The sequence below is a fragment of the Zingiber officinale genome, chromosome 9A, assembly GCF_018446385.1.
Source record: "Zingiber officinale cultivar Zhangliang chromosome 9A, Zo_v1.1, whole genome shotgun sequence".
Classification (NCBI taxonomy): Eukaryota; Viridiplantae; Streptophyta; class Magnoliopsida; order Zingiberales; family Zingiberaceae; genus Zingiber; species Zingiber officinale.
This window is the reverse complement of record NC_056002.1, coordinates 41,273,426-41,345,514: the sequence shown is the minus strand read 5'-3', so window position 1 is coordinate 41,345,514 and position 72,089 is coordinate 41,273,426. Positions and strand designations below refer to the sequence as shown.

The 72,089-nt window shown below is 38.4% G+C and overlaps 2 long non-coding RNA genes across 4 annotated transcripts; both read left to right on the top strand.

The window, feature by feature from the left end:
* Nucleotides 1–34,887: 34,887 nt before the first annotated feature.
* On the top strand, nt 34,888–43,329 carry LOC122020068. 3 transcript variants are annotated; one of them, XR_006122088.1, is made up of 6 exons: nt 34,888–35,705; nt 35,794–35,887; nt 37,501–37,699; nt 37,995–38,037; nt 43,063–43,120; nt 43,278–43,329. It is a non-coding gene; the product is annotated as an uncharacterized LOC122020068 (long non-coding RNA). The 3 variants fall into 3 exon arrangements; XR_006122087.1 differs by having other exon boundaries at nt 34,889–35,705; nt 37,501–37,598; XR_006122089.1 differs by lacking the exon at nt 43,063–43,120 and having other exon boundaries at nt 34,889–35,705; nt 37,501–37,598; nt 43,278–43,314.
* Nucleotides 38,189–42,223, top strand: LOC122020069. The gene is made up of 3 exons (XR_006122090.1): nt 38,189–41,513; nt 41,602–41,695; nt 42,163–42,223. It is a non-coding gene; the product is annotated as an uncharacterized LOC122020069 (long non-coding RNA).
* Nucleotides 43,330–72,089: the final 28,760 nt, after the last annotated feature.

Here is a 72,089-nt window from a genome sequence, read left to right as displayed (position 1 = left end):
CACTACCGAAATGGTAACCGAACCCATGAGATATCGCTGTCCAACATGAATAGGCATGAACTTAGCGATCTAACACTACATCTCCTAGATTAGAGGCTAGGGTCCACCAATTACCTTAAGTGTGGTAGCAAGTTATCTGCCGCTAGAATAATGGTCAAAGTAGGGCACAATTTCAATGAATCACGAAGAAGTTACTGCAAAAAAGAGAAACCACAGTGATTAGCCCTTCAATTAAGCACAAACATCACAATTGTATCAAAATCCCCAAATCTGCCTTACCTGAATCAGAGCCCTCATTTCCTCTCTGCCGACAACTGGTGGATGAAAAGGAACCAGCTGTGGAGAGGTCTAGGGCACGGTGAAGACACCGACGGTGGTGCTCGGGTGTAGGCGAGAAGGAAACGTCAGCTGTAGACTAGGGCATAGGTAAGACAGAGGAGAGGTGGCCGGAGCCTAGGCCACGACTTGACGCTGGTCTCCCGGCGAGCTCCTGTTGACCGTGACCAGGAGAGGGAGAAGGCAAGTGGCGCTTGGTGGCTGGCACAGAGGAGGTGGTCGTCTGCCGGCGCTAGAGCACAGAAGCAAGATCGGAAGAAAAGAGATAGTGGTCGGCACTCGGTGCTAAGTTTCCTATGGACGGCGGCACTTGGCAGAGGTGAAGAGAGTGACCACTAGCACTAAGACAGTGAGGAACAGGAGGTGCCTCGACGGTAGAGGAGAGGGAAGAAGAGGAGAAGATCGGGTTTGGGAGAGGAAACCGACGCATGGAAGAAGGAGAAAAGGAACGGCGGAGAAGGGAGTTAGGGCTGCTGTGTCGCGGGGAAAAAAATCGGGAGGAGAAAGAAAATAAAGAGAAAAAGAAAAAGGAAAATAAATAAAACTTTTCCTCACTTAAATGGGGTAGCCTAAACAGGCTTTTCCGGGCCCCGTTTTTATCCCCGTTAACTCGTCTGTACGAGCTCCGGAAAATTCCCGAAAAATATCCAAAAATTTTGGAAAATTTCCTTATTAATATTCGCCTATTTTCGGTATTTTACAAGTGCTGGTGCACATCCAAGTCAAGAGGCATTCAACACAAGAAGAAGAAGCTAGGGTTAGGGTTTCCTATTATAAACCTTGTAAGTTCTTACTTGTATTCCCTTCTCTTTCTTTCTTCTTGTATTGAGTGTGTTGTAAGGTTTCTCTTCCTTCGGTAGTTTTCGTAAAGGAGTGTTTTCTTAGTGGAGGGTGCATGGTGCATATGAATCCTTGGATTAGTCACCTTTTCTTGAGGTGGAAACCAAGTAAATCCCTAGTGTTAGCGTTGTAGTGTTGTTTCTTGTATTTTCCACTGCACATCATCACTAAGAAACAAGCGACGAGTTATTCCCCCCCCCCCCCCCCCTCTAGCTACAAATCGCACCAAACACAATGAAGGGTGAGGAACAAACTATGAGGTAAGTGAGGTATGCGCATTATCTCCCAAGCAATCTTTCAAATTTATTAAAATGTTATCTAAAAATATGGTAAAATTATAAAATGATAATGCTAGGTTAAAATTAAACTTATCAAATTCATGCCCCTGAGATATGTATGATAATCTAGAAATGAAAAATGAGAAATTAAAAGAAGAGATAAAAAAATTAAAATCAAAAGGAAATCTTGCATATTCAAATACTCTACAAAATAATTTTAGATCTTCTGGAGGACGAAACTAGTATTTAAAAAAATCCCTAGAAATCATATATCATGAAAATTTTTGATTAGTCTAGTAGGAAATAATTATTTTGGATACTAAAATCATACTTAGCTCAATAAATTAATTTTTAGGCATGCTAGAAAAATTTGTAAATTAATCCTATTTAAATTTAATTATTTCATCAACTTTGTGGTCATATTTTATGCTCAAAATTTTTTCTGTGTAAAATAGAAATATTATTTACAAAAATAAATATTTTCAAAATTTTTTGAATGTTGAGTTAATTTCTATAAAATTGTTAACGAAAATCATATTTCAAAATTTAAAAATTATTCCACAGATTCATTTTTTGAAATTTTTTTAATATGATAAAATATTATATCCTCTATTAAAATAATTTTTTTTGAAATTCTTTTATCGTTAATTTATTTTCTATGAATATTTTTGTTAAAATACTAATTTTTAATATTAAAATTTTTCAAAAAGTCAATTTTTGAAAATTTTATTTTTCTATAGATAAAGATTCTGTTTTACACACTAAGAAAAAGTTGCAAAATTTTTTTAGCTCAAAATTTATCTATTAAATTTTTTTTTCACATGTATCTATTTTTATAAAATAATTTCTTACTTCTTGTATTAATTTTATTTACTCATAAAAAGTTCTGCACTATTATTGATAAATATGTTTAACTGTGAAAAAAATTTTAAACAATTAAAAATTATTTTAATTTTTTTTCAAAAAAATAGTTTTTGAGTGGAAAAATTGAAATTTTTGAAAAATAATTTCTAGAAATTTTTTAGAATATTAGTCACTACATATGTATCCCTTAGAATTTTTATCAAATCCATTCTCACTATTTTAACCCCTATTTTAATATGATCAAAGGGGAGAGTTAGATACAAATTAAGGGGGAGTTCGGATATTTTTAAAATTTAGAATTTTTATCCCTGTACTTATCTTGCAAAATTCTTTAATTCATTGTATTGCAATTTTTTTGTTATAAGTGCAATCTATATTATTAATTATGTTATTACATTTTTGGTTTTTAATCCTAACTTTAACTTGGGTTGATCCACATCAAAAAGGAGAGATTGTAAGTACCCCGTGATAGTTTTGATATGGTCAATAGAGTGAAGTTAGGTCCTGTGTATTTGATCCTTGTATCTAAGTGTGCAGGAGCTTAGGAATACAAGAAGTCGATCGAAAGATGCAGGTAGCAAGAAGAATGACACAAAAAGGGAGCCGATGGACTTGGTGCATTCGAGGGACGAGATGTTGTGGAAGAGTACACAGGTGGACAAAAGGGACGTGCACAACGTTCAAGGGATGAAAAGCCGGGGAGAAAGCCTGCTCGAGGAGAAGGTCAAAGTTAAGTTCGGGTGAGCTCAACTTTGGCTAATCGGAGCATCACCCATGCGAAGAAGATCAGCTAAGGAGTTGATCTGCCTCAGGGAATGCGCCTTCAATGGCTTAGAAGACGCCTTCCATGAGCAGTGTCAAAGGTGCCTTCTAGCCTATTGGAGGTGCCTTTCCTAGTCGTTAGCCGAAGATAAAACTTTATTTTTAACGGATAGAGTTTTCCACTTGAAGGCACCTTGGACCCACTTGGCCTTCAAGCTATGGATAGAGTTTTCTAAGGGCTATAAAAAGACTCCTAGAGCTAGGAAATAAATAGCAACTTCTGTATTCATTTTCTAGCATCTTTTTGAGTTATCAAAGAGTGTAAGAGGCTTCTTTGCCTTCAACGAAGGAGATTTTTCTAGTACTTTCATCTATCTTAGATTAACAACCACCTAGGTTGTAACTAACTAAATTCTGGCCTTATTTTTTATTTTATAAGTTTTTATTTCTTTTATGTTTATTGTTTTTGCTTAATTTAATTGTGCATCCTTGCCAGCAAAAGTAAGAGATTGTTTTTCTCTGATTTTGATCGTAGGCTATTCACCCCCCCCCCTCTCCTAGCCGGCGACACTGAACCTACAACAGGTCCTCCTCAAAAATTTGAATCATATTTTTATAACAATTTTGAGCATAATGACCATAGTTGAAGCTAATCTGACAGCGTCCTCGACCTCAGCCTCTGAAACCTCCAATCTTATTTTAATGACCATGTTGGGGAGGAGGCTGATTATGGTGATCAGGTTGTAGAGCTTTGCTAATCATATGTACCGATAAAGACAGAGAATCTGATATCCTTTGAGATTGTATTTATAGAAGCCTTTCATGAGAAGATAGCATACCTTGAAGAGTTTTGAGTGAAACTTGATCCATGCGAGTAGTCACACTGGGAATAAAGCTATCTTATTGAGGACCCAAACCTGCAAAAACATGCATTAATAGTTCTGAATCAGAGATCGGATGCATAATTGCAGCTAAGTTGTTGGTAATGGTCTTGATTGATTACGTATAGTCATTGATAGAGACATCTCCTCATTGCACAGACTGTAATTGTAGACAAAGTTGGAGAACCCATGCTTGAGAGTGCAATGCAAAAGAATGATCAAGAGATTCCCAAACCTAACAAAAAGTGTTGAGGCCAATGAGCATGGGAAGTATAGGCTCAATAATTGATGAGATTAACCAAGTCAAGAATAATTGATCCTTCTTAAACCAAATAACATAGGATGAATAATCTTTTTGAGGTGGGGATGAAGTACCATTAACATGACCAAGTAAGTCATAAACATAAAGTAAAGGAAGAAATTACAATTTTCATAGTAAATAATTATCATGGTCAAGTTTAATAGAAAAAGAATGAACCATATGAAAAAGGAAAGAGGTATTTTATGATGGCACAAGGATCTCAATGTTGGTCCCGCTGCGGCCAGCAAGAGGGGTGAATTACCTAAAATTAAAAAAATACCCTTTCTGAAACTTTTGACTTTGATTAAGACAAACACTTTAATAAATAAAACTAAAATGCATAAAATAAGTATGAGACAACTCAGGTTACTTAGTTTGAAACTGAGAAGATTTCTAATCCAAGGCAAATGAAGCTCTTATATGTCGACTCCTTCGACACAAGTTAGAGGAGGAGAAGTTTCATATAGAATGATAAACACATAAAACTTTAAAGAATAGAATAAAAAACTTGAATACAAAAAGTGTTGTGTTCAATGAAAAAGATCAGGGCTCTAGTTATAACCCTCTTGTCGAAACTAGTCGTTTGCTAACATGGAAACTCCGGACACCTGGACCCTCTCTGGACGTCCCCAGTGGGACAAACTTTATCTCCACGTAACAGCTTTGAGATTAAATTTTGTCATGTCCGGGCGCTTGGACCATGTTCGAGTGCCCGGACCATTGTTGACGTGGACCCAAATGTGATCCATAGCAATGACACTGCAATGAAGAGCCTGAGGGGTGCCTTAGTGGTTTGGGTGCACAGACCATTGATAAATGTGCAACTATCACTTGCTTAAATCAAATTAATTAATTTCTAATCTATCGAATTCCTTAACCTACACTAAGGTAGTATAGTAGAGAACCAGATCATTTCTCACGTGGAACTAATGGCAGAACATTTATTTTCAGACCAAATCGAACTAGGGATTTATTTTTGGGGGTTTCTACACCTAATGCAATAAAGGAAATTCTAACTAACAAGTAACGATGAACCTATAACATAATATCACTCTATGCTGTAGATATCTGTTGGTGCAATTTCACTCATGGTCTAACTCGAGTTTTAATGAATAATAAGGGAATTAAAGTTAGAGTGTTATTGTGATCTAATGCATTTATCGAGCGTGTAGACATTAATGTGTCTAGAAGACCTGGCGCCAGGATGAAATTTAACTATGTCTGAGGACCCGACAGTTGGTACAAAGGCCAGATAGGTTAAAGGGATGACTCAATATCTGGCAGGAAGTCCAGCTGGGTCCGCAGGGCCTAACAGCTGGTCGAAGTCCTATTGGGTCTACGGACCTGACAACTGGCATGAAGACCTAGTGGGTTGAGAGGATAGTCAATAGACTACAAATTTGTAAGTGAAGGTAAGTCACTAGAGGAGAGTGACTAAGTGAGCACGCATCCCAGTTGAGGGGACAGTAGGTGTCAGTCCAGTATAAGTCCATTTTAGATCCCTAAACTGAGAACTTGACTAGTTCCTGATCTCATAAGGATAGGAACTAATTAGTATTCCTTATTATGATTGTACTAAAACTTATTTTATAGGTTAGATATTATCATGTTGGACTAACCTAACTTACAGGACAAAAGGAGCAAAAAAGGCCTCGGATGAACAGTACCCGAGACCCCTTCAAGCATTGGAAGGTGCCTTCGTACTGTTTATGGAAGGTGTCTTCCAATGGATAAAATCAGACATCATCGCAAATAATGAGCGAGTTGTTGAGGATTAATTTTTGTATTTTGGAGGTGCCTTCAAGGCTATGGAAGTCACCTTCCATGGTTAATAAAAGAGCATTCCGAGCAAGGCTTCTAGGACATCACTTCTACGATCCTCTACGCATCCATTTAAAGTTCTGACTACTCCATCTTCTTGCTACCGCTTTATAGAAGTTTATCTGCCATCGAGCTACTTTTCTGAGTCATCCGGTCATCTTCGACAGACTGACGACAACACACGAGTGCACCCTAATTGTTGGTAAACTTTTAATAGTGTTGCAAGTCTTTGTTGTCATGCCCTAAGGGTAAGGTTGTCTGACAAAAATCGGACAGCATCTCCCCTATAGCAGTGACAAATGAAACATGTATACAATTCCACAAGGCTACTCACAAGCTATCAACAACCCACATGACTGGAAGTAAACACAACCATATAATTTATAAGCAGCCCACATGGATGGAAGTAAACACAACCACGTAGTTGATAAACAACCCACATAGTTGGAATAAAACACAGCGAAAGGCATAAGCAAAACATAAAATAACACAATATAACAAACTGACAACATGCCGACATGACTTACATCACAATAAAACCCAACGATAAATTAAAGTCACCACAAGGCTCAAAGCCATATAGAAAACAACATAACACAATACCAAATCTAAATACAAAATAAAAATAGCGTAAAATTAAATAGCAATGGAAAATTGATCTCAGATGTGATGTGGGACTGGCAGCAGGATCCCCCAAGCAACTCCTCTATCATCTACCTATTACCTGGTGCAAGAAAAAACTAGTACACGGGGTGGTGAGTGAAGATCACTCAATGAGTAATAAGAATATAGTAGTATATGGACAAAAGTGTAAGGCGATCAAAGATATACAACCTTAGTAGGGAAATAAGAATATGATCATATGTATATGATATAACAAATATACATGCCCATACCAGTCTAACACAAATAGTATAATGATCAATAACTTACTAAGGATCGGCAATAGACTTGCTCATAACTCCTGGACAATATATATGATTATATCCATGTATGATAAATGCACATGTATGAATCATGGCAAGATCTTAAATATATACAACATGCTTCCACAATATAAGCAGCATGAGTACCGCAAAGCCTAAGCATATGTTGTAGCATCATTACACTAAAGGGAGGGGGGGTGATAGTGCTCATTTTAAAATAAAACTCGAAGATATGCAGCGAAATAAAGACATAACAAAATAACCGCAAACATCAAGAGTTACTTGGTTCAGAGCCTATGATGACTCCTACTCCAAGGCCCGCACATGAGAGTGCTTTCAATGGGGAATCACTAATCAGTCAAAGGTTACAAATGACTTATAGTTAAAATATAAGTAACTTTGAAATACAACAATACCGATGGCATGGAGACTTGAATCCTTAGCACAATCATCGTTGGGGTAACTTTCGAGCATCAAGGAGGCATTTTCTGAGTAGCTCAAAGAAGTGAAACTTGTTTGGAATGTTGTTCTTAAGCTCTTGGTCGAAGGCTACTTTTATAGTCTATTCCGGGTGCCTAGAATCACTCCGGGCACCTGGACCACATGGTTTAGCCAACCGATGCGTGCCACATCAGCTTGCAGATAACTTTTGGGTTTCGAGCGCCCAGACTGACTCCAGGTGCCCAGACTAGCTCTGGGCATCCGGACCCCATCAGGGCCCCGAACTAGCTTTTTCCAACCCCTTATTTTCTACAAAATAAAGTTAGTCCAGGCAAAAAAATAACATATAAAATATGAAATTTAACAACCTCTAACTGTCCTATTTTACCTTTGAGTTTTGTTGAAACTCTAGGTACTCAAGGTCGAACCGACGCCTACTATTCCCTCTTCAGGGAATGTGTCCTCACCTACTCCTCTCAGGAGAGTTTACCTGTTGTCAGACAGGTCCTCTAGACCGACTGTACTTTTGCTCAACGCCCGATACTTCTAGTCTTCATTTTGGACGTTCGCTCCACGACCCACCCAGACTTCCACCTAGTTCGCGACCACTAGGATTTCAACATAGAGTCCCCAACTTTAGGATTTTGCTCGAAGTGCTCAACCCACCAAGACTATCCACATAGGGTTACCACCCCTAGGACCTAGGGTTATCGCTCCCTAGGATTTTCCACCTGCCTAATCGTAGCTAGGACTTTTCATCACCTAGGGTTACCACCCCCTATGACCTAAGGTTACCACCCCCTAGGATCTAGGATTGTAACAACCCAAATTTCCTCATTAAGAGTTCTAATTGTGGTTAAAAATATTTAGAAATGCTTTAGAAATATTCTAGAGATTTTTAGAGTATTTTTATATAATTTTTGGAATTCGTTTGGTATTTTTACCAAAAGGTAGAAGTTTTAAAAAATAAAGAGGTTCAGCCGAGGTTCGAACCCGCAACCTCCGACCCAACCTGAGTCTTAAGGGAAGCGTGATAGTCAAGTGCCCAAGCGGGCGTTGCTGATTAAGGAAGGAGAGAATTTTATTTAAGTAGTAGTTGGTAATAGGATACTTGAGTTATAAAGAGAGGAACTTAGGGCTTGATTTTTTTGTGACCTAACTTTTCCCCTTTCTTCTTCTCTCTCGCGCGCAGCGTTTCTGCTCGAGCGAAACCGAAGTCGGGATTAGGGTTTTTCTCTGGCGTCGGCTGAAGGTGTTCTTCGAGGGGTTCTCTCTACCATCACGACCTCTTCGTTGAGGAGAGCTCGGGAGCACGAGGGAGAGCCGGAATCTTGAGCTATCCGAAGCCCTAGCTGCCTTTTTTTAGTTGTAAGTTCAAGAACATCTCGGTAAGTGTTACTCACCTGCAGTAAGAGTAGCTCGGATATTAGATTTATTTCTTTTGTTTCCATTGTAGCATGTTTGAAGATTTTGATGCTCTATGAAAACCCTAGGATCGGTGGGTATAAAGAAGGGTGTTTGTGTACAGAATTAGGATTTGTTAGAGGTTAAGAGTAGCATGCGTGCTTTGATTTCTTTCTTCTGATTTCAGTTTTAGCATCTCAGCTGTAGCATCTCATTGTTACTGATATGTATATGTAATCAGCATTCCGAATTCTCAGTTTTAGATCCGGAACATCTCAGTTGTAGCATCTTATTGTTACTAAAATTGGCCTTGTAATTTTGGTTTAAATTTGGAGCATGAAATGGTTTAATTCGGAACAAAGAACATGGGAAAAGATTAAGTGTGTGGAGCATTTCGTTCCTTTTTGGTTTTCTGCCATGCCACAGTTCCAGGAGGAATTGCTTCTTTGGCTTTCAGATTTTGGTTGTAGAGATTTTTGGTTACTTTACAAAAGTTTAAGCTGTGAATTTGTTTACATAGGTTTTGTTTTTATTTCACAGCAAGTTTTGTAACACCCACGAATTTTTATAAGTACATGAGTATTATTTTCATTAGAGCATGGAAATAAATAGAAAGAATAAGAGAAAAAGAGGACTAAGAAACAAAATAAAAATAAATGGTAAGAGGTGGAGGCCAAGGATTGAACCTTGAACCTCCCACAAATAATGGAGGAAGACTAATGATATAATCACCACTAGGATAATGAGTAACATATGGATAGGAAGGAATAAAAATGGTAGTTAAAGGAGAGAATAAAAATAAAGCAAAGAGCAAGAGAAAACCAAATTTCCTACCTCTTCTTCCTCTTGGTTAAGAGAAGGAACAAGAAGAAGGCAAGTTGCCTTCCTCACCTTTCCCTCTTCTCATTTTCGTGAGAATCAAGAGAAGAGACATGGGAGAGTTAAGAGAGGGAATTAATGAAGGCATAAATTTCCCTCATGGTGAATAAATGGAAAATGAGAAAGGAAATCTCTCATTTTCTCCTTCTTCCTCCTCCTTCCTCCTTTTCCTTTCTCCACCGAGACCAAGGACTCCCCCATCTCCTTGATCCAAACACTAAGCTCAGTTCCTCTTTAAGAAAAGTAAATCTAGAGAGGACACCTACAAGACCTATCCTTTTCAAGCAAGAAAAACAAGAAGAGGTACAAGAAGAAGAAGCTATCTCCTTCCTTGGCTCCTAGGATATTTTTCTCCTTAAGAAAAACCACAAGCGAAAGGATGTAAGTTCCCCTCACCTGTGGTACAATAGCCAAATGATTGTCATGTAAATATATTGCTTAAAAACCTATGTTTGTTTCAAGAGGGTTTCGGCCAAAGCAAAAAGAAAGGTTTAAAGAACTTTGAAAAAAAACCAACTAGGTATGTTCATGATGGTTGTTATGATATGTATCTTATGGTAAGGGGACTAAACTAATATTTTCATGCTAGAATGTTTGGTTAGACATAAGTTTATGAACTTAGATTTTTGGCCAAGCAAGAACAAAAGAACTAGGAGAGCTTTAAACCTAAATCAAGCTTGCTCTCTTGTCCTTATGATATGTACCTTAGGGTAAAAGGTGTTATTAATGCTTTCTTTCCACTTGTATGTTGATTTGAACTTGATTTTCATCTTCATGAACATCCGGCCATGATAGAGTTGAGGGCCTAGAAGGGCTTAAAACCCAAACCTAAGCATGCTATGATTCTCATAAGACAAGATATGAAGCTAATATGTTATGTCATGATCTTATGTTAAGTTGAACTATATTTTTATGCATATGATGATTCGGCCATATTGAGGCTTGAGGCCTAGGAAAGTTTAAATCAAGTCTAAGATACTCATGACTTTCTTGATGAAAAGATATGAAATAAATTGATGTTCTTATGTTGCTTGTTGCATAGAAACTTGAATTCTTGCTCTATAACTCTCGGCCACACTTGCTTTTAAGACCTAGGATGCTTAAATTCTAAACTAAGTGGTCCATGTTATTCCTCGTAATGAATACTAAGAATGTTCTTATGGTCTTCATGCTCTTATGCCACTAGAAACCTAATCCCCATGCTTAACAAGGTTCGGCCACATTAGGTTAAAGGGCTTGAGAAGCTTGAAACTTGGACTAAGAGTACTTATGGTGCTTCTCCTGATATGTACTGAGATATTGGTATGAAGTTCAACCTCTTCATGTTACTTGTAACCTAGAAACAGGTTACTAGGGTTTCGACCATGTTAGGGTTAAAGGCTTAGAGAACTTGGAACCAAAATCAAACATGCTCAAGTTGTTATTATGAAATATGATGTGGCCATTGTTAGGGTTTTTCATGCTTGTATGTTGCTTATAACCCAAAAATGAGGCCTAATGGGTTTCGGCCATGATATGAAAAAGAACCTAGAAAGCTTGGAACCTATACCAAACATGCTTAAGATGTTCCTTATGTTCTAAGAAATGTTAAATGTTTAGGGTTCACATGCTCTTTTGTTGCTTGCTAACCTAAGCCATCTCTACATGTTTCGGCCACCACTTGTTACTAAGGTTAGAGACCTAATTATGTTCTTTCCATGAACTTCACATGCAATGCTTTATGATATGATAAGAATATGACATGCTGTGATGTTTATTTGTTATGTTAGGTCCTATTCATGATATGCTATGAGCTTAATTTCATGATATGCTGTGTGCTCAATTTCATGATATGCTATGTACTTAACTTCATGTTATGCTGTGTGCTCAAATTCATGATATGCTATGTGCTTAAACTCATGATATGTTATGTGCTCAAATTCATGATATGCTATGTGCCTAAACTCATGATATGCTATGTGCTCAAATTCAAGATATATTGTGTGCTCAAATTCATGATAGGTTGTGTGCTTAATTATTCATGTGATCATGATATGCTGTGTGCTCAAGTTCATGATATGCTGTGTGCTCAAATATACATGCTTTAAGTTAGGCCTAAAGAGTTGCTTTCCTATAAGTGGGATCAAGAGCACTCTTCATGACATGAATATGACATGAGTGATATGGACTATGTAGATATGACATGCTATTTTACTTTTAAGGCTTGTACCAAGGGTGGGCTCCATAAGCGCCCCGGGGTCGATGGACTAAGAAACGGGCCTCGTTAGGGATGGGCTCCTTAGTACCCCTAGGTTGATGGACTAAGAAACGGGCCTAGTATATGTATGCCTTGTAGGGTTCAAGACTTGCTACCTTGGACCTACTAGGACGCGCGCATTTATGTACGTGGTACAAGCCGGGATCCCCTCTTATGTTGAGATTATGTTTAAGTATGTATGTTAATAGTTTTCAAAGACATGTTGCATATGTTTTCATGATGCATATTTAAGAATACACCTTGCATATACCTTATGATTATGCCATGATATTTATGATAACGTTATGATATGTCAAGGTGCATTTGATGATCATGTTATGCTATGCCATGATACCTTATGTTTATGCCATGATGTTTATGATGATGCTTATGACATGTATGATGATTATGTTGTGATTATGCCATGATATGCTACATGATAAGAAGAAATTATCTACATGTGATATGACTTGTGTTTTAATATGCTGTACGGTTTTTGTGAGTAGGAAAGGAACTTACTGAGCCATGAGTGCTCACAGCTTACTTTCTTGTGCTACAGATAAGGGCAAGGGATGGATGAACTAGGGGAGCAGCAGGAGGGGCTAGAAGGACATGTGTGGCAGTGATCTGGCTAAGGATAAGGAAAATACTTGCTTCCACTAAATAAGAATTATGTCTAGTTTTATGTCATTTACTTTATAACTTCATGACATTTTACTTTGTGTTGAGTATCATGACTCGAAAACAATATTAAGTATGCTATATGGTTTATGTGATTAGATGATTAGTCATGGTGAATTTTAAAGTCATGAAAAGGTTATAAAATGTTACGAATAAGACTTCCGCTGTAATAAGTAAGTAAGTATGGTAAAGTAACCCCCGTGGCCTTAGCAGGAGGGGTGGGGCGTTACAGTTTGGTATCAGAGCCAGGTTAGCCTCTCACTACACACATGTCAAGCCTCCATCCTGCCGCTCCAAGTAAGAATTTATATGTTTAAGTTAAATTCTTTTTAAGATGCCTTAATATTATGCATGTTTACTTATCATGTCTGATTATGATAAGTCACAACTATAGGATAGGTATGCATGATGGTAGAATAAGAATGATAACGACCTTATGTTAACTTGGATAGAAATAACGATAATTTATTGTCGTTTAATGAAGATAAGCATGGCTAGGAGACGCACTACTCGAGCAGACGAGACTGCGACTCCACCGGATCTGACACAGATAGTTACCGACTTCCAGCGTCAGATCACGGAGCAACAACAGCTGATCACGACTTTAATAGGTCAGCAAGAAAATCCTATCACCCCGTCAGTGAATCAGAACGCAGTGCCCATTATTCCAGTAGCCGCACCAGTACCACCGATGGCCCCTATTCCGGTGGTCCGACAGGAGACTTACTTGATCCAGTGGCTAAGGTTGAAGCCGGAGAATTTCTCAGGTACTTGCGAGCCATGGGACGCCCAGGCATGGTTCAAGACAGTAGAAAGCATAGTAGAGCTATTGGACTGGCCTGTGCCGGAAAAGATCAAATGTGTATCGTTCTATTTTTCCGGAGATGCAAGGATGTGGTGGGAAAGAGTAAAGGCAAAGAGACAGATTAATCTGATGACATGGATGGACTTCGAGACAGAGTTCTTTGAAGAGTTCATCCATATGCAAGTGACGAACCGACACTATGACGAGTTCACCGAGTTCCGGCAAGGTGACCTATTAGTGAATGAGGCTGTAAAACGCTTCAACCGTTTGGCACGCCAATGTCCAGAGTTGGTTCGCACAGAAAGAGAAAGGGTCAGACTGATGCTGAAGATGCTTCGACCCGAGATAGAATTAAATGTGGCCGGCGGAGTTAATAGACCGCAGACTACAGAGGAACTAGTCAGCAGTGCCCTAATCACAGAACACTATCAGAAAGCAATGAACGAGAATAAGAGTCAGTCCCGAATAGAAGGACAAAGACCCTCAGGCAGCAAAACAAACTGGAAGGGGACCTCTACCGGAAAAAGGAAGCAATGGGACAATACTAAAGGTAGCCCAGCGAATAAGCAACCGAAATACCCCCAGTGCATTATTTGCGGAAAGCTGCATTCCGGAGTATGTCACAAGGGTTCAAGGAGGTGCTATAATTGCGGAGGGGAAGGACATCTGGCCAGGGACTGCACCAGTCGGATTCAAGCCTCACCCCAGCAGTATCACCAGAACAAGAGTGCCCCCTCACAACTACATCAAATGCAAGGTGCAATCGAAGGGACTTCAATCAGCCAAGGAAGATTGGAAGCCCCGCCAACTACAAATGCCAAGGTTTTCGCGCTTACCGGAGAAGATGTGGCGAATGCCTCTACAATCGTCACAGGTCAGCCGTCTATTTCTAGTCAATATGCTAAAGTTTTATTTAAAACGGAAGGCAAACCAGTGGACGAATCTATCCGGAAACCAAGAAATATTTCATGTCATGGAGTCGAGATTATCTCCGGACAACTCTCCACCCTGACCATAGCACCCACCCTATTCGATAATATATTAGAGAAGCAAACTAGTGACCAAAGCCTCCAAAAGATTAAACAAGAGATCTTAGGAGGAAAGAATAACGAGTTCCGTATCGCAGACAATGGAATATTATATCTCAGGGATCGATTATGTATTCCCGAGGATCCCGAGCTACGAAGGAAGATATTAGAAGAAGCTCATTCCACGCCCTATGCAATGCATCCGGGATCCACCAAAATGTACCAGGATCTGAAAAAGAAATTCTGGTGGTCCGGTATGAAAAGAGATGTGGCTCAGTACGTCAGTGCCTGCCTGACCTATCAGAGGGTTAAAGCAGAACACCAGAGGTCGGGAGGATTACTACAGCCTGTCCAAATTCCAGAATGGAAATGAGAAGATATCTCTATGGACTTCATTTCAGGATTACCCAGGACAACGAATGGCTATGACGCTATATGGGTAATCGTGGATAGATTAACCAAATCCGCCCACCTCCTAGCAATCAAAATGACTTATTCAAACGAGCAACTGGCTCAATTATACGTCAAAGAAATTGTTAGGTTACATGGGATTCCTAAGACCATCATTTCAGACAGAGATGGTCGTTTTGTTTCACATTTTTGGGAAGGCGTTCAGAAGGCTCTGGGTACGAAGCTATTATTCAGTACTGCCTTCCACCCTCAGACTGATGGACAGACGGAGAGGGTTAAACAAGTATTAGAGGACATGTTACGAGCTTGCGCATTAGACTTCAAGGGGAGCTGCAGCCGATATCTATGCCTAGCGGAATTTGCCTACAACAATAGTTATCAGGCTACTATTGGGATGACACCTTACGAGGCTCTGTACGGGAGGAAATGTAGATCTCCTATATGTTGGTACGAAGGCGGTGAAAAGAAAGAGATGGGGTTTCAAACTGAATTCATCGATAACACCACCCGTGCCATACAGAACATCCGCCAACGAATAGAAACTGCACAGAGCCGACAAAAGAATTATGCAGATAAGCGATGAAGGCCATTGGAATTCAGCGTCGGAGACTCAGTATTTCTCAAGGTAGCACCTATGAAAGGAGTTATGAGGTTTGGCAAGAAGGGAAAACTAAGTCCGCGTTATGTAGGACCATACCAAGTTCTGAAAAGAATCGGCAAGGTAGCTTATGATATAGAGTTACCTCAAGAGATGTCATCCATTCACAACGTGTCCCACGTTTCGATGTTAAAGAAATGTATTCCGGGCACGGACCAAGTGATTGAACCACAGGCAGTACAAGTGCAAGAGGACCTAACCTACGAAAGCCGACCAATTTAGATATTGGATCAATACATCAAGAGACTAAGGAACAAAGAAGTACCCTTAGTAAAGGTCCTGTGGCAAAATCAGCGAGACGAAGAAGCTACGTGGGAACGGGAAGATGATATGAAACGGAAATATCCATCGCTATTCTAAGTTCGAGGATGAACTTTCTATGAGGTATGGGGTACTGTAACACCCACTAATTTTTATAAGTACATGAGTATTATTTTCATTAGAGCATGGAAATAAATAGAAAGAATAAGAGAAAAAGAGGACTAAGAAACAAAATAAAAATAAATGGTAAGAGGTGGAGGCCAAGGATTGAACCTTGAACCTCCCACAAATAATGGAGGAAGACTAATGATATAATCACCACTAGGATAATGAGTAACATATGGATAGGAAGGAATAAAAATGGTAGTTAAAGGAGAGAAGAAAAATAAAGCAAAGAGCAAGAGAAAACCAAATTTCTTACCTCTTCTTCCTCTTGGTTAAGAGAAGGAACAAGAAGAAGGCAAGTTTCCTTCCTCACCTTTCCCTCTTCTCATTTTCATGAGAATCAAGAGAAGAGACATGGGAGAGTTAAGAGAGGGAATTAATGAAGGCATAAATTTCCCTCATGGTGAATAAATGGAAAATGAGAAAGGAAATCTCTCATTTTCTCCTTCTTCCTCCTCCTTCCTCCTTTTCCTTTCTCCACCGAGACCAAGGACTCCCCCATCTCCTTGATCCGAACACTAAGCTCAGTTCCTCTTTAAGAAAAGTAAATCTAGAGAGGACACCTACAAGACCTATCCTTTTCAAGCAAGAAAAACAAGAAGAGGTACAAGAAGAAGAAGCTATCTCCTTCCTTGGCTCCTAGGATATTTTTCTCCTTAAGAAAAACCACAAGCGAAAGGATGTAAGTTCCCCTCACCTGTGGTACAATAGCCAAATGATTGTCATGTAAATATATTGCTTAAAAACCTATGTTTGTTTCAAGAGGGTTTCGGCCAAAGCAAAAAGAAAGGTTTAAAGAACTTTGAAAAAAAAACCAACTAGGTATGTTCATGATGGTTGTTATGATATGTATCTTATGGTAAGGGGACTAAACTAATATTTTCATGCTAGAATGTTTGGTTAGAACATAAGTTTATGAACTTAGATTTTTGGCCAAGCAAGAACAAAAGAACTAGGAGAGCTTTAAACCTAAATCAAGCTTGCTCTCTTGTCCTTATGATATGTACCTTTGGGTAAAAGGTGTTATTAATGCTTTCTTTCCACTTGTATGTTGATTTGAACTTGATTTTCATCTTCATGAACATCCGGCCATGATAGAGTTGAGGGCCTAGAAGGGCTTAAAACCCAAACCTAAGCATGCTATGATTCTCATAAGACAAGATATGAAGCTAATATGTTATGTCATGATCTTATGTTAAGTTGAACTATATTTTTATGCATATGATGATTCGGCCATGTTGAGGCTTGAGCCCTAGGAAAGTTTAAATCAAGTCTAAGATACTCATGACCTTCTTGATGAAAAGATATGAAATAAATTGATGTTCTTATGTTGCTTGTTGCATAGAAACTTGAATTCTTGCTCTATAACTCTCGGCCACACTTGCTTTTAAGACCTAGGATGCTTAAATTCTAAACTAAGTGGTCCATGTTATTCCTCGTAATGAATACTAAGAATGTTCTTATGGTCTTCATGCTCTTATGCCACTAGAAACCTAATCCCCATGCTTAACAAGGTTCGGCCACATTAGGTTAAAGGGGTTGAGAAGCTTGAAACTTGGACTAAGAGTACTTATGGTGCTTCTCCTGATATGTACTGAGATATTGGTATGAAGTTCAACCTTTTCATGTTACTTGTAACCTAGAAACAGGTTGCTAGGGTTTCGACCATGTTAGGGTTAAAGGCTTAGAGAACTTGGAACCAAAATCAAACATGCTCAAGTTGTTATTATGAAATATGATGTGGCCATTGTTAGGGTTTTTCATGCTTGTATGTTGCTTATAACCCAAAAATGAGGCCTAATGGGTTTCGGCCATGATATGAAAAAGAACCTAGAAAGCTTGGAACCTATACCAAACATGCTTAAGATGTTCCTTATGTTCTAAGAAATGTTAAATGTTTAGGGTTCACATGCTCTTTTGTTGCTTGCTAACCTAAGCCATCTCTACATGTTTCGGCCACCACTTGTTACTAAGGTTAGAGACCTAATTATGTTCTTTCCATGAACTTCACATGCAATGCTTTATGATATGATAAGAGTATGACATGCTGTGATGTTTAATTATTATGTTAGGTCCTATTCATGATATGCTATGAGCTTAATTTCATGATATACTGTGTGCTCAATTTCATGATATGCTATGTGCTTAACTTCATGATATGCTGTGTGCTCAAATTCATGATATGCTATGTGCTTAAACTCATGATATGCTATGTGCTCAAATTCATGATATGCTATGTGCCTAAACTCATGATATGCTATGTGCTCAAATTCATGATATGCTGTGTGCTCAAATTCATGATAGGTTGTGTGCGTAATTATGCATGTGATCATGATATGCTGTGTGCTCAAGTTCATGATATGCTGTGTGCTCAAATATACATGCTTTAAGTTAGGCCTAAAGAGTTGCTTCCCTATAAGTGGGATCAAGAGCACTCTTCATGACATGAATATGACATGAGTGATATGGACTATGTAGATATGACATGCTATTTTACTTTTAAGGCTTGTACCAAGGGTGGGCTCCATAAGCGCCCCGGGGTCGATGGACTAAGAAACGGGCCTCGTTAGGGATGGGCTCCTAAGTGCCCCTAGGTCGATGGACTAAGAAACGGGCCTAGTATATGTATGCCTTGTAGGGTTCAAGACGTGCTACCTTGCACCTACTAGGACGCGCGCATTTATGTACGTGGTACAAGCCGAGATCCCCTCTTATGTTGAGATTATGTTTAAGTATGTATGTTAATAGTTTTCAAATACATGTTGCATATGTTTTCATGATGCATATTTTAGAATACACCTTGCATATACCTTATGATTATGCCATGATATTTATGATAACGTTATGATATGTCAAGGTGCATTTGATGATCATGTTATGCTATGCCATGATACCTTATGTTTATGCCATGATGTTTATGATGATGCTTATGACATATATGATGATTATGTTGTGATTATGCCATGATATGCCACATGATAAGAAGAAATTATCTACATGTGATATGACTTGTGTTTTAATATGCTATATGGTTTTTGTGAGTAGGAAAGGAACTTACTGAGCCATGAATGCTCACAGCTTACTTTCTTGTACTACAGATAAGGGCAAGGGATGGATGAACTAGGGGAGCAGCAGGAGGGGCTAGAAGGACATGTGTGGCAGTGATCTGGCTAAGGACAAAGAAAATACCTGCTTCCACTAAATAAGAATTATGTCTAGTTTTATGTCATTTACTTTATAACTTCATGACATTTTACTTTGTGTTGAGTATCATGACTCGAAAACAATATTAAGTATGCTATGTGGTTTATGTGATTAGATGATTAGTCATGGTGAATTTTAAAGTCATGAAAAGGTTATAAAATATTACGAATAAGACTTCCGCTGTAATAAGTAAGTAAGTATGGTAAAGTAACCCCCGTGGCCTTAGCAGGAGGGGCGGGGCGTTACAAGTTTAACTTGATCTTATGTAAAGAAAAGGTGCATGAGTAGCTCCCTTAGGGGTTGCTATGCAATTCGACTATTTTGGCTGAACATGAGAAAGCATAGACTTGTTGATTAGCATGTAATTTAGATCTCCATGTAGTGCAGAATTTTAGTGCAGTTTAGATCCCTTTGTAGTGCAGAATTTTAGTGCAGTATAGATCTCCTTATAGTGCAGAATTTTAGTGCAATTTCTTTAAGTAACTCGTGCTTTAGCAAGTGCAGATCATATTTGAGTTTTCTTTTGTTTTCTTTACTGCAGTACAGAACCTGAACTGTCCTCTTATTCTGAGTATATAGATAGATTTCTTGTTGATTAGAATAAATGGTCATATGAATAGGTTCTTACCATATTTTCGGGCTTTTGTACATATGCATTTATGAGTAATTATAAGCAAGAAAAGACCAAGGTCTTGATTTGATCCCAAGTTCCAGAAGTTGAGTATCAAAGGCACGCTTAGTGCTTGAAGAAATGCCGAGGCATTATATATTAGAAGTAATAAAAGATAACAAGTATTTTATTTTAAGAGGCTAGTACCCGACTTCCGAGGTTGTCGTTAAACAAATCCAGGTGACCATTTCCGAGGTCTCGGCCCTGGTAAGACCAAGGTCTTCACCCTCGTAGGACTGGTGGCTCGCTACCCAAGCCCCTATTAGGGAGCGCGCTTTGGTACTACGCCTGGGTCCAAGAGAAAAGTTTATTATTATTTTGAAGTATTAAACTATACGTATTTGAACTAGCAAAGCAAGTGTCATAGAAGTTTAATTCAACAAGTTAGCTTCTTATTCCCAAGTTCAGCAAGTTAGAACTGTTTGTTTCTTTTAGCACTGCAAAGCTTAGTTTGGTTGCTACTTTCATGAAGCATTACAGATATTAATTTTTAATTAGCAGATTTCTAGTTTTTCCTTGCTATTAAATGTGCACGAGCAGATTTCTAGATTTCTTTGCTATTAGGTATACATGAGCAGATTTTCTAGATTCCTTGCTATTAGAATTACATGAGTAGATTTTCTAGATTCCTTTGCTATTAGATATACATGAGCAGATTTTCTAGTTTTCCAATTGCTATTGATTCGAGCATGAGCAGTACTGATCTTTATTTCTAGTTCCTCGTTATTAGTTGAGCAAGAGTAATTTTCCTTGCTATTGAATATGCATAAGCAGATTTATTTCCTAGTTTTGTTTGCTATGAGTTGGGCATGACCAGTTTCCTTTGCCACTAGATATGCATGGGTATACTTTCTAGTTTTCCTTTGCTATTAGATTAACATGAGCAGCTATATATGTTTTCTTTTAAAGCATTCAGTTTCTAGTTTCTTCTTGTATACATGCATATCCGAGTTTTGTGAGTTAGATAGCGCTTACTAAGCATCCTCTTATAGTTGCATTTCCTCTTACTACAGATAAAGGAAAAGGAAAATTATAGTGAAGGAAGGCGACAAGGAGGTGTTCGATGATGTGTGTGATGCCAGGACTATGGGAGAGACTTGGGGCATTATTAAGTTTTCGTGTTTTAGTGGTTAAAAAACATTTGAGATTGTACCTTATATTCCATGTCATTTGAGATTATTCTTGTTTTAGATCGCATGCTAAGATGAGTTCAGTTTAGTAAGTAGGTACTTTTGTGTTTGCATTGAGATATAGTTTCATATGTTTCTGCTATTATGAGTTATATGTGCATGTCAGAATTTGGAGTATTGTATTGTATTCTAGTCCTGCTGAACTGCATATACTCTGTCGAAATTTTAAGTTTTCTGGAAAAATTTAATGTACAGTTTGTTGTACTAGTTAAGTAAGAATCTATAGTAGTTATGTAACGGTCACCTTTAGTGAGTAGTGAGAAGGGCGGTCGTCACAAGGGTTACCTCCTCCTAGGATTTTTCACTTGGCTAAAATCTACTAGGACTTTTGCCTAAGACAACTTAGGACTTTCCTGCAAGCTCAATCAACCTTATTAGACAACAAGACATCTTAAGTTTTGAATCTTTTTCCATTATCAAAACACAGATTTGATCGTCTGGTGCTTCCTGCACCAATAATCTTCCCATTTTTTATTATAGCAACCAGGTTCAAAAGTTAAGTAAATATATAGCAATTTAATGAAAAACATTTAAAGAAAAATATATCATCTTTTCATTAAGTATTAGCTCCCCCTTAATTTATTACTCCCCATAACTTTTGACCATTCTCCCCCCTTTGCCATATGTCAAAAATAATTTAGGGAGGAAAGGTTGTTTGACAAAAAGATTTTTACTCTGTTTAACTTAAGCTTCCCCCTAAAGGGTAGCACTTAAAAAAAACTTAGCTAATTTTTAAGCGTTGAAAGTGAGTCAACTTTTTCAAAAAGCTTAGCTTTGAAAATAATTTCTTTGAAAAACATTTATCTAAATTAGAAAGGCTTTAAAAATACTTAGCTTTTTCAATAAAAAACTTTGTCAAGTACTTAGGGTTTTGAAAAACTTTTGATAAAAACTTGGCTTTAAAAAGATTTTGAAAAAACTTAGCTTTAAAAAGATTCTGATAAAAAAACTTAACTTTAAAAAGATTTTGATAAACGCTTAGTTAAGTACTTAGATTAAAAAGGATTTTGAAAAAAGCTTAGTTAAGTACTTAGCTTAAAAAGGATTTTGATAAAAGCTTAGTTATATACTTAGTTGTTTAAAAAATTTGATAAAAGCTTAGTTAAGTACTTAGCTTAAAAAATATTTGATAATTACTTAGCTTTAAAAATATTATTAAAAAAAACTTAGCTAAGTAATAGATTTATTTGAAAAATACTTAAAAATAATTTATCAAATACTTAGTTTTTGTATTTTCAAAAATAATTTATTTTTCTTTTCAAAAATTGTTTTAAAAAAATAAACTTCCTCTTTCAGAAGTATTTTAAACTTTTGAAAAGTTTAACTTTTAAAACCAATATTTAAAATAACTAAAAATTAATGTCTTAACCTTCCTTTTACTCTCCCTTAATTAATGCCAAAATTTTTTGAGGGTCCTAGAGTCCAAGCATGTAAAATAAACATAAAAGTTATTATTTATTTTCCTTAATTTTCATCTTACTCATTCTATGTTGTCAAACATATTCAGCTTATGAGTGTGTGTGAGACGGAGTTAAGTTAAGTTGATTTTATCTTTAACTTTGAAAAATATTTTTGATATAGAAGTATATTTTAAAATAATTTAAGTTAAATTTGGATATTTAAAAATACTAACTTTGAGATTTTAAAATATAAGTTTTAAATTTGAAGATTTCAAAATGTTGAAGACAAAAAGTATTTTAAATTTGAGTTTTAGAATAATTAAGTTTGAATTTGAAAACATATACGTTTGAGTAATTAAATTTTGAATTTTAAACTTTTTAAACAATATTTAAAAATAATTATGATTAAGATTTTGAAAATTAAATTATTTGAAAATAATTTACTTTGATTAATGATTTTAAAATTAATTATACTTTTGAAATTAATTAAGATTTTGAAATTAATTATGATTAATTAGATTAATTAAAATGACTTAGTTTTATTGAATTAATTTTTAGTTAATTTAATTGAGTTTAACTAATTTGGGTTTGGTTAACTACTTTATATTTTAAAAGTAGGTCCATCTCACCCTTTTCTATATTTCTAATCAGGGAATCTTAATAGTTTTGTGAGATGGTTAATTTAATCTTCAATTTAAATTCCAATCTAAGGAGTGATCAATATTTAAGTAAGACTAAGGTTTAACAGTCAGTTAATTAAATATCTATTTCAATAATTGGTTTCCAGGTTATGGCGAGACACTAGGCCTTCTTAGGTATGAGATCATCCACCATTTCTAGACAAAGCCTTTTAAAGAAATTAAATATTTAATTTCCTTTCTAAAAATCCTAGGTCTAACTAGTCAAGTGTGGATCAAGCCTAAGTCCTTACCTATCCTAAGCAATTAGTAATCATGAATGATATTTATCAATTAATTACTTATATGTATATTCATGGTAATTATGCATGGATCAAACAAATCAAGCATTTATTAGTTAAGTTAACAAGTTACAATTTTAAGTTAACTTTTAAGTTAAGTTTTGTGTTTGCTGATTAATTTAGTATTTATCGATTAGTTTCATAATTAAAAGGTATTTGATTATAACTTGGTTTGAAGAGTTTAAGTTTTACCTTCGACTTGTAATCCAAGTCTAGATTTTGTAATTTGGTTAAATTATTAACAATCATTTCTAATTTATCAATTTTATCTTTTAAAATATTATTCTATTTTTCTATTTTTCTAAGATTTAATTTTTTATTTTTATTAAAAAATTTTGAGTTATTCTTGTTTAGATTTGAATCAACTTTATTCATTACATTATTAGCATGCATATCTGATTTTCGAGAGAAATCTATACTAAAGCAAGCAGGATTAGCTAGGGTATCGACATGTGTTGCAAAATTGGATTTTCACGTAATGTAAATTTACTAACCTTGATTTCTCCTCTGGATTCTTAAGTCTTCTTTATGAGCATTGACTTTTGCAGTGACCCATTCGTTTGCAGTTAGAGCATTCAATGTGCTTCTTCCCTTTCTTGATCGATTTCTCCTTTTCCTCTGGTTGTGTCGGTCAAATCTTACGAGTAGGGCATTGGTTTCTATAGTGCCCTCTCTCCCTACAATTAAACAAGTTATGTGAAATTTACAATTTGAATTGACAATTTTACCTTTTGAATCCATGATAGAATTTTCCCCCTTGACTGTTGTCATCTCGAATTTAGACTCAGATTCAACTATCTCTTCTTTGGCCATTAGTGTTAAGAAATCGGTCTGATTCGATTCTTCTGAGTCTGGTTCGGAGGTTGACTCTGGAAATTCATACTCAAATTCGAACTCAGGTTTGAATTGGTCTTCTAGCTCTAAAGGAATCTCATGAAACTTGATCTGTGAGACCTCGGGAAAATTTAATTAATAGGGTTATTTGGGAAATAGCCTTATAGAATTTTTTGAAATTTTTAGAAATTTTCTGGGAATTTTTCGGAGCTCGTAAGACGGGTTTTGAAGGGATCAATTTTGGGTTCGGATAAAGCCTATTTGGGGATACCAATTTAAGTGAGGAAAAGTTTTTAATTATAAATTCTTTTCCTTTACTTATACTTATTCTTTCCCAAACGCCGAAATCCCCAAAACCAGCACTGATCCGAAACCGTTCTTCCTCTCCTTTCCCCGATCTCCCCTCTGTCCCGAAGTCGATCTCCTTCTTTCCCTCTTCTTCTTCTCGCTACCCCTCTCATGGACGAATCGGCGCCGAGGTTGGAGGAGCACGTCACCGGAGCTCAACGGGAACCAGCGGGCTTCAGGTCATCTTCGGCCGAGGGTTGTTGTTCGGTGGATTCGGCGGCCGGACGTCGACGGCACGGTACCTAGGGCACGACGGAGGCTTGATTCGTGTCATCTCCCAACCGATCGACCTTCCCTTAGCTCTCATCGTGCTGCTTACAGTGTGATCCATCTCGGATTGGATCAGGCGACGCCATCGAGGAGCAATTGTTTCCTCCACCGGTTCTTGTGCACAAGCGACGACGGCTAGGTGGCTAGGGCACAGTGGAGGGCTTGGTGTGCATTATCTTCGATCGATTAACCCTTCGTTTCCTCCTTCTTGAGTGGTTCACAGAATGATCCGTGTATCCTCAAGATGAATCGGTTTGGGTGATACCTTCTAGAGACAATCGATTGAGGTAAGCTTAGGTCTTCTTCTCTGTTACCGATACTCTATCCTTGATCCTCATCTTCTCGTGGTTGATTTAGGTTTTGGTTGATGATGATGGGATCAATTGAGTTGTTGGGCAGAGGCTTGAAGGGTTGATTGGTGTCTTGGATTGCTTGATTTGAGATCAGTGATCTGCTTGTTGATCTCTTCTCTTGATCCGATCAGTGAGGTGAGTTCTATTTATTGTGAGGTTTTCTTTGTTCCGGCAGCACTTTCTCCAGTAGCTGGGATTGAGGTAAGGAACAAGGAATTGATACATGATTAGTGTAATTAGTTGTTGATCATGTGTAGATTTGAATTAGGGTTATGTTGATGGTGATTAGATTTAATTGCTTAGATTAATCTAATGGAATAATTAGGGTTAAGACACTTAACCCTAGTCAACTATTGGATTTAATCTAAGTTTAGATTTCTAATCTAATTGGTGATTAGGGATTAGGTAACTAACCCTAATTGACCGTTATATTTAACTAAGTAGGTTGTGATTGTGGTGATTAGGGTTTTACCCTAAATTATTTTTAGGGATTTTTATTTAGCTATTCATTTGGATTTAGCTAAATAAAATATATATGTTGATTGACGCAGGATTCTGATTCGAGATAGGCGTCTCAAAGTTGACATTGGATTAGGACTAGATTGTACCTTCTATTGGAGGCGGGTACCCTTTGACTTATTTCTTGATAGTGTCTTATGATATGTGCAGTTTATATATACTTACTAGTGATTGGTAGATTTATCACTTCCCCGGTTATAGTTTATTCGATATCTGCAGGCGGGTACCCTTTGACTTATCTTTTGATACTGTCTTATGATATGTATAGTTTATATATAGTTACTAGTGATAGATGGTAGATTTATTTCTTCCCTGGTCTTAGCTTAGTTGATACCTATCACATGCTTCTACTGTTAGATGCTTTACATTAGTCTGATTTACTTTTATCTCTTGCCATGTGTATATGTGTTCGTGGTTATGGTTACTTATAGTGCTTATCTACCCATGATTAGATGCTGGAGATACTTGTTATATATTGTTGGATTCATGTTGTTTATATCTCTGTTATATATCTACGTTTACCTTTTTGGCACCTACGTATATGGAGGAGGATACGTTCAGGTATGACATTCTGTAGCCGCATGCACCATACCGCATGATTGAATGCTGGGCGATGGATGACTCCATTATTGTTGAGCTCATCGGCCGGCTACATGAGGGCCTGCACACAGTCTCACTGCATGGGTAGTGGCACAACACCTCGGGTGTGTATGGCGGTTGCTCGGTGGTGCACCGCCGGGTGCTCATGGGTAGCACGATATAGCGGGGTTCAGTCGGGATCCCTCCCCATCGTGTACCGGGAGTTGAGAGCATTGCGCTCCCTCACTATGTTTGAGGTAGGAGGATAGGTGTACTCAGCATCCGTCCACTCGGTCACTCTTCAGGGTAGTGAGTGCACGGTGTCACAGCCCTACCCACGCGGTCTCACCATTGTGTGTGAGATCTTGATGGCGTCAGGGGTGACCATGTCATATTGCATCATATGCACAGATTGCATTTATTGTGATTGTTGCATATTGGATAATGCACTTGGGTGACTACATATGATTGACATGCATACAGGATACATGCGTATTTGTTCTGACTATCTTTATCTGTGTATGTCCACAGTCATTCGCCCAAGCCTCGCAGGTGAGTACAGTTTATTTCAGTTATGCATTTCTTATTATTCTTGCTGTAAACTGTATTACATGCTTCTGGTTACTCATTACAGTTTATTCAGCTATGCATACCTGTTATATTGTTAGGAGACTGTACTGTAGGTCTTATGGTTTAGGAGACTGTACCTTAGGATATTACTGGTAGTTATATGTTGCTGTACATATCTATTGGATTACCTGCTGAGTTCTTTGAACTCACCCCGTTGTTACTATTTTTCAGGTTGAGGCCGTCAGGAGAGATTCCAGTCGCTAGCCCCTTTGTCGCGAGGATTTCTAGATATGTTTTCTGTATTCGCTTTTATACGTATACTTGTGATGTGGGTTTGCATTGTGGACTTTATATCGACCACTTGGGTTTACTACTTTTGGTTTTTCCGCGGCGGATATATTTTCATTACTTCGTGGATTTTGTTTTTCTTCGTTGTAGTGGAGTAGGATGGGTACGTATATCTTCGTTGGTTTCTATATCATCTTTTCTTTATATAACTGCGTGGATTGTTCATATTATATCTGTGTAGAAATGTTGAATATAACTGCGTGGATTGTTTACTATTTGTGTGTATTGTTCCGGCCGAGTGTGGCCGAGGTATAGATATATGTATACTGAGATTCATATTGTCACCCGTACAGGGGAGATGCTGCCGAAATTTCTTCGGACATGGACTACCTGGGGCGTGACATGATCAATTTCTCCCAAAGCTCCTTAGCATTGTTGAACTTTCCAACTCGATCAAGCTCTGAATTTGTTAGTCTACATAGAAGAGTACATGTTGCTTTTGCATTTGCCTCGATTTTTCTTCTTGTTTGTGCATCCCACTTGTCACAAGTGATGGGCACACCTTCTTCGGTGGGGAGTATAAATCTGATCTGGACTGTGGTCCATATCTTCACTTGGGTCTTCAGTTGGTGCTCCATCTGGTCTTTCCTGTAAGATATCACAAAATAAATAATAAATGTTATTGGACGAAAAATCTTATTGGATTTATCTGAAATTTTTAGAAATTTTTCGGGATTTAAACGGAGATCGTATGACTTGTTTTGAGGGGATGGATTCGGGGTACAGTGGAGGCATGTTTGGGACACTATTTAATTTGGGAGTTGATTGAAAAATTAATTTTAGGTTTAATTGATTTAACCTATGGTTATATAGTTTTACCTAACTTCTAAACAGATCCCTAATTTCCGTTATTTGCTTCATCTCTTCCCTGATCCCGATCCCGGTTCTGATCATTTCCTCGCGCACGGGAGATGTTGCGATCTCGCCGATCGCTAGCGGTCTTCTCCTTCAGCGGGCTGCAGTCGATCCTCTAGGTCGATGGTGCGTGATTCCTTTCCTTCTCCGTGTTTTCTTTTCTTCCCCTTCACCACTATTTCCCCGTTCCTCACCGGTTCTTGTCTTCTCCCTTCGGCATCATCGGTGTGTATCTAACCTAGGAGCTTCAAGAGTGATCGATCCTCCTCTTTTTGGATTCTCGCAAGTTTCAGCGTCGAGCTGATCATCTCCTTTCTGGCATCTCACCGATCTCCTTCGTCAAGTTGAAGCCGCGATCATCGGAGCTAGGTCTGGGTCTACGTTGGCTCTATGGAGGCAGTGGATGCGTTGGGTTAAGGTCATCACCATCGTCGACAGGGGACAACCTTTCTTCGTCAGATTCTTGGTCATCATAGGTGATTGAGGAGGTGAGGATTGTTGAGGATTTGATCTTGTGCTCATTTATGGAAGTGTTGATTTTTGATTTAGGGTGTGTTGGGTGCAGATTGTTGGCTATGGCGATTCTGTGAGGTGGAGGATTGCTGCTAGGGTTCATAGAGGGCATCTTTTTCCGACAGCAACCTTCTCCAACAACATATCATTAGTTGGGGGTTATCTGGATTGGAGGTATGGTTGTTGAGCACAAAATTAAATTAGATGACAAGATTAATTATGGTTTGATATCAGATTTCATGGGTTTTGGAATTTGTTGATTAGTGGATGATGTAGTTAGCTGGAGTAGGGATAAGAATTATGGTTTAATTGGTTTAGGTTGAATTCACCCTTGACTAATAATAATGGGATGTTGGAGTTTGTGATTGATTGTGGTTTGATGATTTGGTTGATAGGTTGATGGGATGATTATCGAATTAGGAGTTTTTGTTATGATGTTGGATAGAATTGGATTATTGATTTGGGGAGTTTTAGATATGTTATGGGTGATTGAATTTGATTAATGTATATTGATTATAGAAGATGACCAAGATTAAATTGATTAACTCATGAGTAGGATTGAAGTGAAGGATTATGGATTTAGTTAAACCTAATTGGATTAAGGAATTAGGTTAATCATTTTGATTAGGGTTTCCTTAATTAGATTTGGGAGTTTATTTAGCTATTTGCTACCTATGTAATTATCTAAGTATATTATGTGATCACAGGATTTTGTTTCGAGGTGATCGTCTCGACGGGGGATTGGTTTATCTGACACAGTCGACAGATAAAGATGGGTATTTCTTCCTTGGCTCTATGTAGATTTTTATTGAGCTTAGTGCATGGTTATTATGTGATGGTTAAGCTGCTTTACCTTATATCATGTTCGTTGGTTACTTTCTTGCTTGATACTTATGCTTGACCCTTGTGATGATCTATTTAATTCTTATACAGTCTACACTTTGGATTATCTATACTCTATGGTATTTGTGCACATGTAGAGTGTGTATGGTAGTGTATGGTTCGTTGGCAGTGTTCATATGATGATTGTCCATTTGTATGTTGTGTACACATTTGTCTGGTGTGATGATTGGAGGAGTTGTGATGATTGTATATTTGTTGTATATACACGTGTCTAATGTGTTTTTACTGGAGGATACATGTTGATTGTACCTATGTTCTGTGTACATGTGTTAGGAGGATTATCGGAGATTGTTGGTTGATTATGCATATGTAGTGGTGTATATGTGTTTGGTGGGATATGTGGAGGTATCTTGATGATCATACTCATGTTGTGGGGTACTTAGGTGGATTTAGAGTTGCATGGATGATGACGATGTTCGTATCATGATTATATATATATCATGTTCATCATTCATTGCATTGCTGACGACTATTGTCTTCCTTGTGGTGGAGAGAGTCGTAAGTCGTTTATCCTTTCGATCACTGATGGAGAGTGGTAGCTAGGAGTGGAGCTAGTCTTGTCGCACTTACTCAACCTCTCAGTGTTCTGTCAGCCTCGACCACTCTGGAGTAGTGAGTCTTGAGGGTACAGTAGTTAGAGGGCTAGAGATGTGAGTGGTCAGGGACCCTTAGCTATGTAGTTATATAACTACTTAGCTGACCGTCCGCCGATAGCGGTGCTTGTACTGGAGGCTAGTACGGTTTGTCATGGACCCAAGCCTCTCGACCATACAGGGGTCGTGGTGTCTAGAGAGGTGGCGGGGGTGACCATGGAGCATGCATACACATTTTTGCATATGATGCGCAGTGCATCTTTGGAGATATATTTGCATACATGCCTAGTAGATACTAGATGCATGTGATTGTGGTTGTTGCACTTGTTTGAGATATGCTTGTTGCATATTGGTGTCATGCTGCATACATGTCATTTATTTTACATGTATATACAGTTGTATTTATATTGCATAGGTGTCATGAGTGGGTTTGTTACAGATCTGGTGAGTTTACTGATCATTGTACCATGTGTCGTCTCCAGATTGGGTATGTGTTTATCATCTTGTTAGTTGTGGTATGTGCAGTTTTGCATGTCAGTTATAAGCATTATACCATGTGAGATAGACTGGTACTGGTAGTTGTGTTTATTGGATATGTTAGTATGATCATGTTCTTTATCCTCTGCTGAGACTGTATACTTTTGATCTCCATTTATAGTCCATGCACTATTCTGTCTATTACCCGCTGAGTTACCTATACTCACCACCGCATTTCTACATTTATGTTTTCAGGTAGCAGGTAGATGGTTGGTGTGTCGCTTGGAGTATCCTGTCTGCCGGGTCCTTCGTCACATCCGATGATCGTTTCGGGTTTTGTATATCTTTTATTTGTATTTGGTGATTGTTGTATTTGGTGTGTTGTTGTATTTGTTATTGTGGTTGTTGTATAAAGCCAAGCCGGCTATCAGTGTGTTGATTTGTTTTGTATGGGCTTTCGTTATCGTTTTTCCGCTGTGTTGGTTTAATACAGTCGAGTGGGCTATCTATTGTATATATATATAACCGTGTAGTTGTGTTTTATTCTTGTTTCAGCCGAGTGGGATGATTTTATAACTGTCACACCCCCAAAGGAGTCTCTGCCAGACAAAAATCCGGCAGCATCTCCCCTGTACCGGTGACAATCTGAAGCATCAATACAAGCAAAATACATCAGCCACATGCGGCTGAAATATTTATATACACAACCACGCAGTTATAATAACAGCTCACTCGGCTGGAATGAAACAATCACAACTACCCAGTTATATATAAAACAGCTCACATGGCTGTACTAAAACACAGCGGAAAAACGAAAGAAAACCCACACACCACAAATAAATACAATGCATGCCGGCACGGCTTAAACACAAATACAACACCAAAATCATAAGATAGTCACATCGCTATACATAAATACAATGCCAAAAATAAGAAAAGAATATACAAAAGAAAACCAGCACGATCTTCGGATGTGACGTAGGACCCGGCAGACAGGATACTCCGAGCGACACCAACAATCTACAAGCTACCTGAAAACATAAATGTATACATGCGGTGGTGAGTATAGGTAACTCAGCGGGTAATAGAAAAAATAGTGCATGATCTATGAATAAACATGGAGATCACAAGTATACAGTCTCAGTAGGGAATAAAAAACATGATCATACTATCATAATCAATGCACCTAAACATAACCCATAATAACGACATATAAACGATAAACCACAACTAACATAATGATGGATACATACCTAACGGAATCGACACATGGTACAATGATCGAAGAACTCACGATCGCAGATATACCGTGACACACATGTGATATAATCGACCGCGTATACATGTAAAATAAATGACATGTATACGCATGTGGCAACCATATGCAACAACCATAGCTCAATCAAATGCAACAAATCACAATCACATGCAACTAGTATCTACTAGGCATGTATGCGAATATATCCCCGGATGCCGCATCATGCAAAAGTGCATGCATGCTCCATGGTCACCCCCGCCACCTCTCCAGACACCACGACCCCTGTATGGCCGAGAGGCTTGGGTCTGTGACGATTGTACTACGCTCCAGCCCACTATATAGTGGTCGAGGCGGACAGTCAACTAGTAACTATCTAGATATATAGTATCAGGGTCCCTGACTGCTCACAACGTCGGATCTCACAAAAACCTCGTGACCGGGTGGCACGACAGGACTAGCAGCAACTGCTCCATCTACCACTGCCCATGAGTGGTCGAGTGTGCGGTGCTATTCCCAAACCAACTGATGACTCTCTCAACCACAAGGGAGATAATGATCATCAGATGAAATGAATGATGAACATGATATATATATATATATATATATATATATATATATATATAATCATCATCCATGCAATAACCCCAAACCTCATAAATTCCTCCAACAAGAGTATAATCGTCATGATACCTCCACGTATCCCACCAAACATATGTACACACTACACATGTATAATCAACCAAAAATCTCCAATAATCCTACCAGAAACATGTACACAAAATATAAGAACAATCAACATGTATCCTCTAGTAAAAACACAACAGACATGTGTATATACCCCAAACATACAATCAACACAATTCCTCCAAAAGTACATGACAAATACGTATGTACACACCACATGTAAATGCACTGTCAACAAGATGACTCCTATAACACATACCCACCTATGTACAGTCCACATCATTTACTCAATCAACATGAGAATACCAACAACCCGACAATCCCTACAAGACATACTCTACACGTGTAATCACAACAGAGTAGATATCAAGAGTGGAGACTGTATATGAATTAAATAGATCATCACAAGGGTCAAGCATAAGTATCATGCAGGAAAAACAGCAACCGATCATGATTTAAGATAAAGAAGCCTAATTCATCCAATAATAACCATGCACTAAGTACAAGAAAATCTACATAGAGGCTAAGGAAGAAATACCCGCCTTGATATATCTCGTATCAATAGAACCGCCCATATCGAAATGAACATCCCATATCAAAGTCCTGCATAAATCAATACATATATTTCATTTAGATAAATTCATATGATTAAATAGCTAAATAAAATCCTTAACCCAACTAGGATCACTCCAACTAAATCTGATCTCTGATTAATCCTCCAAACAATCCTCAATCAATCCAACACATACCAATAACGATCATGTTTAACTCCACCTAGTGATCCAAATCCAATACGATATTAAATCCATCCTTAATCCAACTCCTTCTAAACCAAACATAATCCACAACCATCAATTAATCCAATCAAAACTCCTCATGAATTAATCCAATTCAATTAGTTAACTCTTCTTGTTAACATGCTTCAATTATCCCACCCATAACTCATCCAATCCAAAAATCCATAATCTAATATCAATATGAGTTAAATCAATACATCTACTCACCACCTATAATCTAAGCAACCATAAAACCCTAGATTCCTTAGAAAACCTAATTTAGCATCATACTAATGATAATACCATAGGTACATCACTAGAAAACACTCACCTTGAGGTATGGCAACAAATCCAGTGGCTCCACAGCACTATGATCCCCTGTCCGAAAACTACAAGACCATACACACATACTTATCTTTCCAAGATCAGTCCAGGAAATAATTGCACAGTAATGAATTTGTTGGAACCCTAATCAACAGTCCAAAACTTACCTCCATAGACCCTTTCCTGGATTGATCCCTTAACTTATTGATTTAGGATTGCCCAAATTGGTATTTGATTGGTCCTGTGGTGGGTGGCTGGAGATTGTTTGTCGATGATCTGTACCAATTAGAGCTACAAAATCGTCAACCTACAATCCCAACATTCTAGCTCATAGAATGGAAATTAGGTCTTAATCATTCAAATTTGTGGCAAATCTTACCTCAGTTCAGCGTACTAGATCCCCCAACCACCAATTGATTGGCCAGCGATAGTGAGGAAGAAGAACAAGGTGGTGCTGATCCTGGCTAAGGCTAGGCTCCAAGAAATATAGTCAACACTCCGGTGGAAAGAGATGGCGTTGGACCTCCCTGATCCAAGATCCGATGATGAGGAGACGCAATGGGCATCCATGGGAAGCAGCTAGGGCACGGGTTCCCCTCACGGATGAAGACCCATATGCGCAAAGGAAAGCACTCGGTGAAGGGAGACAGTGACTAGATGGACTCGGGCAGTCAGCGGAGGAGAAGGGAGGCTCGGTGGCTATACGGCGTCGGCAGTGCATCGATGCGATCGAGATGCCAGCGGCGGTGGCGCGACAGCAAGGGAGGAATCGGAGAGGAGAGGACATGGAATCGTGACATCCTCGACCTGAAGGGTCGGCTGAGGCACACCGGAGAAGGCCGCTGCCGGCGGTTATGAGCTTGCGACGATCAGCACAGAGGCGACTTCGCGCGTGCACAAGGAAGAAACGGGATCGGGGGAGGAAGAATAAAGAGAACGGAAAGTAGGGATAGAGATTAAAACTTAGGTATAAATTTATAACCTTAGATTAATTAATTCCATCAACTCCCACTTAATTTGTGTAAAATACGGTACCCACATAATAGTTAAATAATAAGGTTATTTGATAAATAATCTTATTGGAATTTTACAGAAATTTTTAGGAATTTTTAGGAATTTTCTGGAAATTTATCGGAGTCCATTTGGCGTAGTTTAAGGGGATCATTTATAGGCTAAGTGGAAGCCCGTTTAAAATACCTAAAAGTGGGAGTTGATTGAGGAAACCAACTTAGGGTTTAATTTATTGAACCTAGGTTTAAAAACCTCACCCAATCTCACCGTGCCCTAATCTCACGCCGACCACTCCATTTCCCTTCCTCCCTCTTGCTCCTTGTCGCCGAGATCTCACCGCCGCCCCTCACTCTCCTTATTCTCATCCGCCACCTCCTCTCCTTCGATCACCAGAGCTGGATCTGCCGCCAAGCTCCCGGAGTTGCCCTACCTTGCACGGGCTGCCTTCAACCAAGAGCAGGAGGTGCCTTCCTCTTATGTGCGGCACAGTCTTGCGTGACCTAGCATCGTCGAAGCCGTCAACCATCAGCAGCCCGTGGTCGGCGTAGACGCACACCGAGCGTCGAACCTACCTCTTCCCCGACGCCTCTCACTTCTCCGATGCCACAATCCCGAGTTCGCCGGCACTGATCTTCTCACCGTTGGCTGGACTTGCCATCTCCACGGATCGTCGGACGTTTGCTACGGTTGTCCTTCTCTCTGAGTTGCAGCCCATGCCTGGCCATCCGCACCGCCAGATCGCCGATTCTCTGTCGCCTCGAAGGGCACCTGATGCCGCCGTCGTTTTCCCTCTCCGGCCACGAGCAGGAGGCAGTGGGGTTGTGCCCGTGAGCCGATTTCCCCTCTCCCACACCACGTGATGCCATCACCGACGCTGTGCCCTGGTTGTGCTTGCCACAGTGCTGATCATCGATCATCGATGTCAACATTCCAGGCGGACTAGTCGTCACTAGTGAGGCTCTTCCACCACCGTGGGTCGTCGTCTGCCCTAATGTGAGCTTGACCTTGCCTTGTTGCCCTAATTGGTTCTCTGGTGGACATGGAGCAGCTCCATCAGATCATTGGTGAGGTATAAGCATTCGATCGTTGCTCCTTTGTTGATTTAGTTTCTTTCAAGATTTTCCTCTTTGAGTCTCATGTTAGATTGTTCGGTTTAGGTTGCTGGAGATGTTTCTGTGTGTAATATGATCAGGGATTGTATTAGTTGAGATTGTTCTTGGGTCAGATCTGAAATTGTTGGAGGAAGCTAAGGTATGTTATCTTTAGGTAATGAAATGGGTTGATCCTGTGTTAGAAATTGGAATTTAGGAATTTATTTATGAGTTATATTAGTTGTCAGATTGCTAGTTAGCAATTGATCTCGTGGATAAACTATGTATGTTGGATTCATAATGGTTATTTGGTGAATGATTTATATAGGTGGATGCATGATTATTATTAGCATATTATAGAATTGGTTGTTTATTGATGATTGATGCCAGGATTGGATTGTAAATGAATTAATGGATTCATGTTAAGTTGAGAAACTCAAGGATTAAATGATTGGATTAATTGGTGATTTATGTGTAAACCTAACTTAATTAGGTTGTAGTATAATTAAGGTTGATTGGGGAATTACTCAAGGATCATGTTTGATTAGCGTTACCCTAATTAGAATAGGGATTCTGTTTGGTTATTTACTTCCTATGTAATTAGCTAAATAGACTATGTGATCGCAGGACTTTGTTTCGAGAGCATCTCGATGTCGGATTTCGAGTCAACATATAAGGCGGGTACTTCTTGTTTTGTCTCTTTGGTATTTTGATCCTAGTGCATGAGCTTTATGTTCAGATAGTTGTTGTATCTATCTTGACTCCACTCTTATTTTTCTTGCGTTTGATACTTCCACTCGATCTTTGAGCTACTCGTTTCTGTATCTATACAGTCTCTCGTTGCTATTCATGATATTTAGCAGATACTATATTACTAGGTATTGGATACCAGTTACCAGACATTAGATAGTAGGTATTGGATATATGGACACCGATACCATGTTTACACTTTGATTCTTTGTTTATTTACACACCTTCTTTGAGTCGCCGCCGATAGCGTACCTATTTTACATTATATATATATATGATGATGATCGTTATTCGCATCGTGCATCATTGCGTGCACGACCATCGTGTCCTCCCTTGTGGTTGAGAGGGTCGTTGGCAGACGCCCCGACCACTCGTGGGTAGTGGCGTTGGAGTGTCCGCTTGTCGTATCGTGCCACCTTACCACTCAGTGGGTAGTGGCGGTGGAGTCGTGGGCGCAGGGGACCCCGTCGCGGACGTAGCTATTCACTACTTACTGTTATCCCACTCGGTCACCGAGAGTAGTGGCGGTGGAGTGTCGTCTGATTGTCATCGATCCCCTCTCGACCATACAGGTCGTAGTAGAGGGTGGGCGGGATGACCATCCGTCATCTGTTGTTGTTATTATATCTCTGGTTGTTTACTTATCTTTGTTGTTGCTTATCTATCTTGCTGTTACTAGCTTATGTTGTTGTTTATTTATCTTTGTTATGTTTACATAGGTTGAGATTTATACAGTGATTTGTGTTTAGACATCGACTTCTTCATGTTGACATGTATATACCTCACACGATACCATGTAGTTATGAAGCGATCTTGAGTAAGACTTTGCTACTTTACCTTACTACTAGCCTAGGATATGGTTTCAGGTATGGACACTTATTATGATATCATTATAGTATTTGCTATTTCTATACGAGACTGTATACCTTTGCATCTCTAGTTTTTTACTATACTTATGCACTATCTGTCTATTACCCGCTGAGTCTTTATACTCACCACCCCGTATATTGGTAATTTTGCCAGGTAGCAGGTAAAGGATTTAAGGAGTCGCTTGGAGATCCTTTCCGCCAATTCCACGTCACATTCGAGGACGATACTATGATTTTGGTTTTCATTTTATTGTGAGTTAAACCTTTGAATTTAGCATTGTAATAATTGGGCTGTGGACTTGTTATTTTGTATTTGGTTGTTTTGTCGAGGAGTCAAGCCGGGCCGGCCCGCGGTGAGTTTTCGTTACCTTATACTTGTTATGCTTGTTTTCCGCTGTGTTTGATTTTACAGCCGTGTGGGCTGCATATTATCTACGTGGTTGTGATTTAATTTGCATATGTAATATCTGTTGGTGATGTATACCGGTTCCATTTGTCACTGCTACAGGGGAGGTGTTGTCCGATTTCCGTCGGACAACCTTACTCTCGGGGCGTGACAATTTATTGGTATCAGAGCTACAGGTTTTATGAGGCCTATTTCCTATATTTTGGTTTTTCGTGATTTGGTTTCTCAATGTGACTTTTCAGGGTTTGGGACCAGGCAGTGACAGGATTCTCCAAGCTATAGGAGGTATGTTTGAATATTGTTATCTTACATTTCTGTTAATGCATGGATAGTTGTTATGTTAGTTATGTCATGTATTAGTATGCTTTTGTTAGTATCTATCCAGTTGTTTGTAGCATCCATCAAATGTGTTGGGTCAATTACTGATCACGGTTGACCCTACTAGAGATCAAGGAATATAGTCTCATAGGACTTCTTTTATTATACCACTAGTGTTATTAATTTCTGCTATCACTAGTTTAGTAGTGGTTAGTATCTGCTAAATATCATATTGTTTCGGTTCGTGGAGAACCAATTTACTCGTATTTCCTCGGTTCGTAGAGAACCAATTTACTCTTGTTGCGCTTAGTAGAGCATCCTAGTTGGTTCGGTTCATAGAGGATCAATTTACTCTTGTTGTGGATAGTAGAGGACTGACCAAGTTACTCTTATTGCTTCGGTTAGTAGAGGACCGATGTACCCTTGTCGACTTGCTTAGTAGGGTCGATTTACTCTGTTGGTTTGATTAGTAGAGGATCGACTTATTCTAGTTGCTTTAGCCTATAGAGGTTCGATTTACCGTTGTTGACTTGGTCAGTAGAGGACTGATCCCTTTCTTATGTTCTTAGTTCGGTCAGTAGTTCAGTCAGTTGGAGACCGACTCACTCTATTTTATAGAGATTCTGATCCTTGGGTTATGTGTGCTGGTTAGATAACCTAAAAGTTACATTTGAGTTCATGACTTGTACAGACGAAGAATTGTTTGAGTTAGCTGCATACCATTACTAGCTTGACTAGTTTGTAGAGGATCGATGTATCCTATTCTATGGAGACTTTAACCATAGACTGTATGTACCTGGTAGGATGACCTTGAGGGTACATTTGGGATAGGTGACCCCCATTGACGTGAAAAAGTATAGAGCTATCTGCTTAACGCTTACGTGATACCTTTGTTATATAGGTGTATGAGATGACGAGTACATTCAGATATATGACTTGTACTGATGAAGAAATGATGATGTTAGCTGCGTATCCTTTATATGACTGGGCACCATATAAAGGAAGATGAAGAAAATATTTATTGAGAACAACATATCTCGGTGATTATGTTGAGGTGTTTGAGAGAGTACTTCTCTACCTCCTTGGGAGGCGTGATGATTTATAAGGCGATGATTAGCTGATTTGTCTATTTTTGTCCCATGGGAGATCCTGACTCATGGACCGATTGGACATAGGTAAATATCCTCAATGATACATATTGATATATGATCTGTAGGGATGCAAAGTATGTGGTGTTAGTTGCCTAACACCTACGAGATTCTACCTTCACTGAATGGAAATGTCAGATGATAATATTCGAGTAGCAGAGTGACCATTGGCAGTTATGTCGATTAGCTACTCATTGAGGGTACACCTCTACCCTTGTGTCCATTGCTCGTCACTAAAGGTTACTGAACCGTAGGTGGAGCAATCGTAGTATGGGTTACAAGACCTTGAACACACGATCATTTACTAAAGGTCTTGAAGTCTATATTTTAGATCAGGATGTTCGATATTTTTATCGACAATTGTTGGACACTTACGGTACGACTATGAGAATTATGGAGATACTTTATATCTGTGGGAGGTTAGGTGTGATCCTGAGTCACTTCTTATCCAGGAGGAGTTTCTGTAGGAAAACATCTCGATATGGATTTGTGATACATCCGGGTGACACCCGATGTATAGGTACTTAGAGTATTTCTATTGGTTGAATGACATAAAAAAAAAGACATCGCGGATTTGGTAGCTTGATGTCTAGTATGTCAGCAAGTGGAGGCTGAACATCGAAGATTAGTAAGATTAGTTCAGTAGATTCGGATACTGTAATGGAGTTGAGCGCATGTTATAATGGATTTTATTGTAGGATTACCGAGACACAAAGAGGATAGGATGTGTTGGAAAATCATTGATTGGTTGACTAGATTTATTTTCCTTTCTATCGATCTGTAGAACAGATTCTTTGGATCGAGTAGGAGGGTTTTATTTTAGAGAGATTATCGGACCACATGGTATATCTTTGAGTGTTATATTGGATTGAGATCCATGATTCACCTCACGTATCTCGAAGAGTTTGTAGCATTGTGAGTGTGGAGCTTTGTTGAAGTGGAGGTTTCCACCATATGACAGATGGACAGTCGGAGCACGTTATGTGGATGTTAGAGGATTTGCTGATACTAGGTGTTGTGGATTTTGGAGATGTTTGATTTACTTACAGTTGGCTTGACAGCAGTGTGAGAGTAGCGGAAGCAGGATGAGCTCATAACACACAGAGTCATCTTTGACAGTTGGAGATTTGTAATGATACTTGGATGTAGGGGAATATGAGTATGTTGTTTGGTTGTTACTCTTAGATGAGGATCCGTGAGTAGAGCAGTAAATTTGGGGACCAAATTTTTATTAGTGGGGGAGAATGTAAAATACGGTACCCAAATAATAGTTAAATAATAAGGTTATTTGACAAATAATCTTATTGGAATTTTACAGAAATTTTTAGAAATTTTCTGGAAATTTTTCGGAGTCGGTTTGGCGTAGTTTAAGGGGATCATTTATAGGATAAGTGGAAGCCCGTTTAAAATACCTAAAAGTGGGAGTTGATTGAGGAAACCAACTTAGGGTTTAATTTATTGAACCTAGGTTTAAAAATCTCACCCAATCTCACCATGCCCTAATCTCACGCCGACCACTCCATTTCCCTTCCTCCCTCTTGCTCCTTGTCGCCGAGATCTCACCGCTGCCCCTCACTCTCCTTATTCTCATCCGCCACCTCCTCTCCTTCGATCACCAGAGCTGGATCTGCCGCCAAGCTCCCGGAGTTGCCCTACCTTGCACGGGCTGCCTTCAGCCAAGAGCAGGAGGTGTCATCCTCTTATGTGCGGCACAGTCTTGCGTGACCTAGCATCGTCGAAGCCGTCAACCATCAGCAGCCCGTGGCCGGTGTAGACGCACACCGAGCGTCGAACCTACCTCTTCACCGACGCCTCTCACTTCTCCGATGCCACAATCCCGAGTTCGCCGGCACTGATCTTCTCATCGTTGGCTGGACTTGCCATCTCCACGGATCGTCGGACGTTTGCTACGGTTGTCCTTCTCTCTGAGTTGCAGCCCATGCCTGGCCATCCGCACCGCCAGATCGCCGATTCTCTGTCGCCTCGAAGGGCACCTGATGCCGCCGTCGTTTTCCCTCTCCGGCCACGAGCAGGAGGCAGTGGGGTTGTGCCCGTGAGTCGATTTCCCCTCTCCCACACCACGTGATGCCATCACCGACGCTGTGCCTTGGTTGTGCTTGCCACAGTGCTGATCATCGATCATCGATGTCAACATTCCAGGCGGACTGGTCGTCACCAGTGAGGCTCTTCCACCACCGTGGGTCGTCGTCTACCCTAATGTGAGCTTGACCTTGCCTTGTTGCCCCAATTGGTTCTCTGGTGGACATGGAGCAGCTCCATCAGATAATTGGTGAGGTATAATCATTCGATCGTTGCTTCTTTGTTGATTTAGTTTCTTTCAAGATTTTCCTCTTTGAGTCTCATGTTAGATTGTTCGGTTTAGGTTGCTGGAGATGTTTCTGTGTGTAATATGATCAGGGATTGTATTAGTTGAGATTGTTCTTGGGTCAGATCTGAAATTGTTGGAGGAAGCTAAGGTATGTTATCTTTAGGTAATGAAATGGGTTGATCCTGTGTTAGAAATTGGAATTTAGGAATTTATTCATGAGTTATATTAGTTGTCAGATTGCTAGTTAGCAATTGATCTCGTGGATAAACTATGTATGTTGGATTCATAATGGTTATTTGGTGAATGATTTATATAGGTGGATGCATGATTATTATTAGCATATTATAGAATTGGTTGTTTATTGATGATTGATGCCAGGATTGGATTGTAAATGAATTAATGGATTCATGTTAAGTTGAGAAACTCAAGGATTAAATGATTGGATTAATTGGTGATTTATGTGTAAACCTAACTTAATTAGGTTGTAGTATAATTAAGGTTGATTGGGGAATTACTCAAGGATCATGTTTGATTAGCGTTACCCTAATTAGAATAGGGATTCTGTTTGGTTATTTACTTCCTATGTAATTAGCTAAATAGACTATGTGATCGCAGGACTTTGTTTCGAGACGAGCATCTCGATGTCGGATTTCGGGACACGATCGACAGATAAAGGCGGGTACTTCTTGTTTTGTCTCTTTGGTATTTTGATCCTAGTGCATGAGCTTTATGTTCAGATAGTTGTTGTATCTATCTTGACTCCACTCTTATTTTTCTTGCGTTTGATACTTCCACTCAATCTTTGAGCTACTCGTTTCTGTATCTATACAGTCTCTCGTTGCTATTCATGATATTTAGCAGATACTATATTACTAGGTATTGGATACCAGTTACCAGACATTAGATAGTAGGTATTGGATATATGGACACCTGATACCATGTTTACCTGCTTTGATTGCTGTTTATTTACATTTGAGTTCGAGCTCAAAAAAATATATATATGATATTCGAAGCTTGATTCAAAGCTCGGTGACCATGTCTCCCTTGTGGTTGAGAGGGTCATCGGCGTGCGTGCCGCACTCGGCCACTCGTGGGTAGTGGCGGTTGGAGTGTCTTAGGTATCGTGCCACACTCGTACCTCATGGGTAGTGGCGGTGAGTCATGCGGGGGACCCGTCGCACGTAGCTATTCACCTATCTGACTCCACTCGGTCACTCCGAGAGTAGTGGCGTCTGATTGTCATCGATCCGGCCTCTCGACCATACAGGGGTCGTGGTGTAGAGAGGTGGGCGGGATGACCATCCGTACATACGCTGTTGTTATTATATCTGCTGGTTGTTTACTTATGCTGTTGTTGCTTATCTATGCTGTTGTTACTAGCTTATGCTGTTGTTGTTTATTTATGCTGTTATGTTTACATAGGTTGAGATTTATACCTGTGATTTGTGTTTAGACACTGACTTGTTTACTGTTTACATGTATATACCTCACACGATACCATGTTGTTATGAGCAGTACTGTTGCAAGACTTTACTACACTTTACCTTACTACTAGCCTAGGATATGGTTTCAGGTATGGACACTTATTATGATATCATTATAGTATTTGCTATTTCTATACGAGACTGTATACCTTTGCATCTCTAGTTCTTTACTATACTCATGCACTATCTGTCTATTACCCGCTGAGTCTTTATACTCACCATCCCGTATATTGGTAATTTCGCCAGGTAGCAGGTAAAGGATTTAAGGAGTCGCTTGGAGATCCTGTCCGCCAGTTCCACGTCACATTCGAGGACGATACTATGATTTTGGTTTTCATTTTATTGTGAGTTAAACCTTTGAATTTAGCATTGTAATAATTGGGCTGTGGACTTGTTATTTTGTATTTGGTTGTTTTGTCGAGGAGTCAAGCCGGGCCGGCCCGCGGTGAGTTTTCGTTACCTTACAGCCGTGTGGGCTGCATATTATCTACGTGGTTGTGATTTAATTTGCATATGTAATATATGTTGGTGATGTATACCGGTTCCATTTGTCACTGCTACAGGGGAGGTGTTGTCCGATTTCCGTCGGACAACCTTACTCTCGGGGCGTGACAATTTGGGTATTTCAAACAGGTTTCCACTGTATCCCGAATCTATCCTCTCAAAACGGGACATACAGACTCCGTTTAAATCCCGGAAAATTTCTAAAAATTCTTGAAAAATCCAATAAGATTTTTCGTCCAATAACATTTATTATTTTATTTTACGGTATCTTACATTCTCCCTCACTAATAAAAATTTGGTCCTCAAATTTACTGATCAACTCAGGGATCCTTATCCAAGGGTAATATCCAAGCAACAACTCATATACCACTCACTCCAAGTATAATGAACAACTCTCAAACTGTAATGATTCACCTCCATGTGAATAACGATGACTTTGGGAGTCATAAGTCCATCCTACTACTCAATCCAAAAAAAAAAATCTGCCCTACAAATCGATAGCTAGGGAGTAAAGTCATCATCCAACAATGATTACCCAAACCATCATATCATCATCATGTCCTGGATAATCCCACAACAAAATCTGTCAAAACATGCTCCCAACTCCATTCCCACATACGAGTCTACTGAAACAATTCTACTGGTCTCCAATGTTCAGCTTCCACTTGCTGACATGCTAGACATCAAGTTACAAAATCTGCGATGTCTTTTTCATGTCGTTCAACCAATAGGAATGCTCTAAGTCTCTATACATCAGGCGTCACCCGGATCTATCGCAAATCCAGATCAATGTGTTTCCTGCAGTAACTCCTCCCGGACAAGAAGTGACTCGAGAATACACATGATCTCCCATGGAAATAAAGAATCTCATTCTCATTACACGAGAATTCTAACTACTGGCACGAAACTACTCCGCTCATGCTACATCAGAACTACACCAAACCCCAAATATGATACATCTGTGTAGAGTGCAAATCCGTCTACACTAGAAAGTACCGCTAAGACATGTGCAACTATCTAAACTGATCTCGTAAGCATCCGTCCAAGAAAGTTCTATTCCCTTCCTAGACAGTCCAATCAATGACATATCAATGCTAGAGAAACCCTCATCCAATCTCCGGTAATATCCAGCTAGACCAAAGGAATAGCGAATCTCTGGTAAAGACTACGCATACTCCCAACTGGTAATAGCTTCTATCTATGATCCACTGATATATCTCTACTAAACACAACGTGTCCCAAAACTCGTAAAAGACAATTACAATACGTACTACTAACTTCACATATAGATGTTCCCGTCGAAACATCTCTAGAACTATGCAAAGATAGTGTACGTAATCAATCTCGACTCGGAAAAAGATCACAACATAATCAATGAAGACAATGAAAACTGATCCAATCACCCTAGGAATACCAAGTACCTCGAGTCCATAAAAACATCCAGGTCACTGTACACCTAAATGATAAAACCAAGGGTTCTTGATATCCATACAACAGACATTCTCAACCGTAAGATCCTCGACAAATCTGTGACCTGATCACCAACTATAAATCAACAAAACCATACATATCACTGACAGACCACACTCCATGTCACTATCAACATCAAGCACCAAATAGCAGATCACCAAACCAAATATCCACCAATAGATCATCAACAAATAACATATCATCACACCTGATCTCACAATATCCACCAAATCAAAATCGTCCTCAACATCAATCAATCATACCGGATAGTCTCCTACACAAAGATAGAGAAAAAGGAAAGCATCCAACCTTCAACACCTACTGCCAACAACTAAATGTATCCAAAAAGTCTGTCAACTCTCATCATCTCATCTTTTCTGATAATCAAACATCCACAGTAAAGGAATGTCAATCCAAAGTCAAAGGGTCACACAATCTCCTGACTAAGAGTCTACCTATCAAGAGAGTATCTCCACCACCCTCATAATCATCCTATATATGTCCCTCGACAAATACCGATAAAAAGTCAAACCCTCTCGTATGAGATATAGACTACAAGATCTGGTAAAATGATCACGTGGTCAAAGTCTTAAGCCACCTGATAGAGACAATGTTAGCTAAGTCGTTTAACCATTGTCGTGTACCCCATCATACTGTGATTGCTCCACCCTGAGGTTCAACAACCTCCAGTATCGAGCAATGAACACAAAGATAGAGGAACACTACAACTAAATAACTGATCAAAATATCTGTCAATCGATGCTCTACCCCTCGAAGATCATTGTCTGAAATTATACCTAGTTACGGTTGTATCTCAAAGTGTTAAGCACGTAGCTTTACACTTTTCCACACCGTGCGGTATCCTATCTGAATGTACCTTCTAAGCCCCCAACCAGGTACAGACAATCCATAGTCAAAGTCCCCGTGGAATAGGATACATCGATCCTCTATAGACTGACTAAGCCGATAATGGTATACGGCCAATTCAGTCCTTTCTACACTGGTACAAGTCATGTACTCAAATGTGTCTCCCAAATATCTAACCAAGCACAAGTAACCCCAAAGATCAGAATCTCTAGAAATAGAGTATGACGATACCCTAATGATCGAACTGCTAAATAAATCGATCGTCAACTAACTAATCTAATAAGGGTAAATCAATCCTCATCAAAATCAACTAAGGTAAAATCGATCCCCACTACCCCAGTCAACGAGGGAATCTACACCTAATCGATAAGAGTAAATCAATACTCTACTAATCAAAATAACAGGAGTACGAAACCAACTAAGATAAATCAATCCACCACTGCACAAGTCGATCAGGTAAATCAATCCTAAACTGATCTAACCAACCGGAGTAATACAAACTGAGCCAATATATGCATACAGATATCATCCATTATCCAGCTAATAATAATAGAGACAGGTATGTGACTCTGACTCTCAACCAACTAGTAGTAACAGACACTAATACTACTAATAATATGATATGAGGAAATCCCCTGAGATTGTAAATCCTTGATCTCCATTAGGGTCAACCGTGATCAGTGATTGACCCCACCCATGAAATGCATGGTACAAACAAATAGGCAGATACTAACAGAAGAGTACTAACACACGTCATAAGAAACTATGATGGACAACAATACATACACCAACAAAAATGTATGATAACAATATGCAAACATACCTCCTATAGCCTGGAGATGTCCTGCAGCTGCCTGGTCCCAAAGCCCAAAAGTCACAACAAGAAAATCAAGACACGAAATCCAAAAACACGAATAATAAGCATCGAACCTGCTTTGATACCAAAAATTAGTATCAGATAAATCTCGAAAAATCTAAAACGCATAGCAAGTATCGTAGACATTCTCTGATACCAAATATTGGTATCAGATTAACTAAAAATATAGAACACAAAACAAAACAGGTATCGTAACCTCACTCTGATACCACTAAATTGTCACGCGTCCAAAGGAGTCTCTGCCAGACAAAAATCCGGCAGCATCTCCCTTGTACCGGTGACAATCCGAAGCATCAATACAAGCAAAATACATCAGCCACATGCGGCTGGAATATTTATATACACAACCACGCAGTTATAATAACATCCCACTCGGCTGGAATGAAACAATCACAACTACGCAGTTATATATAAAACAGCCCACATGGCTGTACTAAAACACAGCGGAAAAATGAAGGAAAACCCACACACCACAAATAAATACAATGCATGCCGGCACGGCTTAAACACAAATACAACACCAAAACCAAAAGATAGCCACATGGCTATACACAAATACAATGCCAAAAATAAGAAAAGAATATACAAAAGAAAACCAGCACGATCTTCGGATGTGACGTAGGACCCGGCAGACAGGATACTCCGAGCGACACCAACCATCTACAAGCTACCTGAAAACATAAATGTATACATGCGGTGGTGAGTATAGGTAACTCAGCGGGTAATAGAAAAGATAGTGCATGATCTATGAATAAACATGGAGATCACAAGTATACAGTCTCAGTAGGGAATAAAGAACATGATCATACTATCATAATCAATGCACCTAAACATAACTGACATATAAACTGTACAAATCATAACTAACATAATGACAGATACATACCCAATCTGGAATCGACACATGGTACAATGATCAGTAAACTCATCGGATCTGCAACAGATATACCCGTGACACCTATGCAATATAAATACGACTGCATATACATGTAAAATAAATGACATGTATGCAGCATGGCAACCATATGCAACAACCATAGCTCAATCAAACGCAACAAATCACAATCACATGCAACTAGTATCTACTAGGCATGTATGCAGATATATCCCCCCAGATGCACCGCGCATCATATGTAAAAGTGCATGCATGCTCCATGGTCACCCCCGCCACCTCTCCAGACACCACGACCCCTGTACGGCTGAGAGGCTTGGGTTTGTGACGACTGTACTACCTTCCAGCCCACTTATATAGTGGTCGAGGCGGACAGTCCACTAGTAACTATCTAGCTATATAGTATCAGGGTCCCTGACTGCTCACAACGCCGGATCTCACAAAAACCTCGTGGCCGGGTGGCACGACAGGACTAGCAGCAACTGCTCCAGCTACCACTACCCATGAGTGGCCGAGTGTGTGGTGCTATTCCCAACCAACTGATGACTCTCTCAACCATAAGGGAGATAATGATCATCAGATGCAATGAATGATGAACATGATATATATATATATATATATAATCATCATCCATGCAACAACCCCAAACCTCATAAATACCTCCAACAAGAGTATAATCGTCATGATACCTCCACGTATCCCACCAAACATATGTACACACTACACATGTATAATCAACCAAAAATCTCCAATAATCCTCCAGAAACATGTACACAAAATATAAGTACAATCAACATGTATCCTCCAGTAAAAACACAACAGACATGTGTATATACCCCAAACATACAATCAACATAACTCCTCCAAAAGTACATGACAAATACGTATGTACACACCACATGTAAATGCACGGTCAACAAGATGACTCCTATAACACAGACCCACCTATGTACAGTCCACATCATATACTCAATCAGCATGAGAATACCAACAACCCGACAATCCCTACAAGACATACTCTACACGTGTAATCACAACAGAGTAGATATCAAGAGTGGAGACTGTATATGAATTAAATAGATCATCACAAGGGTCAAGCATAAGTATCATGCAGGAAAAACAGCAACCGATCATGATATAAGATAAAGAAGCCTAATTCATCCAATAATAACCATGCACTAAGTACAAGAAAATCTACATAGAGGCTAAGGAAGCAATACCCACCTTGATATATCTCGTATCAATAGAACCACCCATATCGAAATGAACATCCCATATCAAAGTTCTGCATAAATCAATACATATATTTCATTTAACTAAATTCATATGATTAAATAGCTAAATAAAATTCCTAACCCAACTAGGATCACTCCAACTAAATCTGATCTCTGATTAATCCTCCAAACAATCCTCAATCAATCCAACACATACCAATAACGATCATGTTTAACTCCACCTAGTGATCCAAATCCAATACGATATTAAATCCATCCTTAATCCAACTCCTTCTAAACCAAACATAATCCACAACCATCAATTAATCCAATCAAAACTCCTCATGAATTAATCCAATTCAATTAGTTAACTCTTCTTGTTAACATGCTTCAATTATCCCACCCATAACTCATCCAATCCAAAAATCCATAATCTAATATCAATATGAGTTAAATCAATACATCTACTCACCACCTATATTCTAAGCAAGCATAAAACCCTAGATTCCTTAGAAAACCTAATTTAGCATCATACTAATGAGAATACCATAGGTACATCACTAGAAAACACTCACCTTGAGGTATGGCAACAAATCCAGTGGCTCCATGGCACTATGATCCCCTGTTCGAAAACTACAAGAGCATACACACATACTTATCTTTCCAAGATCAGTCCAGGAAATAATTGCACAATAATGAATTTGATGGAACCCTAATCAACAGTCCAAAACTTACCTCCATAGACCCTTTCTTGGATTGATCCCTTAACTTATTGATTTAGGATTGCCCAAATTGATTGGTCCTATGGTGGGTGGCTTGAGATTGTTTGTCGATGATCTGTACCAATTAGAGCTACAAAACCGTCAACCAACAATCCCAACATTCTAGCTCATAGAATGGAAATTAGGTCTTAATCATTCAAATTCATGGCAAATCTTACCTCAGTACAGCGTACTAGATCCCCCAACCACCAATTGATTGGCCGGCGATAGTGAGGAAGAAGAACAAGGTGGTGCTGATCCCGGCTAAGGCTAGGCTCCAAGAAATATAGTCAACACTCCGGTGGAAAGAGATGGCGTTGGACCTCCCTGATCCAAGATCCGATGATGAGGAGACGCAATGGGCATCCACGGGAAGCAGCTAGGGCACGGGTTCCCCTCACGGATGAAGACCCATATGCGCAAAGGAAAGCACTCGGTGAAGGGAGACAGTGGTTAGATGGACTCAGGCAGTCAGCGGAGGAGAAGGGAGGCTCGGTGACTATACGGCGTCGGCGGTGCATCGATGCGATCGAGATGCCAGCGACGGTGGCGCGACAGCAAGGGAGGAATCGGAGAGGAGAGGACAAGGAATCGGGACATCCTCGACCTGAAGGGTCCGCTGAGGTACACCGGAGAAGACTGCTACCGGCGGTGGTGAGCTTGCGGCGATCAGCACAGAGGCGACTTCGCGCGTGCGCAAGGAAGAAACGGGATCGGGGGAGGAAGAATAGAGAAAACGGAAATTAGGGATAGAGATTAAAACTTAGGTATAAATTTATTAGCTTAGATTAATTAATTCCATCAACTCCCACTTAATTTGGGTATTTCAAACAGGTTTCTACTGTATCCCGAATCTATCCCCTCAAAACGGGACATACGGACTCCGTTTAAATCCCGGAAAATTTCCAAAAATTCTTGAAAAATCCAATAAGATTTTTCGTCCAATAACATTTATTATTTTATTTTACGGTATCTTACAATAACTGCGTGGTTGTGTATATATTCCAGCCGCATGTGGCTGATGTATTTTGTATGTATTTATGCTTCATATTGTCACCGATACTAGGGAAGTGCTGCCGAAATTTTTCGGTAGGGGCTCCTTTGGGGGCGTGACATTTCCAGTATCCGAAATTCTCTCTGTACAAGAGTGGTAGGCATGCGGTGCTTTTCCCATCTTGGTAGGCCATTAAAATGAATCTCGCACACAAAAAAATAATAACAAATGTTCCAAGACTTGGTCTTGGATTAGTAGTGCAGGAGAAAAATAAAACAAGCAATTCACTAATTTCGGAGAAAAATAATAAAATATTAATAAAAAATATTATTTCAAATTTTGTTAAGTGTGATATTTTGTCAATACTGACCAATGGTGAAAAGATGAAAATAAAATTTTCAAAAATAGTTTTGGAGGGAAAAATGAAAGGCGTAGGATCGTTCCGCTAGGGGGGGGGTGAATTGCTCTCATTTTAAAATAAAACTCGGAGATATGCTGTGGAATAAAGACACAACAAAACAATCTTAAATACTAAGAGCTACTTGGTTCATAGCTTGTGGCAACTCCTACTCCAAGGCCCGCACGTGAGAGTGCTTTCGATGGACAATCACTACTCAATCGAATGTTACAAATGATTTACAATTGAAGTACAAGTAACTTTGAAATACAACAATACTGATGACTTGGAGAGTTGAATCTTTAGCACAATCGTATTCTCGGCAGCTTTCGAGCATCGAGGAGACCTTTTCTGAGCAGCTCGAAGAAGCGGAACTTGTTCAGAATGTTTTTCTTAAACTCTTGGTCAAAGGCTACTTTTATAGGCTATTCCGAGCGCCTAGACCACATGGTTTTGCCAACCGACGCGTGCCTCATCAGCTTGCAGATAACTTTTGGATTCCGGGTGCCTGAACTAACTCCGAGAGGCCAACCAACTTTTTCCAGCTCCTTATTTTTTGCAAAATAAAGTTAGTCCGATAAAAAAACAACATATATAATATGAAATTTGACAGCCTCTGGTTATCCGGTTCTGACTTTGAGTTTCATTGAAACTCTAGGTTGAACCGACGCCTACTGTTCCCTCTTCTAGGAATATGTCCTCACTACTCCTTTTAGGAGAGTTTACTTGTTGCCAGATCGGTCTTCCAGACCGACTGGACTTTTGCTCAGCGTCCGAGACTTCTGGTCTTTATGTTGGACGTCCGTTCCATGACCCACCCAGACTTCCACTCGGTCTGTGACCACCAGGATTTCAACATAGAGTCCTCGACTATAGGATTTTGTCCGAAGTGCTCGACCCACCAAGACTTTCCACCTAGAGTTACCACCCCCTAGGACCTACGGTTATTGCCCCCTAGGGTTTTCCACCTGCCTAACTGAAGCTAGGACTTTTCATCACCAAGGGTTACCGCCCCCTAGGACCTAGGGTTACCACCCCCTAGGGTGTTCCACCTGCCTAGAATCCACTAGGACTTTTGCCTAAGACAACTTAGGACTTTCATGCAAGCTCAGTCAACCTTATTAGACAATAAGACATCTTAACTTTTGAATCATTTGCCATTATCAAAACACAGGTTTGATCATCTGGTGCTTCCTGCACCAACATATTCCCATACATATAATCATAATAGATCATCAAATGTGAGAGCAACGCTCCACCAAAAGTAAAACAATATATGTGGGAGCAATGCTCCACCACAAGCAATACAACATATATGGGAGCAATGCTCCACCACAGGTAATACAAATGACTAAGACATCTAGCTATCTAGCTAGGGACTGTGCGAGAAAACTCTACCATAGATAACCCATGTGCAGTCCAAATTGTCAAGGTCCCTGTCTATATGAGAACACTGTATCACAGATAACCCGTGGGTAGACAGGATGTAGCTATCTAGCTATGGGTTGTGTGAGAACACTCTACCATAGATAACGCATGGGTCACTAAGGATATAACAATCTAGTAAGCATATCAACTCCACTGTCAACTCTCTCAACATCATAGTGGGTCACTCACCAGCAGAAGACTTAGTTGATAGATCATTGTTAACTCTCTGAACATCATAGTCGGTCACCCACTCGTAAGAGACTTAATTGGCAAGGTATACATATCACAATCACTGTTGACTGGCTCTGAATAAAAGGGAGCAATGGCCGTCAAACTAAATCATAGCACATGGGAGCAATGGTAGTCAAACTAGCTCATACCGTAAGGGAGCAATGGTCGTCAACATGCATATAGTGCAATAATAAACATGATGTAAATAATCATGATGTCGACGTGATCATCATCAATGCAACATGCCAATCCACATAAGCACCTCCAGTACTTGATCTATCAATCACCTAAGTCTATAAGTATGAAAAGGTCCAATAGGTGTCCACCATATAATATATATAATAAGCAACAACACTTGTAGTACACAACAGACAATGTGTACACAATAACATAGGTATAATCAACATGATCCTCCTAAAGTACACATCAGACACACACACAACACAGGTATAATCAACATGATACTTCCAACGGTACACACCCGACATATGTGAACCCTCAACATAGGTTTAATCGATAAGAAGCCTCCAATAATACTCACCAGACATGTATGTACATACAATATAAGTATAATCAACAAGATACTTCCAACTACTCATATTGGACATGTGTGCACATAACAACATAGGTATATCTAGAATCATGATCCATCAATCACATATACCTATATGCATGAAACTACCCAACATGTGTCTACCAATAACTACAATACGTAGCATTACCTATACACGTGTGCACACTAATATATGCATAATTAGCATGATAATTTCTATAGTGCAAACCATACATGTGTGTATGCTACTATGTATAAACAATCTTAATCCAATTCCTATCATGCACACCATACACGTGTGTACCCTATAGAATAGGAATATTAAACAATGAGACTGTATAGACAATAAAAAGAGCATCTCTAAGTTCAAACATATAAGTATCAAATGCAGAAAAATATGAGTGGAGTCAAGATAAAGCAACCTAATCCATAAGATAATCCATGCACTAAGTTCAAAGAACTATAGAGGCCAAGAAAAAAGTACCCTCCTTTATTGTAAGTCATGCTGAATATCTTCAAGTTCAATAGTCTACTTCAAATTGAATCAAAACTTTGCAACGTAGAATATAAATCAATCAAATCTACTATTATTCAAATAACCAAACTCAATCCCATATAGAGTTAGGAATTAACCAAAACATTCCACACACTCACCAAATCTGTCGTGGCTAATGGTGGCTCACGACCAGACGGATACGGTCGGAAGATGGTCTACTGCTGCCCACCCTTCCTTCTCCTGCTAACCAAACACTTTCAAGTTAACTAATCTATCAATTAACCTCTTACATATTGTAACGACCCAAAATTCCTCATTACGAGTCCTAATAGTACTTAAAAATATTTAGAAATACTTTAAAAAAATTCTAGAGATTTTAAAAAAATTTTAGAGTATTTTTACACAATTTTTGGAGGTGGTTTGGTATTTTTACTAAATGAAAGAAGTTTCAACAAAAATAATGTCCAAGCCGAGATTCGAACCAAAGACCTCTAGTCGAGCAAACTCTTAAGCGAATCCGGCTGACCAAGAGCCCAAGCAGGCGTTGCTAATTAAAAGAAGCATGAAATGTATTTAAGTAGTAGAAGTTAATAACAGGAAATAATAGGAAGAAAAGGGTTGCAGCCGAGATTTAAACCCACGAGTCAAGCCTTAAGCAAAACGCGGCTGACCGAGTGTCCCAGCGAAGGATGCTGATTAAAAAGGGTAATGAAATTTATTTAAGTAATAGTTAATAGGAAACAGAAAATAAATGGGAATAAAAGGGGTGGCTGAGGAATCGAACCCGCAACCTCTGATTTAGCAAAAGCACGGCTGACCAAGTGTTCCAACGAGCAATACTAAATAAAAGAAGGAACAAATTTATTTAAGCAGTAGTTAATAAATATGAAATAAATAGGAGAAAAAGGGTTCGACTGATGAATCGAACCCGCAACCTCTGATTTAGCAAAAGCACAGCTGACCAAGTGTTCCAACGAGCGATACTGATTAAAAAAAGGAACAAAATTTATTTAAGCAGTAATTAATAAATAGGAAATAAATAGGAGAAAAAGGATTCGGCTGAGGAATCGAACCCGTGACCTCTGACCTGGTCAAAGATTTGGCTAACCAAGAATCCAAGCAATGATTCTGTTTAGAAAAAAAATAAAAATTTATTTAAGGAGTTAACAGAAATATTAGGTTATAAAAGGGATAAGTTAGGAGAGGGTTTTATTCCCGTGACCTAAACCATTCTCTCCTTCTATTCTGCGTGCGACGGCGGAGCTTGGGCAGAAAACAAAAGGGAGTTAGGGCATCATCTTCGGCGGTCGGCAAAGGTCCTAGAAGCCCTTCTTGTTCGGTTGTGAGTCCAAGAAGCAAGGTAAGTGCTTCTCACCTGCAGTAGGAGTAGTTTCGGACCTTTGTTCTTCTTGAATTCGAAGCATGAGAAGCGCTTATAGTGCAAATTTTTAATTAAGCCTATAGTGAAGATTTTAATTAAGCTTATTGTGCAGATTTTTATGTAGACTTATAGTGTAAATTTTAATTAAGCTTGTAGTGCAGATTTTTAATTAAGCCTATAGTGCAGATTTTTAATTAAGCTTATAGTGCAGATTTTTATGTAGGCTTATAGTGCAAATTTTAATTAAGTTTATAATGCAGATTTTTATGTAAGCTTATAGTGCAGATTTTAATTAAGCTTATAGTGCAGATTTTAATTAAGCCTATAGTGCAGATTTTAATTAAGCTTATAGTGCAGATTTTTTATTAAACTTATAGTGCAGATTTTTATTTAAGCTTATAGTGCAGATTTTAATTAAGCCTATAGTGCAGATTTTAATTAAGCTTATAGTGCAGATTTTTATATAAGTTTATAGTGCAGATTTTAATTAAGCTTGTAGTGCAGATTTCTTAGAGCTTAAAATGCAGATTTCTTTAGAGCTTGTAGTACAGATTTCTTAAGAGCTTATGGTGCAGATTTCTTTAAAGTTTATAGTGCAGATTTTTTATGGAACTTGTAGTGTAGATTTTTGGTGGAATTTATAGTGCAGATTTTTGGTGGAACTTGTAGTGCAGATTTTTGGTGGAACTTATAGTGCAGTTTTTAAAGAAAAATATTATAGTGCAGTTTGGTTAAGTATTATAGTGCAGAATTTATGTTTGCATAGTATGCAGAAATAGTGTAGTATGGAATGCAGAATCTTGAATAGTATAGTATGGAGAATTTTGATTAGCATAGTATGTAGATTTTTGTTTATGCATTTCAAAGTTAGAATTTGTTTAAACATTTCAGTTTTTAAAGAAGCATTCTTTTATTAGAGGTATTAATAAGTATAAGAAAGATAAAGAAAAAAAGAAAAAGGTCAAGGCCTTAAGTAGATCCCAAAGTCAAGACTTTAGGGATTTTGGCACACAAGGTGCTCGTTAAAATGCCAAGGCATTTAAAGAAGAAGTAATTAAGATAAATCAACTTATAAATCAATATTTTACTTTTATCAGTGGCACTGTGCTGGACTCTCAGTTGTCCTTGGGTTAGGCTCTCATAGTCGTCCATAGGTTTAGATAACCTAGTATGCTGGACTCTCAGTTGTCCTTGGGTTGGACTCCCATAGTCGTCCCTAGGTTTAGATAACCTAGTAACCCCTACTAGATTCGGGACTAGCTACCTCGAGTCTAGTTAGGGATGCGCGCATAGCAAGTACAGTTGCTGGGCCCATCAGCAGCATGATTATTATTTTTATCTATTATGAAAATAGTTTTCAAAACTTCACAAATCAGTTACGTGAATACAGTTTAGATTCAGCATTATCCTAGTATCAGTTTAGCTCAGTTTATGTATCAGTTCAGTTAAACTTATTATTTTGAAGTACAAAAGGATAAGTTTTGAACAAGTGAAATAAGCTTTACATGTTTAGCATTTTAGCATGTCTTGTTCGTTTGCTATTAGATGAGCATGTGTAGTATTTCCTTTAAAGCATTCAGTTTTAGATTTATTTTATTCACATGCATATTCGGGTTTTGTGAGTTAGATAGCGCTTACTAAGCAATTTTGCTTATAGTTGCATTTCCTCTTACTGCAGATAAAGGAAAGGAAAAGTTATAGCAAAGGAAGGCGACAAGGAGGTGCGGATGGATGTGTGATGCCTGGACTATAGAAGCCTTGGGATTTAGCATAAGAATTTATTAACAATGAGTTGAGTAGAATGTATTAGATGAGTCATTTAGTCTTCCGCTGCTAGTTAATTGTATGTTTTGAGTTCTCCGAGAGTTTTAGGAATCACTATCAACATGTGAACAAGGATAGTTAAGTAAAATTAGTAGTCCAGTAGCGCCCCACCCTCACAGACCAGTTGTGAGGAGTGTAAAATATGACACTCAAATAATAATTAAATAATAAGGTTATTGGACAAATAATCTTATTGGATTTTCAGGAATTTTTTAGAATTTTCTGGGAATTTTTCAGAGTCTGTTTGACGTATTTTAAGGGGATCATTTATAGATTTGGGAAAAAACCTGTTTGGAATACCCGGAGGTGGAAGTTGATTGAGGAAGTTAATCTAGGGTTTAATAAAAAATACCTAAGTTTATAATTTCTTTTCTCTTCCTTACCCGTGCCCTAAAAACTCTCCATGCCGAAGCCTTCTTTATTCCGATCTCCTCTCCCTCTTGCGGTGCCGATTCCCTTTCTCCCCTTCGCTTCCTCGCGCCACCATCCGAAGCCCGCAACGGCGTCGGTCGATCGCCGGCCTCGCTCACCCCGCACCGGTAGAGCCTCCCTCTCCCATCAGCTCTTCGTCACCGACCACCAGCGCCACCCGACGCTGTGCCCTAGCATGTAGCCGACCCTACCTCTTCCTCTTCGTCGTCGAGATCTCAACACCACCTTTTCCCCGTCTCCACCGATCTCTCATCACCGCTGGCGTAAAGTCACCCTAGCCAACTGCTAGGGGCCATCATCTGTTGATGTGTGTCGACACCGGAGCGTTGATGACGCTAGCAATCGTCGACACCTGCTGTGACGTAGATCAATCGCTAATCTTTCGACGATTAGAAGGTACGGTGTGACCTCCCTACCTTTGCTCTTCTTTCTTACCAACTGCCAGCTACATATATGGTCTGATTGACACTCTCTAGTTGCAGATCTAGAGTTTCGGCGACCCCAACCCTTGCTAGATTTCATCCACTATAGCGAATGAGCGACATGTGAGGCTGTGAGAGCTGTTGAGTCAGAGATTTGAGATTTCCATAAGAGGAGCTAAGATTCGTGTTAAAGAGGTAACACAATTTGTAGAGTAAGGGTTAAATGATTATGAGAGATATCGGAGCAGGGTAGATTTTTGTTGTGGATCATACTAGAGGGAAGGAACTATACTAAGTGTTGATTTAGGGATAATTGATGCAGAGGGCAGCAGCTTCGACTATACTCTGGCCATTGATCCGACTGCTAGTTGGTTCAGCTGTGAATCAATAGAGAGGTATGCGTTTGGAATTTGAGTTTGAGTTGATTAAACTGTGCTTAGTTGTAGATCATGGACCGATTTGAATATTGTAGTTTGTTGTTCAAGTGTGGTTGATAGAGTTTGATTTCAGATTTCTTGTGGTGGTTGGGTGGCTAATTTAAGTTTATTGTGAGATAGGATTGATTCATTTGTGTGTTTAGAGATTAGTGTGCATTTTGTTGATGATTTGGTGGCTATGTGGAGTTAATTAGATGATTTCATGATCATTATTAGAACCATTGAATTGGTACGGTGATTGGTGGATTAAAAATGGATTTATCATCTAATTGGATTTGGATCATAGGGTGGAATTAAACATGATTACCTAATAGTGTTAGTATTGAGTTTAGATTTAGCTAATGGTTCTATATGTGATTAGCTAGACTATATATATATCGTGCGTTTGGTAGGATGTTAATTAGAGACGAGCGTCTCGACATGAGATTATTTAGCATGAACGACAAACAAAGGCGGGTACTTCTTGTCTTATCTCTTTAGTATATTGATCTTATTGCATGAGTTATATTTTCGGATAGCTCCTGTATTTATCTTGACTCCACTCGTATTTTTCCCGCGTTTGATACTTCCACTCAATCTTTGAGCTACTCATTTCTGTATCTATACAGTCTCTCGTTGCTATTCATGATATTTAGCAGATACTATATTACTATGTATTAGATACCAGATACCAGATGCCAGACATTAGATATTAGGTATTTGATATATAGACACCTGATACCATGTTTACATGCTTTGGTTGCTGTTTATTTACACACCTTATTGAGCATGCTGGCTTCATGTAGCATACCTGTTTCTGTTTATATATATATGATGATTGTTGCATTGTTCGCATCATGTCATTGCATGCATTGCCGATGACCCTGTCTCCCTTGTGGTTGAGACGGTCGTTGGTCAGGGCCGCATGCTCGGCCACTCATGGGTAGTGGTAGCTTGGAGCGTGCCGCTTGTCCTGTCGTGCCCCCCCACTCGCACACTCATGGGTAGTGTTAGCTGGAGTCGCGGGCAGCAAGGACCCCCGTCGTAGATGTAGCTATTCAGCTACTATGCACCTGTCCATCCGGTCACTCGAGTGTAGTGGCGGCCTTTGGGTGGTACAGTTGTCATCGATCCGGCCTCTCGACCATACAGGGGTCATGGTGCAGAGAGGTGAGCGGGGTGACCATCCGTACATACGTTGTTGTTATTATATCTGCTGTTGTTGCTTACTTATGCTATTGTTGCTTATCTATGCTGCTGTTGATAGAATCGAGTAGCGCGATAGAGGGGGGGGGGGGGTTGAATATCGCTTCTTTTTAAAACAATTCTTTTCTTTTTAAGTCAGAATCGTGCAGCGGAAAATAAGAAATGAGACACAATCGTTTACTTCGTTCGGAGCCTAGCTCGACTCCTACTCGAAGGTCCGCAGTCCTTGACCGCACCGATGGGCAAAACACTATAATCCTTCTTTCCGAACTCCTCGGAAAGAAGTGAATCGTACAAGTACAGATATGTAAGATAGTAACACTTCTACTATCTTACAGAATTAAAGTACAGTACAAAAATAAAGCTATACCGACAATTGCAGAATTTAAGTCATAGCTCGGTCGGCAATCGGATGAAGTTGCTTGCAAATTTGATGAAGACTTGTAGTGTGGACAGATTGCAAACGAGCACAAGGGTTGATCAGAAAAGTTGTTACCGCCTCTGTCTTCGAGCCTGGTTTTATAGGAGTACTGAGGGTTCGGTCGACCGATCCCCTGTTCGGTCGACCGAACCAGCTTCGATCACCTCCAGCTGGCAATCTGACGCTGGCTCGTAATTATGCTTTAATTTGCCTTCAATGGTTCGGTCGACCGAACCCTTTTATCGGTCGACCGAACAAGGTTTTCCCTTGTTCGCTGAAATCTGCAGAGATCACTATTTAATGTTGATTAAATGCTGATTGGATCGGTCGACCGATCCTCTTGTTCGGTCGACTGATCAGCCCTTCTTTCCTTTGCTTGCTGATTCGGTGCTGATGAACTGGCTTGCTGAGTCAACAGGTTCGGTCGACCGATCTTACCTTTCGGTAGACCGATCAAACTTCGACCGGACTCTGGCTCAGTTCTGATCTGGACTAACTTCTGTGCTGATCTTACTTGGTTCGGTCGACCGGTCCTCTGGTTCGGTCGACCGATCCGCCTAGACCTGCAAAACAGTGTTAGAACAAAAAACACCCTACAACACAGATGTTAGCATAACAGTATAATAATGCATGAGTAATAAAATAATAGTAGAACTGTTCTTGATCTCAACTTGGAAACCTTCCCGGTTTCTTCAGTTGGATCAGCGGCCTAAGGTTGTTCCCTCCGGGAACCCGACCTCACTGTCGCTCCTCCAGTTTGCTTACCTCAACCTACCTGCCAAACTTTGATCCTCCAGATCTAGTTTGGACTTCTCACTCAGCCTTGATCGGCTCCCCAGGACTTTTCCTTTGATCTTCGGTCCTTCAGACCTCTCGATCACACTGCCAAGCTTTGTCTCCCCCCGACCTTCTTAGACTTTCACCTGAGTTCCACGTTCTGCTAAGATTTCTTCTGCCTAGCCTCCAACTAGGTCTTTCCCGGTTGAGTAAACATTCTACACACTCAGTAAACTTGTTAGATCACAACAAGACTTAACTTGAACCTTTGACAACATCAAAACTCAGGTTTGATTCTGGTGCAGTTTGCACCAACAATCTCCCCCTTTTTGATGTTTGGCAACCAAGGTTCAAAGTTAAGTTTAAGAATATGCAACAGGTAAATAAACAAGCATACAAATATGCAACAAGTAAATAAACAAGCAATTTAACTTTTAACTCACCCTTTGAATTAACTAACTCTCCCCCTGAATTCACTATCTCTCCCCCTTTGACACACATCAAAAATAGGGGCATTAGAATATAATAATCAAATAATAGACATATAAAAATCATTAAAAATATACTAAGTCAAGAAATAATTCAAAAATTATATGTTGAAAATAATATTTAAGTAAAAAACCTTGAAAAAATTATATTTTGTAATAATTTTTTTTTTAAATATTAAGGCAAGAAATAGTTTGAAAAATTCTAAAATTATATGTTAAAAAAAATGAAATATTAAGTAAATGAAAACATTTTTTTTTTAAAAGAATAAAAGTTTAACAACATTTTAAAAAAATTATATTAAAAAAAAACTAAAGCAAGAAATATTTTGAAAAATTCTAAAATTTTAAATAAATTAAAGCATTTGAAGTTTAAATGAATAAAATAAATTTTTAGGAGAATGAATTTCTGAAAAATTTGATCAAAATAGTATAAGCCTAAAAACTTGTTTTGAAGCTCCCCCTAAAACTGACAAATTCCTAAAGTCCAAGCATGGATATAGAAAAACTAAGGAAAATTTATCCTTATGATGAAATGTCCAACCCTTGTCCAAGACCATCTATCACAAGATAGTAGTAATTTGACTCAGGTTGGTCAATTTGAGCATTTTAGAACTAGCAAGGTTTTACATACTAGTTAACTCAAATTGATCAATGTTTGTTATTTAAAGCCCAGATTTATAGTGATACACTGACATAAGCATCTGAAATCTAGGGCTAGGACCTAAGCATCTCACCCATTCTAAGTTATCAAACAAGGGATCCTATTGTACTTGTGAGATGCTGGCTCCTAGAACTATAGGAACATGCAATTCTACGGTAAGACCTAGGCTATTCAAGAAAATAAATTTAAAGAATTTTGAAAACAAAAATTTTTGAAATGGGGATTTTTACAAAAATAAATTTGAAAAATATACTAGATAGTAATTTTCATAATCAAAGAACTTATTCTACAAAATTTATCAAAAACTACTAAAGACTGGAAAAAGAAACACTGAAGATTAAACATAGTCATAATTCAAGGTAAGTAATAGATACAATAAGTCACAAAAGATAAATCCTTAAGTCACTCATCCTCATCCTCATTATCTCTCAGATAATCAAAAATCCTCTGCTGCTCCTTCTGTAATGCATCAGTACGTTCTATCATCTCATGATGAATATCAGCAACTTGTCCCTGAAGAGAGCTGTACTGATCATCCATTTTTGTTTCCAATGAGTCAAAGCGACTGAAAATATCATCTCGCAGTGGGGTAAAGAAGTCACTAGTTGGAGGAGGAGGAGGAGCATATGAACTGCTTTGAGGAAAATCGAAGAAGGGTGTCATGGCAAATCCAGGATCAATGACCACAGGAGGAGGCGCAGTAACAGGAACCAGATCATCCTCATCAATAGGATCATCAACAACCGGTGGGATGTAGTGTGGATGTGTTCGTTTGTACACAAGGCCTTCGGCGCTTGTCTTAATCCCAGCCAAGGATAATTGCCTAACCCCGACAAGATCAAAGTTAGACAACTCAATCAACTTGCCTCGATGAACTTCTACTCCGAGATTGGCAATATAAGCAGTAAGAACATGACACTGAATCATATGAACCTTAAGTGAAGTACTGTACCCTGAATAGTAAATGATAGATCTGAATACCCAGTAGCCTAGGTCAAAGTCTAGTCTGTGTTTAAGGGCGTACATCAGAAAAAGATGAACTGGGCACAAAATGCCCTGATCTCCATATGATAAAGGATAAACACAAGACACAACCATCTTATAAAAAGCGTTATCTCTTGGACTAAGAGGTACAATTGACATTTTTTTAGGACGAGGTCCCTCAAAGAAGTCAGCATACATGAGGTCTAAAGTCAGATGAGAAAAAGGAGCAGGTAATGGATCAGGAAGAGACTTACTAAAAAAGATACGATTAACTGACGGTCGGATCCGTAGAAATCGAAGAAACATGTCAAGATCAAACAACATGTCTCGAGTAGCAACTCTAGTCCTAAAATGATGGGGGCCAAGTTCGCACAAGTTGTGGTAAAATTCCGAACAGAGAATAGGATTGTATGCATGTCTACAAAAGATGACGCTATCAAGTTGATAGTGTTGATTGATCTCTATGACCTCAGGACAAAAGGTGTGATAGAATTGGAGATCCAAACAACGAGTACCGATAACCTTAAATTTTTTTATTAGGAAAGGATAGACGCAATTCTTCGGTAGAAAACCTAGGATCTTGGCTAGGATTAAGAGAGCTAGCCTCTCTTTGTACAATAGCTCTACTTTTCTCACTATAAAAAAAAATAAATAATAATGCAATAAGTAACTTGTGCAAAAATATTAAAAGGAATAGAATAAAAGAAAGTTACTTAGGCATTTTCGGATGGGAAGAGGCTGGAATCGGCGAATAGTATAGGAGATAGAAGAGTAGAAGAATGGATTTGGATGAGTTGTGAGGGTTGCTAGCTTCCGCTTTTATAGAAGATGATCAGTCGACCGATCAAGGGTTCGGTCGACTGATCCCTTAAATCTCTCGTCCTTTTGACCGGTGAGCAGACGTTCGGTCGACCGAAACTTTAATTTTGGCACGGATATAGGGTAGTTGAACAGATGAGAGTTATGTTTTCGGTCGACCGATAAAATGGTCCGGTCGATCGAATAATTGAACATTCATCATGTGGCATATTAAAAGAGTTCAGTTCGGTCAACCGAACCGATTGTTCGGTCGACGGATAATTAATAAATTTTAATTAAGTTTAAAATAATTTTAATTAAGTTATAAAATAATTAAGTTATAAAATAATTTTAATTAATTTTTAAAATAATTAAGTTTTAAAATAATTTTAATTAATTTTAAAATAATTTTAATTAAGTTAAAAATAATTTTTTAAAATAATTTTAATTAAGTTTTTTCAAATAATTAAGTTTTAAAATAATTTTAATTAATTTTAAAATAATTTTAATTAAGTTTAAAATAATTAAGTTATAAAATAATTTTAATTAATTTTTAAAATAATAATTTTAATTAATTTTAAAATAATTTTAATTAAGTTTAAAATAATTTTTTAAAATAATTTTAATTAAGTTTTTTAAAATAATTAAGTTTTAGAATAATTTTAATTAATTTTTATAATAATTTTAATTAAGTTTAAAATAATTTTTTAAAATAATTTTAATAAAGTTTTTTAAAATAATTAAGTTTAAAAATAATTTTAATTAATTTTAAAAATAATTTTAATTAATTTAATTAATTTTTAAAATAATTTTAATTATGTTTAAAATAATTTTTAAAATAATTTTAATTAAGTTTTTAAAATAATTAAGTTATAAAATAATTTTAATTAATTTTTAAAATAATTACGTTTTAAAATAATTTTAATTAATTTTTAAAATAATTTTAATTAATTTTTAAAATAATTTTAATTAATTTTTAAAATAATTTTAATTAAGTTTAAAATAATTTAGTTTTAAAATAATTTTAATTAATTTTTAAAATAATTTTAATTAATTTTTAAAATAATTTTAATTAAGTTTAAAATAATTTTTAAAATAATTTTAATTAAGTTTTTAAAATAATTAAGTTATAAAATAATTAAGTTATAAAATAATTTTAATTAATTTTTAAAATAATTAAGTTTTAAAATAATTTTATTTAATTTTAAAATAATTTTAATTAAGTTTAAAATAATTTTTTAAAATAATTTTTATTATGTTTAAAATAATTTTTAGAATAATTTTAATTAAGTTTTTAAAATAATTAAGTTATAAAATAATTAAGTTATAAAATAATTTTAATTAATTTTTAAAATAATTAAGTTTTAAAATAATTTTAATTAATTTTTTAAAATAATTTTAATTAATTTTTAAAATAATTTTAATTAAGTTTAAAATAATTTTAATTAATTTGGTTTGAATTAGATTAGATTTGAATTTAGTTCAAATTAGAATTAATTTGAAAGAGGTTATTGAACCCATGTTAGATTCAAACTTTGCTTTGGGTTAATCAAGCAGGCGTCCTAAGGATAAGTTTCAGTTCAGTGGCGAGGCATATGACCTACTTGAATATCATTAGACCACTTGCTGAAGACTTTCCAAACTGTTCCTGCCCAAAAAACTTAATACTAAATTTTGGTCTAACTAGCCCATGTTTGACTGGGGTAGGTTCGGTCAGATCCACTAAGTCTAGTGCACCAGGTAGAATTCCATATTCAACCTAGACATGCCTTCGACAGAGTTTCCTTGACGTACTATCATCCCAATCCATTCCGGTGCTATGTTATAGGGTTTGGTAAACCTTTTTCATCTAACCGTTCTAATAATCCTAATCCTAAGTATTGAGTTTGGTTTAAGTTGGTTGGATTGTTTTTCTAGTTGCTCCCCCTGAGTCATAGCTTAGATAAGGTATATCTAAGTAATAAATTTGACTCTTAGGGACCAAGTAGTGGTTTGATTTGATTGGTTTGGTTAAGTGTTTTGTTTGAACCCATGCTTGGACTTGACTTCTATCATTTTGACTGATTAGAGACATGTATGATTTGTTTGTTTTGTTTGGTTTATAGCCAAGCCCCGATTTGTTGTACACGGCTCGTTGCGATCGAACCTTTCAAAAGTTTTCTTGAGTCGCTCGACTTGACCTTTCAAATCGGAATTTTCTTCCTCGAGTTTTTCAACTTGAGTTGAAGTTCCGACATGAACTTGGTTAGTCGAGTCACTCAAGCTAACTTGTTGCTTAAGGTGGTCTATTTCCTTAAGTAACAAGTTATTTTGTTTTTTTGATTTTGCTATTTTTTTAAACAAACATTTAACTACTTTAAGCAAATTTGACTTTGAATAAATCGTTACCATATTTGGATCTTTCGATCCGGGGCTTCTCTCGGAATGGAGGTCGATCTCGGACTCGTATTATTCGTCGGACTCAGACTCGGAATCTTCGTTCCTTGCCATAAATGCAAGGTGACTTGAGTGCTTCGTTTGCTCCGTGTCGGATTCGTCGGAAGAGGTTTCGTCCCAAGTCGCTTGAAGTGCCTTCTTCCGTCTTGTCGATTTGGGTCGTTCTTCTTTCCGATTTGGGCATTCATTTTTGAAATGTCCCTTTTTGTAGCATCCATAACAAATCATTTCTGATTTGTTTTGGATCTGGTTCGGTGGAATCTTTTTGGTATTTCTTTTGAACTTTTTCTTAGTCAACAATCTTCGGACCATGTTGACTAGTTCTTCTTCGTTTGTTAAATCTGAGTCTGACTCGCTTTCAGACTCGATCTTAGTTTTTGATTTTGTCTCTTTGCTTGAACCTGCATACAAAGCAACTCCTTTCTCGACATGGCTCATGTTAGATTACTCGTGTAATTTCAACTCGCAAAACAATTCGTCTAACTTAAGAATTGAAAGATCTTTGGAAACTTTGTATGCATCTACAATTGATGCCCACAAAGCATTCCTCGGAAAAGCATTCAGAGCGTACCTTATCGTGTCACGATTTTCGAGTTCGTATCCGATCAGGTGAAGACCGTTGAGGATGTTTTTCAGTCGGGCGTGCAGTTGAGAGGCCGTCTCTCCAGGAAATATTTTTATATTAAGTAAATTATTTAAAAGAAGATCTCGTTTGTTTACCTTTGAGTCGTCGGTTCCTTCGTGTAATTTGATTAGTGAGTCCCACAAGTCTTTGGCGTTGTCGTAGGGACCAACTCGGTTCAATTCCTCCATTGTGAGTCCACACTGAATGGTGTTGATCGCCTTGTAATTTAGTTGTGTCTTTTTGACCATTTGTGGAGTCCATTCTTCCGGTTCTAGAGTTGTTCCGTGCAACGACCACCCTTCTTACTACTACTACTCTCTAAGGATGACCGTTACTTAACTACTAACTCTACTTAATCGGTATGATTAAAAATCACATAGAAATCCTACCGAAAAATTTCGGCAGAGTCTCCCCTGTACCGGTGACCATAATCATTAATACATAACATAATATACACAGCCACAGGCGGCTGGAACACATATCAAACACACAAAAGGAATAACATCACCACGCAGTTTAATGAAACCAAATCATGCAAGTAATGAATAGCGGAAACAAAATAAAAACATACAATTAACTAACAGCGGAAGACTAAATGACTCATCTAATACATTCTTAATAAATTACAATCTTAATAAATTCTTAAACTAAGTCCCAAAGCTTCCATAGTCCTGGCATCACACACCATCCGCGCCATCTTGTCGCCTTCCTTGCTAAATCTTTTCTTTTCTTTTATCTGCAGTAAGAGGAAGTGTAGTCTATAAGCAAAATTTGCTTAGTAAGCGCTATCTAACTCACAAAATCACGAATGTGCATGTATACGAAAAGAGCTAGAAACTATATGCTCTAAAAAGGAAATAAAGCATAAACATAACTGCTCATGTCAAACTAATAGCAAAGAAAAGCTAAGGAATCTACTCATCTACTAGATAAACATGGTAGAATAAAGAACTAAACTTACTGATTTTTAGAACTATATGAAACTTATTTCATTTGTTCTAAACTTATTATTTATTTCACTTGTTTAAAACTTATTCTTTAATACTTTATACTTAGATAAAACTTGTTTTTACTTGTTCAAAAACTTATACTTATACTACTTCAAAATAGTAATCAACTTCTTCTTGGGCCCAAGCATAGTACCATCTTATGCGCGTTCCCTAATAGGTTGGGGTAGCGAGCCACCAATCCTAAAAGAGCAGACCTCGGTCTACCAGGGCTAAGACCTCAGAATTGGACACCTGGATTTGTTTAACGACAACCTCGGAAGTCGGGTACTAGCCTCTTCTTAAAAGTAAAATACTTATAATCTTAATTACTTTTTCTTTAAATGCCTTGGCATTTTAATAGGCACCTTGTGTGCCAAAAATCCCTAAAGTCTTGACATTGGGATCTACTTAAGGCCTCGGCCTTTTCTTTCTTTTCTTTATCTTTCTTATACTTTTCTTTATCTTTCTTATACTTTTCTTAAACCCAAAATACTGTTAGGGTATCTTTCGTGTGCATCTATGAATGAAACTAACTATGTAACACATAATTATGCATAGAATACAAAAGCAATCTACACATACAATACTTATAAAAAATCTGCACTAATGCTTAACAGAAATCTGCATACTAGCTTAATAAAAATCTGCTCTTGTAAACTTTATAAAATCTGCACTTGTAGCTTAATTAAAATCTTCACCAAAGCTTAACAAAAATCTGCACTAAAACTTAATAAAATCTGTATACTCAACTTATCTAACATCTGCATACTAAGCTTAACAAAATATGCATACTAAGCTCAACAAAATCTGCATACTGACTCAATCAAAATTTTGCAAATCTAATTAAGCTACTAGAGATCTAATTGGATCTTCCGATGCTAAACCATCAAATCTGCAATAATGTATCTTTTTTTTTTGCCAACATTACTACTATCAAGTCTATAATACGAAATTTAAAATGTTCATGATATACTCTCTTGCATTTATGCTATATCATCATTTAATTTACCTTATGCTCGCTTTTAGGATAGAATCTGTACTAACCACATAAAAGGTGATGAGCAACAACATATAACATAACTCAAACTTTTCCAATGCATGTAACTCAATATAAAGCTCTGACCACCTTAATTTGTTACAAACCTACATACTCTAGAAGAAAACTAAACTCTTTCTTGTTCCTTGCTCATCAACAGGAATCCGAAATCTATAACCCTTTAAATTAACTGATCACGCCCATAAAAATTCATGAACAAAAGGATTTAAATCAACATCCGAATTCCTAGTTTTAAGGCCTAAAAACACAACCTCCTGTTCAGTGCCACGTCAAGGAAACCATAAGGAATCAAATTGCTCAACACGCTTAACTTGGTCTTCTATTCTGTTACTATTAAACTGTCCCAAACTAAATCGAAGAAAAACATAAACATGACACCAAATCATGATCTCATTAACTCAACTTCCCACATGCAGTACATGAGACTAAATGAATCATCGTCAAACCACATCTCTACCTACCATAACTCGACCAACAATCAATATCAAGGAACTTCATGGTGGAAATACCAAATCATCCAACACCACGGCTGTAGCACTCCAAATTCAATTCTGTGAACACAAATCCCATCTCAAGAAGGCCATGAAAACATCAAAACCGAGACCTTTCACCCAAATCACATGCTTTACCAAAACCGAAACCAAATCTATAATTCGAAACAATATAATCCATTTCTCTTCTCTGATATTCTCGGCAGAAAACTAAAGACGGAAGGAAACATGAATCCTTAAACTATTTTAGATAACTTAAGGACACAAAAGATTTAGATAAGAACACAATCTATTCTTCCTTTGAAGGTCACGGCAGCAACCCTAATCTAACCTTCTTCAAAGAACAAGTTTGGAACACAAAAGAAATAGAAATCCGAAGCTATCCTACTGCAGGTGAGTAAGTGACTTACCTTGCTGTTCTTGAACTCGCAGCCGACAAAAATCCCTTCTAGGGTTCGGACGAGCCCACGATCTCAGCGTTCTCCTCGTGTCGACGCGTCCTCCTTGACAAGATGATCACGACGATGTGAAAGACCCTCGGATTTGGTCCTTGACCGGCCGCCGGAGACGAAACCTAGCTTCGGTTTCGTTTCCGCTCGAGAGAAATCGCCGACGCCGCACATGCGTGAGGGAGAAGAGAGGAATTAGGGGTTCTCGGGCCAAAAGGGAAAACCTAAGTTCTCCTTTTAATAACCCGGTATTCTGTTAACTTAAGGTTATTTCTCTGCCAATTCTTTCGCGAAATATCCGCGGAACAGTTGGTTGGCTGGGTTTTGACCAAGCCAAAAGCCCCGGGTTCAATTCTCGGCTGCTACCTCTTTTTCTTCCTTTTATTTCTTTGTTATCAATTCCTATTACTTAAATAGATCTCTTCCTCTATTTGTTCAAGTAACAATTGCTAGCCTAGTTGGTTAGTCGGGTTTTGCTCGGGTCAGGGGTTGCCGGTTCAAGCCTCAGCTTGGACATTTTTTGTCGAAACTTCTTTCGTTTAGTAAAAATACCAAACGACCTCCAAAAATTGTATAAAAATATTCTATAAATTCCTAAAAATCTCTAGAATTTTTCTAAAGTATTTGTAAATATTTTTAAGAACTTTTAGAACTCCTAATGAGGAAAATTGGGTCGTTACATTCCGTCCTTCGTTGGAGGAGTATAACCTTTCAAGATTGTGAACCAGAGCTTGATGTCGGACTTCAGGAAACACTCCATCCTATTCTTCCAGTAGCTAAAGTTTTCTCCTTTGAATAGTGGAGGTCGGACCGTGCTATACCCTTCTTGATATGAATTCGACATCCTTGCAAAGCACAGATAAAAAAAAAATATTTCCAAGACTTTTGTCTTGGGATTAGTAGTGCTTGAAAAAATAGAGATAATAAAAAATATTAAAGAAATTTTAAGAAAAGAAAAGATTTTAAAGATGCTTAGAAAATTGGTTAAGAAATTTCAGAGCTAACCTGGCTCTGATAACAATTAATAGTATCGAGTAGCGCGATAGAGGGGAGGGGGGTGAATATCGCTTCTTTTTAAAAACTATTCTTTTCTTTTTAAGTCAGAATCATGCAGCGGAAAATAAGAAATGAGACATAATCGTTTACTTCGTTCGGAGCCTAGCTCGACTCCTACTCGAAGGCCCGCGGTCCTTGACTGCACCGATGGGCAAAACACTATAATCCTTCTTTCCAAACTCCTCGGAAAGAAGTGAATCGTACAAGTACAAATATGTAAGATAGTAACACTTCTACTATCTTATAGAATTAAAGTACAATACAAAAATAAAGCTATACCGACAATTGCAGAATTTAAGTCGTAGCTCGGTCGGCAATCGGATGAAGTTGCTTGCAAATTTGATGAAGACTTGTAGCGTGGACAGATTGCAAATGAGCACAAGGGTTGATCAGAAAAGTTGTTACCGCCTCTGTCTTCGAGCCTGGTTTTATAGGAGTACTGAGGGTTCGGTCGGTCGATCCCCTGTTCGGTCGACCGAACCAGCTTCGATCACCTCCAGCTGGCAATCTGACGCTGGCTCATAATTATAATTTAATTTGTCTTCAATGGGTCGGTCGACCGAACCCTTTTATCGGTCGACCAAACAAGGTTTTTCCTTGTTCGCTGAAATCTGCAGAGATCACTCTTTAATGTTGATTAAATGCTTATTAGATCGGTCGACCGATCCTCTTGTTCGGTCGACCGATCAACCCTTCTTTCCTTTGCTTGCTGATTCGATGCTGATGAACTGGCTTGCTGAGTCAATAGGTTGGGTCAACCGATCTTACCTTTCGGTCGACCGATCAAACTTCGACCGGACTCTGGCTCAGTTCTGATCTGGACTAACTTCTGTGCTGATCTTACTTGGTTCGGTCGACCGGTCCTCTGGTTCGGTCGACCGATCCGCCTAGACCTGCAAAACAGTGTTAGAACAAAAAACACCCTGCAACACAGATGTTAGCATAATAGTATAATAATGCATGAGTAATAAAAGAATAGTAGAACTGTTCTTGATCTCAACTTGGAAACCTTCCCGGTTTATTCAGTTGGATCAGCGACCTAAGGTTGTTCCCTCCGGGAACCCGACCTCACTGTCGCTCATCCAGTTTGCTTACCTCAACCTATCTGCCAAACTTTGATCCTCCAGATCTAGTTTGAACTTCTCACTCAGCCTTGATCGGCTCCCCAGGACTTTTCCTTTGATCTTCCGTCCTTCAGACCTCTCGATCACACTGCCAAGCTTTGTCTCCCCCCGACCTTCTTGGACTTTCACCTGGGTTCCACGATCTGCTAAGATTTCTTCTGCCTATCCTCCAAATAGGTCTTTCCCGGTTGAGTAAACATTCTGCACACTCAGTAAACTTGTTAGATCATAACAAGACTTAACTTGAACCTTTGACAACATCAAAACTCAGGTTTGATTCTGGTGCAGTTTGCACCAACAGCTGTTACTAGCTTATGCTGTTGTTGTTTACTTATGC